General features: G+C 37.1%; 2 protein-coding genes across 2 annotated transcripts; both read left to right on the forward strand.

Annotated features, from left to right (window-relative positions):
* Positions 1–4,211: 4,211 nt before the first annotated feature.
* On the forward strand, positions 4,212–37,901 carry LOC140237686 (uncharacterized). Its single transcript, XM_072317613.1, has 4 exons — positions 4,212–4,572; positions 4,606–4,749; positions 36,148–36,257; positions 36,300–37,901. Exons 1-4 carry the CDS (start codon positions 4,278–4,280, stop codon positions 36,840–36,842), a joined length of 1,092 nt encoding a protein of 363 aa, XP_072173714.1. The 5' UTR covers positions 4,212–4,277; the 3' UTR covers positions 36,843–37,901.
* A 31,556-nt stretch (positions 37,902–69,457) lies between these two features.
* LOC140238366 (uncharacterized) lies at positions 69,458–70,640 on the forward strand. Its single transcript, XM_072318299.1, has 2 exons — positions 69,458–69,833; positions 70,312–70,640. The coding sequence occupies exons 1-2, from the start codon at positions 69,458–69,460 to the stop codon at positions 70,638–70,640; spliced, it is 705 nt and encodes a 234-aa protein (XP_072174400.1).
* The last annotated feature ends 1,449 nt before the right edge of the window (positions 70,641–72,089 follow it).

A 72,089-nucleotide genomic window follows, 5' to 3' on the forward strand; every position in this document is an offset into this window, starting at 1 on the left:
TTTGTTTTGGGTTTCGTTTTTTGTTTGTGTTTTTTTGTTTTTTTTGGGGGGGGTCTTTTCCTTCTCCGACTTATCTTTTTTCCCTAGGTACTCCCAACCATAACTGTCATGATAAGATAGCAAATAGAATACGTTTTAGAGACATGAAAGAAATTAATAACTATGCTATATATATCTGTAAAACTTTTTGGAAGAGTTTCTCTCTTTCTTTAACTATATTTTCCTTTATAAATACTGAGTTAATATATCATAGTTATGTGTTCCTTTTTTTCCAATGGCAGCGAGTATCATATTTCTCTATACGCTGAGATGTCCTGTGCACTGCTAAGGTTTTCTTTGTGTAGGAAAAGCAAAAAGTAGAACACCACAACGAGTAAGACAGGGACAGAAATAACAACAATAACGACATCAGCAACAACAACAACAAGAAGAACTACGGCAACGTTTATCGCTCGCTCCTATAATAAGCAGAGGAATATTTGAGACAAACGTGGAAGTCTGCTCAACGTCTGTAGCCGCTCTTTCTTCCGAGCTTGAAGGCTGCGCACAGGTTGCTCGTGTCTTCTGTTGTTAGTCGATCCGGGCCCCTTGTCGCGAGTAAATCTGGGTGGATTTTCTCTGGGAGTGCTTTGAAGATCCCCGCGCATGCAAGTTCGGGAGTATATAGGCATGGAGACGCTAGACCAATTCGAAATGCAACTCGGAAATAATTCCCTTTGAAGGAATTCTGTTTAGCCATCATGCAATCAAAATTTAAAACACAACAAAAGGAGTATGTGTATGGATATCGTAAGGGCCCCCACAAAGTTTATGGCCCGGCGTCTTTGCCACACCGATGAATTTCGTGTGCTCAAGCGACACCAGTTGGGCGCCAAGAAGTGAAAGTTGAACTGTTTGATTATAGTCTGTACAGGTGTCATAGGGGGCTTATACAAGAGGGTTGATTAAGAAGGGCTGAAAATGTCTCGCCCTGTATGAAGAGAACCGTGAGTTTGGTTAACATGTATTCTAACGACTGCAGTGACATTTTACTCAGTAACCATTTGATATTCATGAATATGAGTTACGGAATGGTCTATTACAGTACAGCTTGAAGAAATTTTGCGTCGTCTTTGAAGAGCTTAGATTTTTTAGATACTAGTTCTCTGCTCTTGTCGTTTTACAAGGCAAGCATTCCGTCAACAACGATCCCTGATAGTAGAAAAGAAAAAGAAAAAAAAATGTGGCTGATGAAAGTATAGTAATTAAAAGTTGTGTCATAATTTGTCCGAATCTACACATTTCTTGCTTCCTACACAACTAGAGAGCTTTTGTATACCGCATGGTCATCTTTAATTTGGAAAAAAAAAAAATGTATAATGTTTATTAATCTATATATGTGTATGTTATATATTTCATGCATTTTTCATTGAGAAATTAAAAAAAATGTGTACATACATACATACATAAATACATGTGTTGTGTGTGTGAGTGTGTGTGCGTTTGTGTGTGTATGTGTACGTAGGTATGTAGCCTATACAGGTATGCATGCATATGTCAACGTGACAATTCCCTTCATTGACTGGCAACAACACTAAGTATGTCTGCATGTCTGTATCAGTCGGCTAAACTTTCCTTTGTTGTGCTGAATGTGGGCCCATAAAGTGGTCAGGTATTGAGAGATTTCTTTTCGCTTTTCCAAGTTTGTTTCGTGTGTGTGTGTGTGTGCGTGTGTGTGTGTGTGTGTCGTTCAATATCTTCCGGTATCATTCTTGCGTGCGATTAGCAGGGCAATTTTTAGCCCACGATGTGGCAAAGTGTATCAAGGGAGTTGGTACCTAAAGATGGAGGGGAAAAGGGAGGAGGGATTTTTAAACCCCTTTCTGTATGTTTGTTGTTGTTGGGTTTTTTTTTTTCTCTCTCTCTATCTCAATCTCTTTGTAGTTATTTCTTCCTTCGGTGTCGGTGGAGCCAGGAGTTTGATCCGTTTGGTCGGTGGAGAACTCCGGAGAGACCACGGCGGAATCTTGTCGGAGGCACCGACCTGTCTGGTAGCCGCCAGCTCTGCCCACTGTCGCCCGCGGCTCATTTTCGGGCCTGGTGAGATGAAATTCTCAACAGGAGTTTAACCGAAAAAGGTGGAGTCATTTGCAAAGCAAAATAGAAAAACAAATGTATGAAAACATGTAAATCTTAATATACATACACAAGAAAACACACACACACACACACATAAATATGAAAAATTTATATATAGAGAGAGATAGGAAGAGACATAGATAAAGAGGTAAATAGAAAGATAGATGTGCATACAATAATTCAGTGTGTAAATACTCGTCGATAGTTTAGAATAGATAGATCGCTAGATATAGATGTGTATAACATATTTGATTTAATATGTAAAATGTCATCGATAGTGTTTATATACTAAGTTTTTCTGGCATTGTTTTCGCTCTGTCAGTTATTATAATTCGTAGTGGAATTAGTACTAATTGTTGACGTTGACATGGAATTTATGCCGATTAGCCGAACTCAGTACATGGAGAATTGTGGATCACTTCATTAGCCAAATGGCGCCAGTGCCAATAGCTTTACTACTCCACCGACAGCGTTCAGGACTTTAGGAAGTGACTATGAAATAGTTCAGTGAGAAAGGTCATACTGAATAATTGTGTTTCCGTTCGTAATATTTCCCTTTATCAAAATCTTGCATTTTTTTTTTTAGCATTTAGAAAACTTATGTATAATAATGTTATACTGGGATTGCATTTTTATTGGAAATAAAAAATGAATTAAAAAAAAAACTCCCAATTTTTCTGGTGCCGCTTTTCACACTCTTCAGGAAAGAAATTTCAAATGACTTGGGCAGCATTTTTTTTTCTTTTCAAGGAGAGTCAGTTTTTTGAAGACGATCATGTCTATTTCTTGTCCTATAGTTAAGATATGTGAATGTAAAAACCCTATACACGACCCGTGTGCTCGGGATATTATAAAATTAAAAAAAAAAATGGGGGGGGGGGGGGTCTCGACGATGCCAGTAAGTACTCAAAGACTACAATCAGACTAATATATAGTAAAGACTTGAATTAAACCTCAATAGTTGTCTCTAGGCTGAAATTTGGGATGATGCTTTACTGATGCTAACAGTGTTTCGACGGAAATATTTTTGAGAAAACAATGCAAGGGACACTTATCATATTCCATAACATACATTGACACTGAATATTGGGTTCTTCGTGAATCTTCGTAGTATTTTTGAGAGTTGTGACTTGTGGGGGGGGGGTTTCGCCAATACTTTTACAGGAATTTGACTACAAACAAAGGTACTTCACGTTGTTTGTGTAGTGCAACAACAACAAAAGAATGCAGAAAACACGTTGTCATAATATATAATGTGTGGATTCAGTTTCAGTGTTATCGAAAGGTAATAATCAAATGTTCATATTCTATTGAAAACAAATTTTGCTGGAATGAGGAATAGGAGACATTTGTGATTTCAAAGAGCGACAACTTAAACTTACAGGAAAAATAACGTTTATGAACATATGCCCAGTCTTCAACGGTTCACAAATAGATTCAATCCGACGCTAAAGTAGATTTAAGACGTATTGCAGCGTGATGTATCACAGGGGATGATTAGATTTCGATAACAGTGAGGCGACAAAAAAGCAGGATAAATGTCTCTATTACTTGTCCGCCATGGTAACGTCAGTTCTTGGTCGATATCATCGCAGACAAACAACGGGCGGGAATACCAGTTATCGTCTGAACATGGAGAAATACGACCTAACCGCGGACAGATGATGTACAGGGCCCCCGAAAATTTGTCACGACTCTGCGCACAAAATTCGCAACAACTTGTTACAGTGGTTCGTCCTCTATTTACCAAGGTCGAGTCGTGCTAAGCTTTCCCCCTTTCCACACCCTACTTCACTCTTTGACTTTCCCTTTCATAGATGAGTTTCGACGTTCAAGTTAGAGAAAGAGAGAGGAGAGGGGGGGGGGGTAGAGGGGAGAGAGAGGGGGGAGAAAATCGTCCTCACCTTCAGATGCAAATACCAAACACGTTTCTGTTCGACTCCAGTCGTTCACACTCTCAACAGTCACGCCCTACTATTGGTGGGCAACTGTCACGTGATCGGTGCTGCCAAAAGCGACATCGCCTATTCTTTCCTTCTTGCTCTCTCTCTCTTTCTCCTCCTCCTCATACTTGCATCTCTTTCCGGGGATCATGGTGTCAACTTGGAGCCAGATTGAAATAAATTGTTCACTGCACTGACATCGGAGCTTTCACGGCGATGCAGGCAGTGGAATACTACGAACGCGCGCCGGCGATTTACGGGACGGAGTATTTCGGGAGCCACAATGGGCCAGCGAATGGGTACGCCTACGGGAGCAGCGCGGGCCACCATCACCACCAGCAATACTTCTTCCACGATCAGGGCCAAGGGGCCGGAAATGCTGGTGGCTACCACGGATTAGACCCTCGAGAAGCGGTCGAGGCTGGAGGACTTTACGGACCAGGAGGAAGTCCGGACAGGGCAAGCTCCGGCGGGGCAGGTAGTGGCGGCGGTGGTGGAGGAGGAGGAGGCGGTGGTGGCGGTAGTACAGGCGGAAGTGGAGGAGGAAACTCGTGTGCTGAGCAAGATGTGTGTGCCGGTATGGTGAACTGTAGAACAGCTGCTGTAAACGGTCAAGTTCCAAAGACTATTTATCCCTGGATGGTTGAGTCGAGGCAAAACGCAAGACAGAAGAAACAGCCAGAATGTGGTAGGTAAAGAGAACGAAATCCATGCCGAGTGTGATGGTTGCGATTTTTGCTACAAAATGTGACAGCTTCCAAACGGCATTTATAACAAATTAATTGCACTCTCTGTGGCATTTGAAGTTGTGTTAGTTTAGATGCATCTGCGAAGTTTTAGACACTAGATCTGTACTGGCGCCAATAAAAAAGAATGAATCCTAGTAACCATCTATTCTGAAATTTCTTCATCTTCATCTATTCTAAAAGTTCTTGTATTCAAACATTTTCAAACACGAAAATCACAAAACTATCTCTGATAATGTCGTTAGCCACTACAGCAAACTTTAGCAGGAAGACAGCGAAACATGTAGTACAAGTTTAAAGTGTTACAGACATTTTGATAAGCAGCATATTCGACATGTTTAACATTTCTAAGTGATTCTACAAATACGCACACACACAAACACGCACACGACCTTAACATCCATCAAAATTATCCAGCAACAATGCGCTAGTAAACAGTCAACAGGAATTCGTAGGTAGTTTCTGTGTTCTTTGTTAAAACAGTTAAGGTTTATTGCAAATAGCACTAAAGTAACTTGAATATTATACAAAACGTGGATGTGCTCGGGTTTTTTCTTCTCACAATTATGTTATTATTTGTTCTGCAATTACGAAAATTCAACCGCACCCTCTCTTACAATTATTGCAAAGACATGCTATCTTTATTTGAGAAACAACGACAAACTGGTACAAATTATGTAAGTTACATAAGATGATTATGTTGACTGTAAAGTAGGAAAAGAAGATGTACCTAAAAGTGAGCACCATTTGCTTGAGGATAGAAAACTTACACTTGCAATGATTAATTGTATGCCCATTTTGATTGTTTGAGTAAGGTTTACGGGCTTCTTGTTTCATCATTTCATGATCAATGAAGCTATTAAAATGTATCAAAAACTAAAACTTCAAATGTTGCACCAGCTGTACCATGATAATACCACGAAATAATTCAATCCTAACCATAATGATATATGTATTCATATCATTCATATCGTGTACACCTAAAAATTTGATGACAAGAAGCAATGTCATCAAAATTGATCTTATACTATTCAGTTACATTAAGATCTCAATTTGATACAGAAATGAGCCATGATTCATAATGGATATCAAAATTCATCGTATTATAGGTTAAATTTAAAAGGTTATAGGTTAAGTTTAAAAAAAAAAATAATGATAAATCAAGTCACACACTTTCGGTTTGAGCCAGTAATTTATTGATACTACAATACCAGGAATTATAGCACGACATGTCACCTCTCTATTTTGATAAAGCTAGAATCCCGAAAACCTAGAATGATATTAAAAAGGTGATTTTTATGATGTGAAAAAGCTAAGAAAAGGAAAGAAAAGATTATACAATAATCAAGAATCTCATATCATGACATGAAATGATGTTTTAAATGCGAGAGATGTTCCTTTAAGGCATTGAAATAGACTAAATTATTTGGGTGCAAAATCTCCCTTTGGCTTTGTTACATAAAGCTTCAAAGCTGTTTTTTTTTTTTTTTTTTTTTTTGTTTTTTGTTTTTTTAGTCATAATTCAGCTTATAGCCGGCTTTCACGCCTTTTCTGTGTGAGGCTTTGGAAATAGAATTAAACAAATTATACATCATTGGAAAGCTCTATGTATGGTGTTCGAAATACCACCATCGGGAAAAAAAAATCAATACTCCTTGAATTATATGTGATCTGTTGACGTGATCAGTTTGTATTGTGTGTATAGGTCAACGGTTATCATAGATAGGGTATAACAAGAAAATTACCTAACTATTTATACACCTGGATAAAGAGGAGCATTATAGGTGAATAATCAATGCACCTCCGTTCAAACTAAGAACCTTCTATTTACAGTCCAATGTTATCAACTAAGCCACTGTGAACAGTAATGGTAATATAGATCATTCACGTCGCCTGACAATATTCTTGACTTTCTGAATTTGCCATGACACTTTTTTTTTTATTAAACTCTGCCAAAGTTGAAATTACATCGTGCAGTCACATTTTGAGATTAATGATTTCTCTCACTGTGTTTACTAGTGAGAAAACACATAAAAAAGAATAATTATTATTGTACTATGTGATAACATTATCGACACGCTATCACAGACTTGATGACATCTACTGGATTTCTGCTTTTTTACAGTTCGAGAAAGATTTTTTTTTTCTTCAAAACAGTCAAATAAACATCAGCACCACAAAATATAGAAAGAACAGGCAGATACTTTTTAGTATTTTACTGGAAAGAAACACTGATATTGATATACGTGGACATAATTATAGTGCGCAAATAATCAGGTACACATAGACATACAATAAAAATAACAAAGAAGATAACTATTATTAGAATAGAAACAATATATTTCCATACTTTTTCATATTCATAAAGGTTTAGTTTAAAAGTTGTACTTTCAATTTGATGCCAACATTGGAATTTTAATATAATCCCAAACTGTAAACAAAAAACAAAAACAAAAGTAGTGCACAATGAAAAAGAATCGATTTTGCCACATTTGTCACATAGTTGAGCGATTTCTGAAGGAAGGATCTGTAGCTACAGTCAGACCATTAAGTTATGTTACTCCCGCACGCACTGCGCACGGGGCTGCTTCGTGCGGCTGCGTGCGGTTTCGCACGGGTGCGTGCGGCTCCGTGCCATTTCATACGGCCTCGTGCGGGTGCGTGCGCTTCTGTACGCCCCCGTGCGACCCCGTGCGACCCCGTGCGCCTCCGTGCGGCTGCGTGCCAGTCAGTGCGCCTCCGTGCGGCTGCGTGCCACCGTCGAGTGCGGACCATCTGGCACGCTACCGTGCGAGGTGTTGGCACGGTACCGTGCGTGGTGCTGGCACGCTACCGTGCGAGTCCGTGCGAATCTAGCATCCTGCTAGTCCCGACACGGGACTCTTATCATTTTTTTCACTCTCTCATACGCCCTCATTGGCGGTATACGAAGGCAGTCTAGGCAGTGGACTAGCATCCTGCGTGCGAATCCATTGGAGGCCGTGCGTGCATGCATTGTAAATAATAATATCCCCTTTGTAAGTGTGTGCTCATGACTATGTGTGCGCCTGCGTGTCCATGTCTGTGGATCCGTGCCCATGCCTGTGTGCCTGCAAGCGATCGCGAGAAGACGATACGATGTACACACTGTACAATGTTCAATGAAAGCCCCTACAAGTCTGTGCAACTGCGTATTACATGTAAACACTCATGCCTGTCCAAAAATGGACGATTTTCTACATTGCAGAGATCACTTCCAATCTTTCTAAGAATATGGAGTACCATCACCGTGTGTACATGTATCTCTCCTTGCAAAGAAATTAGAAAAATTGTGTGGTTGTATGTGTGTCTTTATCACTCGATAACTTGAACAGTGTAGAAATAATCATGGTAATAATGACAATTAACAACAACAGAGAAAAGCTATTGTATAATTACATCAAGGGAACCATTTGTTGATGATGATGATGATGATGTTGATGATCACTCAAAAGGTAATAATAAATGTACATTGTAGATGTTCCATATTGTTACATTATCAGTATGGTGTATTAGTATTTTTACTATTTTTGCCTCTCTTAAAAAAAAAACAAAAAAACACACACACACACATTCTTTGTCCTTTCTGATATTCCCCGAAAGCTTTGAAATATATGTAGAGCTTACACATTGTCGTAAGCAGGAGATAAAAAAAAAAAAAAAAAAACATCGTCGCTGCAGGATAGGTCGGTATATTAACAGTTTCCGTCTCGATAGGTTTGTAATCTTGGCAAAATATATATATACATATACATAGATTAAGAAATATAAATATACATTTATATATCTATCTATCTATATATATATATATATATATATATATATATATATATATATATATATATATATATATATATATATTATATACATATACACAAATATATATAGATATTGATTGAATCGTTTCTTTATTCAAGAAAATGTTTTACATTACACCACCGGTCTAGTTATCCCAAGGTTTCTTTGAAAATGCTGCCAGCATCAAAATATCAAACATCGTAATTTTTATAATTTCCCGTGAATGCTAAGCGTATGAGAGAAAGAGATAGAAAAGAACAAAAACACTTCTGCCATATGTCTTGTTTCTCGCTTTATTGCAGCGTATGTCATTGTCGAAGTATAAATGCTATGATAAATGTTGGTAACAACCACATGAGAACTTGCACATTCGATTCCCAACAACCATTAAATCATTGGGGTCCGTAAAAAAGGTTACATAATACATACGAAGCACCTCATTATAATGTATTCGATGGACCGGTGCAGAAAAACTGGCTGCCTGTAATCGGCCTTTGAACATCTCTATTATGCTCATAATCCCCGACTTTTCAGATGGCGGCTACGAGCGCGTCCAGGGGTGTTTTTGTATCAACATTCTGACTATTCATGGAGGTACAATGTAACCTGATACTCTGGCCACCAGGTCTATTCAAAGTATTCTTGCGTAATACACGCGCGTAATTATGTTAGGCTGTGTTTCACCATGATGAATATATAGGACCCCGTAGTAGCAATATCGGCTCTTGCGTTGTATGAATGCTATACAGGGATCCTCCATTTGGTTCGTTGGTCAAGTATATAGATTCTTTTAACGATCTTATAAGCAGGCTGTCATTCATAAGTATGACAGAAAAACAAACAACAACTTCAAGCAACATCGAAGTTGAGTTTCGCGAACTAATCTTCCATTTGAGTTGGTTTCTCGGTTTTGTTTCAACAATTTTTATAATGTTGACAAAAGCCTGATGGGATGTTCAATATTCAATTAAATCATTGCACCTTTCTCGCAATCTTTGACAACTAATGATGACTAAACCTGTGAAATCCACGATTTATTTATTTATTTATCTTTTTTTTTGTATAGAGACGTTTTCTTTTTGAATTTATCTATCATGACTGCCTCCAGATTTCGACCATAATTATATGTCTTAGGTTTCCATGGGATCAATAAAGGAGATCAACGAGCGCATTTGTAGGTTTCCTGTCGGGTTTAATGTTGCAAAGTTTATGTGCAATCACGATTCACTTACAACCCTATATACACCGTAATGTCGGGATGAGATATTGTTCACTACACATCAAGTGAGATTAAATCTTACACAGTGTACTGTGATATGATATATATGATAAAAGTCATCAGCAAACGGGATAGATTATTGTTTTGTCTATGTGTGTGTGTGTGTGTGTGCGTGTGTGTGAGAGAGAGAGAGAGAGAGAGACATGAGAAAGGGTGGAGAATATATATATATATATATATATATATATATATATATATATATATATATATATTTATATAATTATATATTCACTTACAACTATATGATCTTATAAAACACATGTTCAAGTCAGTTGACGGAACATTTATAAGCTCTTCCGGTCTGCGTATGAAACATCGGAGTCTATGCGATAAGAAGAAAGATTGAGAGATAGAGAGAGAAAAACAAAATAGGCTGGTCTTCTCAATTTTGTTCGATGAATGGTAATCTTAACACACTTTTGCAAACGAAATGAAATATTATACACGGCTAGGTTTGCCTATAATCTGTGTTATGGTGATATCTTATTAGATTATACATAATAATACGGGCAAAGTATTTTGGATAAGTGATCGCCACCATCGATGAGGATATTCAATCTAGACGACTAATTGAAGATGATGAGAATAAAGAAGACATAGTGGATAGCTGGAAAGGAAAGTAATGTGATGCAGTGAGATAAAAATGAAGGAGCACGAATCGAGGCAAATGTATTACAAAGGAAGAGAAAATAGCATATTCGAGTGTTCAAAATGGTTTAACATTATGCGAAGATTTCATAGTCATTTTTTTTCTGTGTGTGTGTGTGTGTGTGTACGTTTGTTTTCTAATTTTACAGTTATGTAATTCAAACTCGTCGAGAAAAATAAAAGAAAAAAAAAAGATAGCGCCATGAATATGTTCATAATTCAATCTCAGTTTCCTCTCACTATATCCTATCACTTCAAAAAAAAACGTATTCAAATTAGAATGCCCGTAGACAATTCAAATTCGTCTCCATGCGAGAGAGCGTCTTTTCAAACAGGGTCGCAGGTGACCATTCCCGAATTCGACGCAGAAGTTAATTCAATTTAGCAACAACAAAAAAAGGCTGGCCATCGCGTATACTCCAGCAGCTGTAGAAGAAGCCGACATGATCATAGAAGTATGACAAGCACAAGCCACACAGGCTTGAAGGCCTAAAATTATTACATCACTTGAGAAAATAAGGAAAAGGCAATATCTTTGTTGAAATAAACAACATTTCTCCTGGCATTCTTCAATCTCTCATAACAGACGGCTAATTTTGCTGAATTGTTCTTCTCTTATGTCATGAGTGTAAATCAATATTTGTTTAATTGTTTATACAGTACCAGTCATCCCCCGATAAAAGACAAGAAAGAAATGAAGAACTAATCTCATTCAATAAGCATAATGTATAAAGGAAATGAGCATTTGCTGCAATCGTTTATGAATATGAAAATGCTGCAATGTGCATGAGTGCGCGAAGTCTAATGGAATGAAAAAATGTAGTCCTATATACCTAAATGCATATATATCCTTATATATATATTATATATGTTACGCTGGCACGATAAGTGAATAAACCACTTCAATAGCAGCATGAAAACATTTGATTTCATCGATACACATGAGATAAGACAAGAACATTTCATGCTTTTATTGCCCAAAATAACTTGCTCCTAAACAAAGTGTTCAATTGAAGCGATGGGTTATCACAGGTCCATCTCTCACAAAATTGAATCACTCTTCACAAATTTGGAGCGCTTTCTACGAAGGCAAATGCATTCTATGGACCGGTGCAGAAAAAAAGAGACCGTCTGTAATCGGCCTTTGAACTTCTCTATTATGCTCATAATCCCCGACTTTTCTACGAGCGCGTCCAGGAATGTCTTTATATCAACATCCTGTCTATTCAATAAGGTACAATGTAACCTGATACTCTGGCCACCTGGTCTATTCAAAGTATTCTTGCGTAAAACATTCGCATATGTTAGGCTGTGTTTCACCATGATGAATATATAGGACCCCATAAAGGCAATAACCATCGGCTCTTGCGTTGCATGAATGTTATACAGAATATCCTCTATTTGGTTTGTTGGCCAAGTAGATTATTTGAACGACCTGTAAATGACATAATCAGACTGTCATTCATAGGTATGAGAGAAAGAAAAAAAAAAACAACTTCAAGCAACATCGAAGTTGAGTTTCGCAGACCAATCTTTCATTTGAGTTAGTTTCTCGGTTTTGTTTCAGCAATTATCCCTTTCATAATGTTGACAAGAGCCTGATGGGATTTTCAATATTCAAATAAATCATTGCATCTTTCTTGCTTTCTTTGACAACTTATGATAACTAAATCTGAAAAAATCCATGCTATTGCGGTATCTGCCATCCACACAGAAGTTTCTTCTCTTTTTTTTTTTGTATAAGAAGTTTGCTTTCTGGAATTATCCATTATGTCTGCCTACAGATATGACTTAAGGTTTCCATGGGATTTAATAAAAGAGATCAACGAGCACATTTGTGATTCAACAGTAGGGGTTAAATGCTGCCAATTGTATGTACAATGTTATAATTGACTTAAAACTCTACTGCCAAGAAGTATTGCTCATTACGAATCACATGAAATAAGATTTCACATAGTGATAAGAAAAGTTATTTGTTATGGATGAAAACTCATCACTAACCGGAAAGACTATTGTTTTGTGGAATTTGTATATTTGATAGAACATTTATGAGGTCTTCCGGTCTTCAGGCGAAACACTGGAATCTATAGCGATGAGAAGAAAGATTGAAAGGGAGAGAAAGAGAGAGGGAGAAAAATAGGCTGGTCTTCTAAATGTTGTTTGATGAATGTACATATATTAGATATTGTTGTATATATATATATATATATATATATATATATATATATATATAAATATATATATATATATAAATACAGGCAAAGCATCATCGAGAAGTGATCTTCACTAATGATATTATTCAATCAAAGAATTGGATAACTGGAAAGAGAGGGAGAGAGATCAAAGAGGGTGGGGGGGGGGGAGAAATATGATGGTCTTCTAAATTCTTTTTGATGGATGGTAATCCGATCACACTTTAGCAATCGAAATGTAATGTTACATCCGGTCAGGTTTGCCTATCTATGTTATGGCAATATCTTTTGAGATTGTATATACGGGCAAAATATCTGTATACGTTTGTAGGCGGGAATGAAGTGGATAGCCGGAAAGGAAAGTGATGAAATGTAATGGGAAAGAATAAAGGAGCACTAATCGAAGGAAATGTATCATAAAAGAAAAGTAATGGAAACTTGATTATAAATAATGGCACATTATGCAAAGATTTTGCAGTCGTTTTTCTGTATGTTTTTATTTCAATTTCATAGTTAAGTAATTCATAATCGCCAACAAAAAATAGCTTCCTGAAGATGGCCATTCAGGTTTGTTTTCCCTTCGCTATATGCTATCCCTTCAAATGTAGCATGAACACACTTCAATTTATAGTCCATGGGCCAAGACCCGAAAAATGGGTTGTTGGTACCACCTGAGGTGGCAAAACCTTTTTGGTGTCAGTTTGTTTGTCGGGCAGAGATATGCTTATCAAGCTATGATATCATTTCCAAATGAGTAGCTTAGTCATAAAAAATGTTTTTTTTTTTTTTTTTTTTTTAAACCAATTTGGTCTCGTTTTTATATCCCTATACTTCTGAATCGAAACTAACCGCTATAAAAAGAAGAGCACTGTCTTCCGTACGTCCACAGGTGTTCTGTTGTAAACGCGATGCGCTTAGTCTTTATTCAAGGCAGCGAAGGGAATATCCAAAGGGTTATGATGTCCACAGCTGTCACGCGGTGCGCTTATATAGTCTTCATCTGGACCAATGTACCGTTATCATATCTAAAGTTCCTCATATAAGGGATTATCTATACTATTTTTATACTACCCTCTAAACAAATAAATCAATTTTAAACAAAAATCACTCTGTTTATTTACAATATTATTCATTATAATGTATTGTAGTGTACCGGTCCATTGTTTTTGCATTATCCTTTTTTGTTGGATGAAAATAAAGCGACATCGGCGTGGTGTTAGCGTTTTCACACTAGCGTTTTTGCCGGAAAATGATAGATAATTGCAAAATACGGTAAAATTCAAGAGGAATCTTTTTTTTTTTTGGTTGTTGTTGTTGTTGTTTTAAGATAAAAGGATTATACACTGTATCATAAGCTTTGGATATTCCCTTCGCCGTCTAGAATAAAGACTAAGCGCACCGCGTTTACAACAGAATACCTGTGAACATACCATAGAGCTGCATTTTACAGCTCTACGGAACATACAGAAAACAGTACTCCTGTGCTTATTTTTAAGGATGTGCCTCTCTTAATGATTGCGATTGATGTTCAACTATTTCTTTCACGCAAGCTTGAACAGGAAGAAGCTAAAATTCAGGCAAGGAGACGAGTTTTCTTCCATGAGATACAATCATTAAGACATACATCTATTCCCGAAAGTTGTGTGATTGCTTATGTGCTAAAGAATTGTGTCCATTACATGAATCAGGCACTATACAAAACGGTTGAAATCTACTGAAAGTCGAACTTGTTTTTTTTTTTTTTCATTTCCATTTAAAGCGGGGATAGACTAGAAATTTGTTTGTCTATACTGACAGGAGACATTACATTTTTCCAGTACATGCTCCGCATTTAAACAGTCACCATATTTTCGTGGTCAGAATCAGATAATGGACAAATGATATATTATAAAAATGAAAATACGAAACTACGAACACGCCATATGTACAAATATTATGAACTTCAATGAATTAAACTTACTTGTGATATTCTGCATAAAAATCAAGCACGCCGATTAGATAATTTAATAGAATTAATAGAACACACAGCAATATCATGCATGGCGGATCAAATCAAGTTCAATTGGTGAGAAAGCTACATGAAGTTAAAAAGTTGACTTCTTTTCGTTTCTCTTTCAATTCATGAAGACAGAATTACATTGTATATCTAATGAAGAGGATTGTCTCTGTTGCGAACGATCGCTATAATAGCAGTGTTAGTCGTCTGCGCAAATCCTAATCCCTAAATACTTAAATTTTTGCTTGATAATGTAATAACCCTGCTTATAACTTTATAAAGGACTCGCAAATTCAAAGTTTTAAAACGTATACTAAAATATTATATTGCACACGGTGTATTTCAAAAAACATTTTTGAATGCGTTGTGTGTAAGCATGTTAATAGCATCCATCTGCCTTTTATTTTCCGTACGTAAAGCGCACAGAAACGTAACCAAACGTTACCAAATACAGTGAAATGCATTGTACGGCGTGGTACTATCATTAGAAGTATATCCCATTCCTTTTTACTTTTATTTGCTAGAAGCAGTCGTCAAACCATGCGTCATTTTCGTAGCGACATCATTTAGGAATTAGAATGTATGAAGATAATCGGTACTCATTTATTTTGCGCTACTGACATAGCATTTACATTTTCCAACTTTTATTGACATGCAGTATTATGTTACTGTATGGTTACGATTACGAATGTTGGTTATGAATTCAAAAGACTGGTTTATTAATCGAAATATAAAGGTAATAGCTGTTTTGAAAGTAGTTCGATGCAAATTCAAAACGCAATCGAAATCATCGTCATAGGGGGAACTGATAGCTCTAGAAAACTTGTTGAGGCTAGTAAAGATTGCCGTATGCAATCTTTGTAGAAAGTTTTGACTTAGGCCATCTTTCGAGTATTTTGAGAAATTATATAAAGAAAATTATTTGTTTTGATTATGTCAAGAATTAGTTTGAACTATGAGAACAAAAGGGCGCGGTTACCCAAACAATGTCGTAGTTCGAAAAGACATGATGGGTAAAGTGAATTCATGACTTGACTAATCCTTACTGAATTGATGATCACTACTGTAAACTATCAGTTATGTCTTGTAGATGATACCTCTGTAATCGTAGTCAAAATTCTTTTGAGCGATGAGACGAAAACCAGCAAACAAAATGCCGTGTATCATCGCTCGAGATTCCAACATTTGGCGTCACCCGACCAACAATAAGTGACGAATCAAATGGAATATCATGTTGTGGGTTAGCAGACTGTGTTACGATTTTTAAATGTTTCGAGCAGTTGTTTAAAAAAAAGAGAAAATGAGGCAAAGTTCAAAAAATTAGAAAAAAAGCACGTAAATGCCGGCGATCATGTTTGATAATCAAAGTAAGAGATTATAATCGGCCGTGCGGATGTATATGATTGCCTTATTTACATATCTGATTTCTGTAAACTACGTTATATTTAAATGTAAGTTCCCTTTCCTCCTTGATAAAAGTTGTGTTGGGTTTTCGCTATAGGCATTTATTAGGAAACACTGTAAAAACGACAACAAATGCGTACTATACATCAAGAGATGACCTATACATACATGAAACACAAAAATTTGTGTACGTTCTGATATAATGCAACTGCTTGTTAGTTAGTTAGTTAGTTTGTTTGTTTGTTTGTTTTGAATTACCATGGTCTTTGTTGAGGGAAAGATGAAGAAATGTAGTAGAGTGTATTACTCTCAAATCCGGATAATTGCGATAAGTGTGTATCCCCGCCCTTTCTATACAGGTAAACGATTTAAGCTTGGTATGCTATTATAAAAGCCTGCATGTGTCACGCAGAAGAACTGATTCCGCGATCACTTTTAACCTTTCATAAAATTCACGTTTTAAGATAGTAACGACAGCTTGTAGGAGATAGAGTAACTTAGCGTCCCTGACTGTGGTTCTGAAGACAAAAGGGGACTGAAAAATTCTTTTACAAATTAGCAGACATAATGCCGATCCTCCAACACTGTTGCTCCATTCAGTCACTGATTCTGCTATCAATGGCGAAGAAAGAATACCGGTTGCGTCTTTATCCACCCCTTGATAGCAGGAAGTTTACCTTTCATTGTTTAAGGCCTCGTTGATGCGGGGTTTACTCGGATACAAGGCGTGAACAGTGTCGTCCGAGTTCTTTCATTTGAAATTCCTCAGAATACGCAATTCAATGGGCAATTAGCGCTGCTACTTCGCAAAGCTGTTAGCCAAATTCTTTGCAGACTTGACCTCTCACATGTCAGCTACACGCAATACACGACAAACAGCTATCATTACAAACATTCTGATTAAAAAACAAAACAAAATGAAGAAGCACACTTTTGAGTAGCGACACAGCTTTCTGTCCCTTTCTCAGATAGGTCCTACCTCTAAAAAAATACACAGATGACAAGAGTCAGAATATCCTCAAAAGGGAACACGACCTACATTGTATTTGGGCATTAATAATGTTAATCTTCCGATTTCTCTCCATGCCGTCGCGGCCCAAACCATCATAAGAAATAGGGCAATAAGTTTTATTAACCAGGGAAACAATAGTATGCATTACATAAATTTGGCGAATTATCACACGAATTGTCGACTTAATAAAAACGAGAATACATGTAATTGACAACTTATAGGCCCTATTATATCTCCAGAGATGAACTTTAAACAGCAAGGCACATACCAGGGAAAGAAAGTTATAATTATTTGAATGAATTCATTAATGAGGCCAATTAATAACCGTTGTAAAAGTACAGACTCGCATACAGAGGTTTCAAGTTCGATTATTATGATCATTGTATTAGCTCATAGATAAAGTATTATAAATTCTGCGTGATCGTTCGGTGGAATTATTTTTTTTCAGCGCGATTTGTGCGTCACATCAATCACCACTTCATGAATGGAGGGCATGTATCAAACGAAACTCGCTGGTCATGCAATCGATAGCCTTGGTCAGCTCACTATTATTGCGTAATTCTAAAGCCCTCACCGCTTGACCGCCGCGCGCACCATGCTTTGTTTTGTCTTCAATGGGGTCAAGAGCAATGCCTCATTAGCATAAACCCTAGAAACGGAGGTGAAGTCTCAATCGGGCGAGAACAATAGGTGCGAATAAAGACTAAGCGCACCGCGTTTACAACAGAACACCTGTGAACATACAGAAGACAGTACTCTTCTTTGTATAGCGGTTGGTCTCGATTCAGAAGTAGAGGGATATAACAACGAGACCACATTGGTTTAAAATTAATTTACTATGACTAAGCTACTCATTTGGAAATGCTATCATAGCTTGATAGGCATATCTATGCCCGACAAACAAAATGACACCAAAAAGGTATTGCCACCTCAGATGGTACCAATATCTGGCCTGGCCCATGGACTAGAGTGAATAGAACCTGAGAACCCATTGTAGGCGGGGATACAAAAGACAGCATCAATAGAGGAAGTTAATGAAGTTAATTAACGATAGTCGTCTTTTCAGATCGTGTTCTTTGCGTGTACTAAAAACCCTCTAATAATGCACATGGTCGTAATGTTGCAGAGCATCAACGACTGCTTTCGTGCCTGCTCTGCTGCAGCTGTATACAGCCGTAACATTCTGAATTCCCGCCATATTAGGCACATTTCCCTTATAGGCGTTGCGTCCACATTATCTATCGCTTTTATCGCGCTTGACAAAGCTGCACATAATTTATACTATACGTATCAGAAGCAAATGTTGATGTATAGGCCTAACAGCTTCATGTTGTTTTTTTTTTTTTTATAATTATGATTGTATCATATTAATTTGAAATTATAGTGCTTCTTATTCTCGGTCACTTTTATGATACCATAGCATATAAAGAACCATTAACTTGTAGCTTAAACCTATTTTTATTTTTGTTTATTATTTTTTTTTTTACAGAACACCACATTTACAGTTGCAATCTTTCTGCATTTGAGAAGTTGAGTATAGACCGATAGTCATATTTACAATTATATTCGGAATTAATGCTTTAAAGGCCGTCGTCGTATCGTTTTGTATTCACAAATCTTATACTGAAATAAGTGATTGCTTGATTACTTTCGGGTAAAGGAACCACCGGAAAAGGAACGCATTTATCTGTTTATTTTTTTTTTCTTAACGAACCTAAGCTAATAGCGAACCATATGAATTGTGTGATCTATGAACCTTCAGAATAATCAATAACCCCCCCCCCCCCAACAAAAGGAAGCATTTCGTAGTGCGTCTCAGTACTCCTGTGTTTGTTTTTAAGGATGTGGCTTCTCTTTATGATTGCGATTGATGTTCAACTATTTCTTTCCCGCAAGCTTGAAAAAGAAGAAGCTAAAATTCAGGCAAGGAGACGAGTTTTCTTCTATAAGATACAATCATTAAGACATACATTTATTCCCAAAAGTTGTGCGATTGCTTATGCGCTAAAGAATTTTGCCCATTATATGTATCAGGCACTAAACAAAACAGTTGAAATCTACTGAAAATTGAACTTCGTTTCCTTTCTTCTTTTTTTTTTTTTTTTGGTGTGTAATTTCATTTCCATTTCAAGCGGGGATAGACGACTAGAAATTAGTTTGTCTATACTGGTGGGAGACATTAGTGTTCCAGTACATACTCCGCATTTAAACAGTTGTCATATTTTCGTAGTCATAATCAGATAATGGACACGTGATATATTATAAAAATGAAAATACAAAACAACGAGCACGTCATATGTACAAACATTATTAGCTTCAATGAATTATACTTACCTGAAATATTCTGCATAAAAAAAAAAAACACGTGTGCCAATTAAACAATATCAAATTAAACAATATCATAGAATTAATAGAACACACAGCGATATCATGCACGGCAGATCAAATCAAGTTCAGTTGGTGAGAAAGCTCATTGAAGTTATAAAGTTGACTTATTTACGTTTTCCTTTCTATTTATGAAAACAGAATTACATTGTATATCTATTGAAGCGGATTGTCTCTGTTGCAAACTATTGCCAAAGATAGCATTGTTAATCTTCTGAGCAAATCCGAATCCTTAAAGTACTGTAATTTTTGCTTGAATTGATAATGTAATAACCCATATGACTTTATAAAGGACTCGCAAATTTAAAGTTTCAAACCGAATACTAAAACATTACATTGTACACGGTCTATTTCAAAAAATCATTTGAATGCGTTGTGTTAGCATTTAATAGCATCAATCTGCCTTTTATTTTCCGTACGTAAAGCGCACAAAAACGTAACCGACATTACCAAATACGGTGGAATGCCTTGTACGGCGTGATATTATCATTAGAAGTATATCCCATACCTTTTACTTTTCTTTGCTTGAAGCAGTAGTCAAACCATGTGTCATTTTCGAAGCGACATCACTTGGGAATTAGAATGTATGAAGATGATCATTACTCGTGTATTTCGCGCTATCATTATAGCATTTGCATTTTCCAACTGTTATTGACAGTATTTTGTTACTGTATGCTTACGATTACGAATGTCGGTTATCAATTCAAAAGACTAGTTCATCAATCGAACTATAAAGGTAATAGTTGTGTTGAAAGTAGTTCGGTACAAGTTCAAAAAGGCAATCGAAGTCATCGTCACAGGGTGAACTAATAGCTCTCTAAAAAACTTGTTTAGGCCGTAAAGATTGGCGTATGCAATCTTTGTAGAAAGTTTTGACTGAGGCCATCTTTTGAGTATTTTGAGAAATTATATGAAGATTTTTTTTTTTAATTATGTAAAGAATTAGTTTGATTTTGACTATGAGAATAAAAAGGCGCGGTTACCTCAATCATGTCGTAGTTCGATTAGGCATGATGGGTAAAGTGAATTCATGACTTGTTGAGAGAGAGAGAGAGAGAGAGAGAGAGAGAGAGAGGCCAAGCAAGAGGCAATAGGCTACTTGTTCATAATGCCCACCGACAGACACAAACAAGGTATATCACAGCTAGTAGACGCTTAGTAATTGACCATGTCAGTTACGCTGGGGTCGCTCATAACACACAAAGGGCCTCCATGGAACACGTCAATTTCTATATGTGGGACTGTACAATATTTTCGCGATTTCGTGCCGAGTAAAGGAATGATATCCTTATGATTTCTGCTGGCGCGCGCCGCTGACCCATCAAATCATCACGTTACACCTTAGGTATCATCTTATAGCTGGATAATAATTTTCCTTTTACATGGTATGCGTTCGTTAGTGCCCTACAATGAAAAAGAATACTCTTTGGGGAATTTTAGACGAGTATGTGAACCCATTATTTCCGGGACATCGGTAATGAATTAGCCATGCACGAAGTCGATGACCTTTCATGTCGCTCTTGGAAAATTTAAACAATATTGCATTCAGGTTTTAACCTTAACCTGTCAAATAAAAAAAAAAAATCATGTGAAAACGTAATTCAGTGATCATGATCTGCGGGGTCAACTCGAGGTCACCCGTGCGAGAACTTGGATATTCTAGACGGGGTTTTGCGGCTTGCCGACTGACTGGCAATAAGCAAGCAAGGGTTTGAAGCTCCTTGGCGCAAGTAACAAGCCTTTCGTATTGTCGGGAATCGTCTCATTTCACGCTTGCGCTGAAACTGTCGGCCGGGGAATGGCGCATGGACTCGCACGCGGTATACACCTGATACACACGTACCGTGTAAGCACTGCGGGAACCAGGGAGGTGAGATGGGATCATGCGGGAACCAAGCACTGGCGGCACGGGGCCGTGCGAAATCGCACCCAAAAGCCGCACGGGTCCGTGCGCCCGACCCGCACGGGACCGTGCACTAGACCCGCACGGGTCCGTGCGACAGCGTGCGAGGGAGTATGGATCCGCACGCAGGCGTGCGGATCTGCACGGGGACGTGCAGATCCGCACGGAGGTGCACGACTACGCACGGGTGCGTACAGGGGCGCACGGAGCCATACGCTCCCGTGCGAGATCGCACGAACCTGCACGCAGCCGCACGAAGCGACCCCGTGCGCAGTGCGTGCGGGAGTAACATAACATAATGGTCTGACTGTAGAATCGGCGCCCTCAGCGTTCGATAAAGGCACGCTTGTTGAAGTGTGATTGTTTGATAAAACTATCCTTCTTTATAGTTTGAAAAAAAAAAAAATCTCTGGTTACCTCTATGTCCAAATAATAAATTATTTTAGATTACAGATTTTTTTTGTGTCTTTAATTTAAATACGAGTCTGACAATCGTGTTTCATGCTTGGCAGATTAAACATTCATCACGTGCTTGGTACAAGATACTTACTCATATTTATCCTAATTATCATTTTCATTTTACAGAATCAATTTCTTTCTCATTTAGGACTTTATACTGATTTTTTTTCTTTGTGTTTATTTGTTAATGCTTCGCTTCTAGCCGAAATATTGAGTTATAGTATCCACAGGTTTTGTACATTCATTTCGCAATCATTTCAAGTCATTCTGCACATTCAAAGTTATTTTGAACCCTGAAATTTTATAATTTCAGGGTTCAAAATAATAAGATGTCATTGCCTCTAAAAATCAAGTCTAAAAATGATGTGGAATGAAATGTGACCTTAGTTTCATCAAGCAAACAACTCTGACAAAATATTAAGATTTTGTTTTTGCTTTTGAAGCGCGCATGGAATAAATTGGATTCTTAATTTATGTTCAAGTTAAAATGGTTTTTTACCATGTTTAAAAAGCTTATAAAGAGCCCAGATTTTGCAGAAAGATTTCCTTTCCAATCCTACCAGAATATAAAGTGAAACCGAACTTTTCTTCAGCTACATTCAACACACTGTTCCCTCCAAGTAGACCTATATTATTCTGAATTAGAATAACAGTGTCATATTTTTCTGGGGGTGGGGTAGCCGTAGATCGACCTTTCATAAATGCACTTTCATTAGGCATGGTAGGATGATCATCTCTTCAGGCAAGTTTTTCTTTTGTCACATATCAGCCCCTGTGAAAAGTTTTAGTTACAAATTTATTAGAAGAGAATATATAGGAAATTTTGACAGTGTAATGACAGCTTAACGATTTGTGTTTTTTTTTTATGCTTTGTTTTAACAAAATCATTTGGCATATCTTCATAATTGTTATTATGATGATAATTATTTCAATTTGTGTCTTTGACTTTATAATATTATATACCTCGTTTAAATTCATTTAGGGGTAATGGATACGTTCAATCCTCCTTTAACTGCAAAGTTGGTTTATTGAAATATTTGACATTACATATTTTTTTCGAACTGAAACAATGTTACAGCTCATGCTCTGTAAACATAACAAAAGAAGTAGTTGCATTGTGATTGAGTTAGCGTCCAGTCAAGATGGAGCAAGAAACGCTAAAATTATTGCAAACATGGGGTGAGAAGATCGAAAATGGATGATAAAACAACAGTAAAATTCACCTACGGAAGAGAATGTTTCACAGACCCTCGTAAATCACTTCGACTTTTGAAAAGTGAACATTATTCTGTTTTTAATATGCGCTCACTCATGCATGACTTAATGGATCACTCTTATTTCCATACATATGTTTGTCAATATTCGTGCAGAAATGCCCCTGCCAAATTATAATGCTTCAAACCTTATCGCTCAAAATTTTCATCATTTTCATTACGGTTGAGTTACTTTTTTTTTTGTTATGTGTATGTCATATATTGCATGATATCAGATACACGATACATATTATATGTCTTGCATCATGTATTACTTCATATGTAAACTATACACTACTCGGAATCGTAGTCTATGTCTATTAGGTTCCTCTTCTACTATGTCGTAGCGCTGACAGCCACCACGTGTACGTGATCACAAGGAATGCGCGCGTGCTGTATTTCATTTACCACCGCATCTCGCTACATCTTCATTTGCATCAAATAGACATAGCTCTCTCTCACTCTCCCCGCACCCCAACTCTCCCTCCCCCACCCCCTTCATCTTCATTCTGATGTATATGTTAGGTCGCCGTTTGTGAACTGCATGGTTGATTCTTACCACTCTTTTAGACGTCCATTCGTTGTTATAGTTATATTTGTTTTACTTTCTGAAAATGTTACGAGAATGGGGCCACCGTGGCGTAGTGGATAAGGGTACTGATTTACAGTCGGAGGACCCGAGTTCGAATCCCATCTAGTACTTATACGTCCTTAGACAAGAGATTTTTACTCACGACGTCTCTCTCAACCTAGGCGTATAGTTGGGTACAATGCTAGGGTAATAATACTGGAAGGACCCTCTTGTAGAGCAGTGGTAACACTGATGATCGAGGCTACTCTTGATAAAGAAGTCCATGTTTTTATCATTAAATCCAATTGAAGTACACTCAGTTTGCAGACATATTCACACAAACTCACACACACACCACGTATAATATGTTTATACATATATATATATATATATATATATATATATATATATATATGAGAGAGAGAGAGAGAGAGAGAGAGAGAGAGACATAAATGCGTACCCGGATCGATGATGGGATTAGCAGAGATGCATTGTTCAACGTACGCTGCTTGAATATTTAGCCATGGAAGTGGAGGGAAATGTGTCATCGGAGCGGAATGCTTCAGTTTTGTTGAGGTACGTCCATCGGTGTCTCAGGGTTTTGTTCTGTTTTGTTTTGTTTTGTTTCGTCTGTCACTGTGTGAGCGTGTGTGTGTGTGTGTGTGTGTGTGTACATATTTAAGTGCCTCAATTCGTCACAGCAACTTTAAGGAGTCTGACTCGAAAAGATCAGTAAGAGAAATAATATGAGAGTTGAATTGAATTGAATTGAATTGAATTGAATTGAATTGAATTGAATTGAATTGAATTGAATTGAATTGAATTGAATTGAATTGAATTGAATTGAATTGAATTGAACTGAACTGAATTGAATTCAAAAGAGAAAAATAAACAGAATCACCCTCACACCCAATCGGGGTCGGTCCTTCCTCGAGCACTTTGTAGAACTAAAAAGTAGCTTTAATTCATTTGGCGTCGGGCTAGAAACAGACAGAACCAAAAGGGAGATTGGGAGGGGGTGTAGTGGGCATTTTGAAGGATGCATGAAGGGAGGAGGGGAGGAAAAAAAAAAGAACCAACTGCATATTCTGGCAATGAACGAGGGACGATCTGTCGAACTCATCAGGAGCAATCACACATATGTCGAGGCCCTGCAGAGGGACCGTAGAACAGAGACACTTGACTTCAGGGGTCATGGTGTCCTCGTGGAAGCTGCAAGGTGTATTTATATGGAAGGAACCCGGAATACACTAAACATGCAGACGGAATGCCACTCAGTGTATTATTTCCCCTTGTGCGTTGCAAGAGCTTGAGAAAGAGCGAAAGAAGAAGAGACTCAGGGGAAGAGAGAGAGACACACACACACACACTCACACAGAGAAAAAAGAAGGAGAGAGAGAGAGGGAGATGGTGTATTTTTACGTGGGTGTGTTGCAGCTTTATTGAGTTACTTTATTGCTTGCTAAGTAGATCGAGCGACTATCAATACACGACATTCTCTTCTCCCGATTACATTGGGGAGGGGAAAGGGAGGAAAAATCCGTCAGTGTATACCAAAATGTTTCCGAAGCCGGTTCATTTTGGCCATTGCCTGACGAAAGAAGAGGTGTGTATGGAGGAACACTTTGTCTGATGAGATCATGGTATTCAGCCACCGGGAATAGGATGTTTAGAGGACGTACATGATAAGAGGTGTGCATTAAGTATCAGCGCGACACCTTTACATCACGCTCAACTGCAGTTTTCTTCCTGGGGCTTGTAGGTGAGGGGGGACCCAAAAGGTGCTCGATTATGGAAAGAAAATACCATGGCTAGTTTGATTCTCTTGTATTAGTCGTGTTCTGCTTTTATATGTCTGTTTGTCTGTTTGTTTGTTTGTTTAGTAGAGGATTCACACAAACGATAGCTTTATGCCTTTAATGCAAACAGTGGTGAAAGATAGAGAGAGGGCAGGGGGGAGAAGGGAAGAGAGCGAAGAAGAAAAAAATGTACAGAAGACTCATTTCATTTCATTTATTTCATTAAACATCCACTCAATTTTTGCACGTATATCAGCCTAGGGTGACGACCATAATTTTGGCGTAAACGACGGCAGTTTCGAACTCGATTCGCATTTTATCAGAGTGCGCACCACACGTGTCTTCCTTCAATGATGTTATACAGTTTAAAGATCGAGTCTACCGCTATGACACTAAGATATGATGACATCAGCATAAAAGAAAATAAATGAGATTACTGTGAGTTCTTAAAAGAAACCAGTCTGGACAAATTAAATGACCCGTGATTGCATAATATATAATAACGCGGTAGAAAACAAACACCTGACTTCCAGTGCGATTTGTCGATTCCCCCTTTTCGTCAACCCCCATCCTCATTGAGAAAGAACAAACAAAACAAAAATGTGTTATTAGCTGGTATTGATTTAAGATTTCAAAGTACAGATTGACAGAAATATTCATTCCCAACGCATAGATCGCAGTCAATATTGACACTACAATGTCATGATTCCTCATTTCAAAATCAAATCAAAGAAGACACTAAGTATAAGCAATTAAAAAAAAACACACACACACGCACACAATCACAAAATTGTGACAACACTATCATCTTACACAATGTAATTGTCGGGGATATTGACGTTGTTAAGCTTGACTAACCCCTTTAAATTCGTCTAGACCGATATTCTCAATAGCTCGAGTGCGATGAGCATGCAGCGTCTTAATCCGCAACACATTCGCTCCTGATTTAGGAGAAAATCGCTTAAATTGAACCCAGTCGCGTTGAGTTCTCGTGGAAAATGCATGCACTTGACCTTTTCCAATCAACCCGAAAAAGCTCATCAAATCGTCGTTAGCCGCCAGATTTCGTCTGCTAGAGATTTGCAGTGACAGACAGTATACAAGCCCTGATGTTTATATCGCCTGATGGAGAGATGGCAAGAAGGATAACTCTTCGTAATAATCCAAAGTAGTAGGGCAAAAAAAAAATGAAGTTTTGTTTATTCATTGTCTCATTTGTCTTGAGTCATTTTTTTTTCTTGTCATCTTATGTCATTATTCGTCCCTCAATGCTTCTATGTAGATTCCTCATATTTCACATGTTTTATTGTCTTATAAGCTGTACTTGACAATTCATCCAGGCTTTTGTATTGTGATGTTTATGTTTTATGTATTTCTTGAAATGTGGAATATGGAACAATAAAAAACAAAACAAAAACAAGAACAAAATTGCAAAAACATCATGTGAGATTTCGAAAAGGAAATTTTTTTATGGCAGTATGAATCGATCACATGGATGGCAGCTGTGCACATTTTGCAAGAGATTCATGGTCAAAACTGTGAAAACCGAATCGTTGACCTAAGACCAATAGCGGGCGTTTTGTCTTTAGTTTATGTAATAGCTTAATTTGTTTCACATCTTTGACAAATAGTACCCTAGTGTGTCATATAATCAAAATTAAGAATCTTTAACAAAACCAAGGGAGAAAGAAAATGATTATACGTGTTTTTGTGTTTGTTTTTGCTTTTTGGTACTTGTTGTAGTTGTCATTTCCTTTTAGGTAAGGAGGAGGCTTAATTGAAATACGCTGTACCTTGAATAGTGAGATGTGAAACTACAACAAGCAATCTACTGTTGCATTAGCGAATTCAGACCAGAATGAAAACATCTTGGATTTAGTATCAAATCCATAGCATAACAACGAATATCTATAACAACTTAAGCTGATTTCATCTGTAAAAACATCTGCAAATCCTGAATATGCTATATCAAGGACTAAAATCAAACTCTTCACACTTGGCGATGATAATTCGAGGAGACCTTGAAATGTATGTCAATTAACCATTAAGCTTTTATGTCAGATATCTCAAATTTAAAGCAAGTTATTATATTGCCATCATAAAACTGTGATGTGTCTTTTCACATTATTACGGTGGCAGGTTGATCTCTTCATCGAAAAACCAGCATCTATACCTCAATTAGCAGAAGCGATGATTTCTCGACCAACATTCGCCAATGACAATATATGTTCCTAGTTTTTAGATTATAGGTACATTCATATATTATTCTTCAAATGATTAGGATCTCATTTGAACTTAAGGATGTAACATGCAGTGTTTTTACATTTATTACGACGTGTTAACTATTTCTTCATATCGAACTAGGATAGGGTGATTCTCTTCACATTGTTAGAAACAGTAAATAGATTTAAAAAAACACACGCACACAAACAACCCATCTTTTCTACCTTTAAATATCATGTCATGCATGTTCTCGCAATGGCGCCTCGCCTCGCCTCTGCCTCAATACCTTTTCCCGTAATTATGTGCAGCGAGATATAGCCAAGCTACATCTGAACTCCTCACCGAAATATTGGAGTCGGACTGTGCACATTGCAAGGTTTTTACACCCGCGCAGAGTGCGTGCGACAATGAACTTATAGTCACGTAGGCCACGCTGCAGCCGATAGAGACATAGTAGTACTCGTGTGTGTGAGCGCGTGTGTGTGTATAGCTTCACGCCTGACTTATACCTTCCGTCGCATTCAACAAAGCGAAAAGTGGGAAAAACATTGGGAGAGAGATGGGGGGGGGTAGAGGAGGGGGAAGGGGGAGAGAGAAAGAGTTGGAAGTGGGGGGGGGGGGTGAGAAGAGAAAATCCCAAACGGAAATACAGAGAAAAAGGCTTTATCATACATTCCCCTTACATTTATCCCTATTATGCGCGCACAAACACTCTTTATGTAATTCAAATTATCGTGCGTAGTGATTGTTAGGTAACTTAACCCTTTCCCAATAATAACGCTATGGTTATGGGCTTTCTGTCCCAATCTGCACCCAATTGACAGATATTTAGTTTATCTATCAATATTAAATCAATTTCATTTGTATCTTCAACATCCCGATGCACATGAAAAGTAAGTCAAACCCGCACACCCACACCAACCCACACACTCTCTTTCGCACATACACACACACGTATATAATTATATAACAACAAGACAGTGAGAATTCTACCCTATAGTAATTAAAGGCGACAGCATCATCTTCAAGTTCAAGTTCATATTTTTGTTTTTCCCCATCACAGCATAATCCATAGCACACATGCACAATGTAGACTAAAGGAAAGAGATGTAGACATACGTAATCAAGAAAATAAAAGCAGGATCCATTATATCTTTTGATGAGGGCCAAAGAAGTGAAACATTTGAGTGATAAAAGATTGTTGGATGGAGATGGAGATGGGGGATCCACTAAAAAGCGAATCTTTTCGAGATGCTTTTGGTGGAGGTAAACGATGTGCGTTGCCCAGACGTCGACCAGACTCTATTCTATTTTCTGAGACTTGTAATCATTTCGCCTTTGTGGAGACATTTACAATGTCGATCGCAATGATGATGTTATGAACGTATCTGAGCTACATGCATATATATAACGTGTCATGTATTGTGTATATATGTGTAGTGTACACTCAATACCAAATGTAGGTAGACCTCTATAAACGGCCATTATGCATTACACGAGGTTATGTGTGATATTACACGATTATACAGATATATGAGCCCGATGCGAACTCGCCCCATAAACAAATCATAATTGTCATTTCTCATTTTCTGCGAAACTTTTTTTTTTCTTTTTAGTTTGCCCTGGCCAGCACCCTACCTTTTCAGTAGCTGGAAGGTTCGAGAGAGAGAAAAAAAGGAAACTCTCATCATCCACGTGATCGAAATCACACATGGCATACAGGAAGGAGCAGTCTTAGGGAAACGTGATCCCTTCGTATGTTAATATCACCAAGTCTTGCCACTCTCCAAGGCTGCATTTATTTTTAATCCCAAACCAGTAATTATATAGAAGACTGTGCCAGGTCGCCCGTCTAATCATAGAAATGTATCCCCCCAGTTTCTCCAAGGCTTTGTTCGTTTTGCTTTTGGATCACACTCTTCAAGATTGTCAATGTCAATGAGGAAATACGAAGTTGATGGAGTTTTGGGGTTTTTTTTTTACTTTATTTAATAGTCTTCATCACATCTGTGCGTAGAATCCACACCATCACATTCAGTCTCTCGTGTGTGTTTAAATTTTACATTACAGTGATTTCGCGTTCAATTTTCCCCAGATCATTTCATTCGAATGGAGGTGTAAGTGCACCATCAGTCATGTTTCAATAGACGATACTATCATACATTTAGTGGAAATTGTAACCACCACGATCTCTCGAAATTGTGTGAAAATAATGTGATGAGCTATGACACTCTTTCATGTTCCTTATCAATAAACAAATGTGCTTTTTAACAACAATGTTCTTTTAATATTTCTTTCCGGCCATAACAAGACGATGTCATGGAATTTCATAAGCAGTGACATTAAGTAATAATACCAGTGGCTTTAATAATACGCAATATCCAACCATTTGGAATTTTTGAAATGGTCCAGTTTGTACATTTTAAAGCATTTTATGTTTATTAAGCCACTTGTAATCGAGGGAATTAAAGTGAAGCTGAATTATTAAATCCAATGTTTGTAAATAAACGCAATATCATTTTCTTATTATTATTTATTATTACTTGTTTTCTATGATTCTCTGATTAAATCGCCACATTGCTCTTTCTAATACAACCGACAAATACATTTCAGTGTTTGCTTCTTGTGTTTAAACTTTTGAATAATTTACTCCAATCTCTTTTCACGAGTTCTTCATACTGAATAATACTGTTCATTCTTATCCCACTCGTAATTGGCAAAATTTTCATTTGGTAAATCTCACGTTATTGATTGAAAAAAAAAAAAGAAAAATCTATAAGACATAATGGACCAGACCTTTGGAAGACACAGATTATGTTAAATTGTGCAAACCGTTATATTCTTTGAAATTAGATTGAAAACTATGTCACTGTCAGACTACAATCTGTGAGTATAGAATCTGAATATATCATAGATTTTGTTTTGATTGATCATATTTTTTCTGTGAATTAGATTTTAAACTGCAGCAAACATACACAATGTCCCTGTACCTACCATTTCATTTCATCCCCATTACCTTCATCATCACCACCATCACTTTTATCTTCATTATCACATTTTTTCTCATCATCACCCTGTTGTCATAATCATAATTCACCTTATTTTTATTAGTATTTATGCACCAGAATATAAAACATAATGCCTCTATATGTTAAGTAGTATTTCCCCATTTTGCTAAATAAAATATGTATTATGTAGGTATGTTTCCTGGGCTGCCACGTGTTCAACATCTGCTTACAGTGGCAGCCCTTCTTCCGCATAATTTCTCAGGTAATCATTTGGAAATTGGTAATACGGTATACAGTATATTTTGTTAATGGAATTGCTCTACACATTTCCTTCTTTGAATCATGTTTATTGTAATCTGTATACTGATAAAAGTGATGTATTTTACTGAAAAGAATCTTGATTTATGTATGAACTTATGCTGGAAGAAAAATAAGTCAAACTAACAAACAAACAATTTCAGCAATCAATTATATTATTTCAGTTTTCAGTGTTTGACAAATACATCACGCCATACAAATTTGTACAATACTGTATTTCTCTGACTTTTATTTCTTTTCAAACCGACGGGGATAATTCCCTTTAGCTTTTAAGGTCAGTTTTAGTAGAGAAACAAACGTTAATAACTGCAAAGCATTTATCACGAAAAGATTACTAATATGAATGGTTTGTTTTTGTGCCTCAATATTCTATGATGATAATTTGTAAGGGGAATAAGAAGAGAGAAAAAATGATCGAATTATGACGTGATAAACTTGCCTATATATAGCTAGAAATATGAAGCAAATCGATTTTCAAAGATAGCATTTGTTGAATTGATATGTATAGAACATACATGTGTTCATGTAAAGTGATAGATTTGGTTAAGCATAATATTTATATGCTTAGGATGTATTTACAGGGCAGTCAATCTAACTACATGGCAACAATATATTATTAACATCTATAAGATAATAGTTTGTAGAACATAATGTAGATTACCCATGTGTGATGAGTGGAAATATGACGTGTCTTGACTATAACATAAAAAGATCAGGTTGATTACATGATCATTAACCTGAACAGTCAAAAGCACAGCTTCTTAAAAAGCTAATGAAGTTTAGACAAACAATATTTCTTTTGTAAATCTATGTCGATAAAATGACAACATACTTTGTCTCTCGCATGTTGTTTAGACAAATATTTAACATTAAATATTTTACACCTTTATTTACAGATATGAAAAACTAAACAGTACTGCTAAAGGATTAAGATGTATTGTTTGTTAAATTATTTTTTAGTTTTAGCTCTTTGACAAGTATGCTGACACGAAATGGAATTCGAAGGAGAGTCTGTTTTTAGATGAATAAGCGTTGTTCACTTTGAATCGATATCTATCCACATTGGTAAACCGTGTACAGTAACTCGAAAGGACACGCCCTTCATTCTGAATACGGGTTACTTCACAGCATTATTTTGTACGCGCTGTTCCACGGCTAACCCACGTGTGACCCGCCCTGCATCGCTACGCTGGCCCTGCGGGCAGACAGGCGTCAACTGGGTGATTAATAGAATCATTTTCTCTTCATTATACAAAGCTAACGCTCCATCCGTCATCGCGGCCTGCCTGTACTTAGTTGCGCTGCCGACATGACACGTTAAATACATCCATACAAGTTAATTAAAGAGAACAGAGAGCGCTTAGACATTACTCACATACTTATAATACACACACGCACAAACGCATTCATTTGTAAATGTACATATATATATATATATATATATATATATATATATATATATATATATATATATCATATGTATCACATGCCAAGATCAATAATATAGTAATATGATATAATGTAACATGTATAGCATGACATAACATAATGTGGTATCATACCATATAAGATAATGTAATGTAACACAAAATGTTATTAAACATTATATGTGTTTTTTATACATGATTATTTTCCTATACACTTACAGGTAAAAATCTCTTGTATTCCTTTTTAACACATGCAGGGGATTAAGTCTGTAAGCTCCAGTCACGCCTTGTTCTGTTGTTGATTTCGGTGGTTGGGAAGGTGGTTGCAATTTCATTTAACAAAAATATATAAACTCTGAGTTACTGTAACTGTAAATTGCGTGAATGCCTGAAATGTTGCAATTTCTGAAGAAAAAAAAAAATCAAAACTCACCATGGCTCATCGTGCTCATGGCAGGTTGCTGCCATCTTTCTATCTATTTATTTATTTATTTTTGACACAGATAAGACCTATATACTATTGTCTTAAGTTTAGACCAACGGGAGGTATTACAAAGAAAACGATCGACTTCATTAATTCTCCTTTCCCTGCTTCATTGACGATTGACGTCCAAAAAATTATCACACATTTTATCTTTAAACTTTATCTGGAATCAAAAATAAATAGAATAAAAGCAATTTTAATGCCTTCTATCCCCGCGTAATTCATTTCATTAATTTCATTTCAATGCAGTTGCACATAAACATTTGAATACACATAATTACACTAAATCAATGTATTGTAATCTAAGTACTAATACTATGAATTGAAATACAATAGATGTTATATATCTTTTAAGTGACAAATACAAAATAGAATTTGATTGGAAATGGAGGGGACTGCTTAAAAGCAGAGATTGTAGTTTGCAGTCTCCTCATAGATAATGACTAGTATCTAATTGCTGAAATAACAAAACTAGGCAAATTGCCATTAAAAAAAGACAAAAAGAGATACACACACAAACAAACACAGGACCCCTTTCGCGGAAAAAAAAAAGAAAAGAAAAAAAGATTATCTTGGAAGGAATTGACGTACCTATACCACGAAAATCTTTTACCACTTATTTTTGACTACTTTGGCTGCTACACTATTTCTTTCTTCGTGAAATTTCTCAAATTTTCCGCGTTCAGAGAGCTCGCCTGTTTTCTGTATTGATGAATGCACTAATTCGCCTCTGTCTATCTGTTTACATAATTATCTATCCATCTTGGCATTCATCATAATGTTTTCTTATTATCTCAGCGATGGCTCTCTCACTGCTTGAGATGTCTTATATTGTGTTATATGGTAGAATCTGTAAACTTATAATTCAAACCATTCAAAAAGTCTGAAAGATGCTAATATGCCGTAGGCCTAAAAGTTTAACAAATAAGTTAATGTAACGTTTGTTGGAAAAGGGAGAATGAAAATAAATGAATTGAATTGAAAAACAAACATGTATAGATTAACAATGAGAACGAAAATTGAATTAGTTTAGTCTGGGCTAAACATATACTCCGGGGAAAAACATACCTTTTTGTGTTAGCTGCACGTTTGGGTTTACGTGCTCAGAAATTTCTTAATTTTTGTGAAAGAAACCGTACATCAACTATGCTTGTCTTTCCACCGCATCTGTTTCATAACTATAGAAAACGGTTCAACTATCTCATTAAGTACTTCATCTGTTTGTTTATTTGTTTGTTTTTTCATTTATTGTCAATATAAGCGCAACTATAACTTCATGCAAAAACACTACGCCAGTCATCATATCAATGATATTTCGCCATAGCTGCCGTTGAGGAATGAGAATTTCCTGAAGATAGCTGCACCGACATTGCATTGCAGCTGTTGTGTGCAATGTAACGGTTAATCATGTGCCGTTCTCATCTGCCACAGCGTGCTGACTTGCTAGAAAAACTAGCGTCAATACGGGGAAGACCCGTAGACTCCAAACTGTGTGCGTTGTAGGTACTCTCTTCTCTGCGTTACATTACCAGTTCACGTTACCATAACAATTCGGTCTTTTCTTCTCTTGGTTTATTTGTCTCCAGCCCGGCAAAGGGCCCTAGTATGAAGTTTCGCCCTAAAATCATTTTTTTTTTCTGTTTGTGACGTAAGTCGACGGAGTCTTAAAAGCTCTTTCATATAATGCGACTATCATTGTTGTTGTTGTTGTTGTTGTTGTTTTGTTTTGTTTTGGGTTTTTTTTTTTGGGGGGGGGGGTTGAAAGCCCACAAGTTTTAACGCCCTTCTTTTGGTCAGGATTGTGAATGCTTTATGTTTGTGTATATTGATTTTTTTTTGATAGTCTCAATCCTACATTTTTGTATATTTTTTCTTCACTCACTGTTGTAAATCGTTGTCATTCTGTGTTGAGCTATTTTGTGTCCCTGTTGATCCTCGATATAATGTATTTCAGAGGTATGTACATCACAAGTGTGACAAATTATTCTCATCGATATTATATTTGTGTCGTAAACAAAATGGTGAGGCCACATCAGTGGCCGATGGAACTGCAGTACATAGATCTAAGGTTGTTTTAATTCAGGACACACACCGCGTGCATTCTATAGAACACATGTATTGGGAATAAAATCGTCCCCATCAGATAGAATGAAAGCATACGAGTAGACGAAATGTAGAACGAATATTTCTACCCACAAAAACAATAGCCATTCACAAATTTAATAAATAATTTCCTATGCTGCGCGGTGTATAATGCATAATACATCATACACAATAGCATAAATATTAGTTGATGCATGTGTAAACTGAATACATTTAGTCGTTGCGTTGTATAGGCGGGTTGCTGCCTTTGGGGTTACAAGGGAGAGACATGACAATTTACATGAACAGAAAGGTGTAAACACGCCTTGATCACGTTGACGCATTGGCTACAACATCCATATTACTCCCATGTGACAATAATATCATAGATGTTTGAAATTATCAGCTGTTACGAGTTCCCGGGGAAAATACGAACAGAAAAGGACATGGAGAAAAAAAAAGCAGAACTGTTAGAATCATTACAATCGGTAACATGTGACGGCACTTTGTGCTAGAGTGGTTTTGGTGCGGGTCGTAATGTCAAATGCTGTAGCACACATCTCGATCTCATTTTAATGTGTGAAGATGGGTCATAGCTATGCGCCGAACTCTATAGACTTTAGCTGCCCGAATAAGGACCGTATCTCATCACCTCGTACCCAGTGTTAACGGGAGAGTCCTTTCGGTCTGCCGCCTGATGAAGACATTATTTCAACAACAACAACAACAAAAAAGAAAGAAAGAAAAGAGAGATTGCTCTTACTGTAAATATGGGGTGCAAAATTGTCTTTTTTATATTTATATTTTCTATTTTGCTTAGCTCGTGAGTGTATGTATGTACATCTGGGTGTGTATTTATCTTCGAGATTTTCTCTCATTTACTTTGGAAAGTTCGGGATGCTGTAATAAGGTACGGTTGATATATCTAATCTTCTCTTGTATACAAATTTCAATTTCTCTACCATTATCTTTTTCTTTGACTTCCCTTGTACAACTGTAATTTCATTTGTCTTTTAAAATTTAAGAATGCATTGTTGCTATACCAACGCGGATGCACGTTTCTTTTATCCTCATGTCACAGTATCAGAGGAAAAGAAGAAACCACTGCATCCACTACCAAGCCAGAACCCGACCGGTGTTCCGAACAACGTCCACGGGGGAACAACGGGGCATCCGGCAGCCAGCAACGGGGTAAGCCCCAATCTCGTCGGCAGCATCGACGCCGTGCGGGAGAACGGAGGTAACGGAGCGATCGGAGGAGGCAGCGCCGGTGGCGGCGGGGCCGGAAACGGCGGAGGAAATGGTGGTGGTGGCGGAGGAGGAGGAGGAGGAGGTGGAGGAGGAGGTGGTAATGGAGGAAGCAGCCCAAAGCGTAATCGTACAGCCTTCACCAGCGCCCAGCTGGTCGAGCTGGAGAAAGAGTTCCACTTCAACCGCTACCTCTGCCGGCCGAGACGGGTGGAAATGGCCAAATCGCTCAATCTTACTGAGAGACAGATCAAGATCTGGTTCCAGAATCGCCGTATGAAGTACAAGCGAGACATGAAGGAGACGGAGCGCGCAGAACGCGGCATCAAGGTGTCAGACTCCGTGCTCGCCCGCCAGGCCGAGCGGGCTGGGCATGTTAGCGCCGAACCGTTCCTCTTCGGCTTTCATCCAAGCGGCTCGCACCATACGGACAGGACTTATCGAGGTGCCCCGCCGTACTGCCAGTTTTCCTACTCGTGTACACAAGAACAATCGTTGGAAGCTACACCACATCTAACGCACTTGTGAATATGACTATGAAGACTGATATCGCCTATGTGTACATATTTACAAACACTGTTTTTATGCTATCGAGAGGAGAAGACCCGAGAGCTTGAAATTGTCTCTCTCTTTTTTTTTTAAACCAACGTTCGCTACGCATAGCCGAGTACGAATAATCTATAGACACACTACTTCGCGGATTATTGCTCCCTACGCATGAAACGAACGTGCGCATTATTATGTATCTGCGCGTGACGATGACTTTAGAATTTTCACGTCGATGTGTTTGCTCTGTCTAAGATTAGATAACAGTTATTCAGAAATGTCCACTCGCTCTAAGTCCCGCAGATGATATTTGATTGGATTCGTCTGCATTATTTGTAACCTTCGTTATTACGTTCCACAATATCACGCTTAATGGCCTCAGTTTCAACTGAAATTTTGCAAAATACTAAACACTATGACTGGTCATGCTTAACGACAGCATATCGCTGGAGCTTGGCGGAGATTTTTTTTTTCCGGAGCCAGAGGTGTAATATTCATGTTTTGTAACTGTCGTCTTTAGATAAGTTAGTGAAGACGCCCTGTAAGAGATTCATGTGTAGCATTTATCCAATGTTGTTACAAGTTTTCTAGATGAAACACCGTTTGAAGTATCAGTGAATGTCCCAAGAATCCTTCGCGGATACATTTCATAACAATCCTTCGCGGATACATTTCATAACAAAACTAATATCTTTGATCATAGCATTTACAGCTGTGGTGTGCTTCGAGTAAGGCTAGTTCTATGACCCCTGCTCCATCAAGATAAATAACATCATCACCTGTTTTTGATGAGTTATCAATGACACGTTAATTTGTTGATATGGAATACGGAGCAGAAGAAGGAGTTACGAAAATGTCCTAAGTGAGTTGTACAAATCACTTGAATTTAAATTCAGGAGATGAAATACGCTCATTGTTTACTTTCCCCATTTACAAGATGGAAATCCTCAGCAAGAAAGAAAGAGAAGCTGTCCAGTCTTGTACTATTTAATCATATTCCGAATCAACAGTATGCTAAGACAAACAATGTAAAGATATGGAATAAAGACATTAAGAAAATGCAATTAGGTACCATCATTCTGAATCTCGTGTTATTTTGAATCTCAAATGTTCCACTTTTCTGGACTTGGAGAGATAGTTAGATAACTCTGCGGGTTCATCACTTGATGGATTGATGAAAATATAGACTTTCAGATAAATAGGTAAATAAATAATTGATTGGTTGACTGATTAATTGATTGATTGATTGATTGATTGACTGACTGATTGATCGATTGATTTGCAATTGAATGGTGGATTGATTGATCAATTTATAGATTAATTGATAGATAGATAGATAGATAGATTGATTGATTGATTGATTGATTGATTGATTGATTGATTGATTGATTGATTGATTGATTGACACACCAGCGAGAGAGAGGAATAATTCAAAAAATCAGAAGTCGATTTTTTGTAAGTTTCTTGGTTTCTTTCAATGTGTCTTATATAATTATTGATATTATATTGACACCAGCAGGCAAAAGTGAGAAAAGAACAAGAGGAAACTGCCATGGGGGTTTGGGAAATGTATGTATAGACAATAAGGGTATTTTTTTTTTAATGTTAAGAGTACATTTGTATTTTGTATACACACTTCACCAAGCAAACCCATATAGGGTATATTTTGTATCGAAAATATTTGTCACATAGAAGTGGCAATGGTATATTTTATACATCATTTGGTACATTGTAACCTATGCCGGAAGTTTACTGTCTTAAAAGAGAGCTTGAAATATACTCTTTCTTTCTTTCTATTCTCATTGTAATCATGGTAATACAACTAATATTTCCGTATGAAAGGTTACTCAAAGTTTCCCTATAAGCCTACCTGGACCGGCAACAAATATGTATGCAACAACAGCAACAAAAACGCAACAGCAAATCCATTAGATGCTATTCAAATACTGTTCGAAGTTTTAGTACTCACTAGAAGACCGCCGTAATACGTCCTTTGTTTATTGTGTTGCGATTTGGTGAAACGCCATAAGATATAGTACACACGACGTACCATTTGCGTTTGTGGATGTTTCCGTGGGTGTCTGTGTTCTCAACTGTTCTTAGCACAGAATTAATCTGAACGTGAGAGACTAACTGTGTTAATGCGTTGTCATAATCGTATACGTGACAAACAATATACATGAAAAAAAAGTAGACACACAAACACACGCATTTATATGTGTATGTTTATAATGCTGACATATTTACACATTTTTATTTTACACATATATACATCAAACATACATGTATAACATGTATAAAGACATAAAGTGATAGAGACAGACAGACAGACAGACAGGGAGACAGAGGTTGTGTGCATGTGCGTGTGTGTGTGTGTGTGTGTGTGTGAGTTTGGTAAAGACATATATCGACAGCTCAAGGATACCTTTCGTTCCATTGATCTTGATGGTCCTTATATGCACCCACACGTGACGGCGGCGTCACTGCCAAGACGTACACTGTATTTTTCTTCGTGCTTCGTTACTTTCTTCCACTGCCCCCTCCCTCTCTCCATCCTACCCCCCCCCCCCTCTCTCTCTCTTCTTCTTCTTCTTCTTCTTCTTCTTCTTCTTCTTCTTCTCTCTCCACCCCTGGCATTCTAACAGAGCCAAACGCACGTGGAATATAATATTATGCAGACGATTTGTTCGGAGATTCGAAATAATAATCTACATTAACAAAATTTGACTAAATACACATACACACACACATACATGACCATAGACCATATATATGTATATACATATATACAATATACATAAAATATACATATAAAGAGAGGGGGAGCGCGGGAGTATATACAGCAAGAAAGGCAATAGACAGTGCATAGATTAAATCGACAAACACTGACATAATATTAATCGTCATCTTCTTCCAAGAGAAACGTATCTACATTCGTCTTACTATGAACATGATTGCCCTTCTTCTGTACTATCCTTTTCTTGTCTTCCACTTTTACAACACCACTATCCCCCTCCCCTTTCCCCCGTTAAGAACCCCCCCCCCTTCCTTCTTCTCCTCAACTTCCTTCTTTTATCTTGGTCCGATCCGTCGACAGGTTTTCTCATCTCAGTCAGACGAAGGTCATTGAATCACCATCCCCGTGCCCTTTCCTGGTATGCCAGGATCGGCAAGCTCCGTTGTCAAACCGGCGCTAAGACATATCTCTATCTCTTGCCCAGGCTTTAACCCTTTCGTTCCCGCAGAACATTCTGGTTTGCATGGTTTTGAATATCGTGTACCTGCAAACAAAGTCACATTGCAATCCATTACAGCCCCCCCCCCTCCCCTCCAAAAAAAAAAAAAAAAGAAAATGTGTTCTCTTGCAAGGAAAGAAATCAACCTTCCTTGATAATGACTTAACATCTTTAGAAGACCATAGGGGGAATTTAAATAGAAACATGTAAGACACATTCATACTTTTATTTTTCAATTCAAAGTTTATTTCATTTTTCGACAAAACATATGTTTCACTTCATTTAATAACAGAGAATAAGGTAAGTAGAACATGGCGAAATGAAAAGACAATAACAATTGAGGACCTATATAGTAATCATACATTGTATAGTAAAAAAGAAACAGAAGTGATTAAAGTGAGGTACATGTATACCGTTGCTTTAAATGGAGGGACCCACTAAAAAGACAGAGCTTGTAGTATGTGGGTCCCTCTGGAGAAGAACATCGATGAAAAGATAAATTGAATCATCGTAGATACAAAAAATAACAAAGTGGAAGAAGTCTGGAAGCCCACTGAAAATTAGATTAACAATGAAATACATTTTCATAGACGCGAACAAACATGAAACAGGACTAGACAACAAGACAACTACTGAAGAAAAGGTTGTACAGGACAAAACGGGATGGACAAGGCTGACGAACTGAAGACAAAATAGCAGACAAGAACGCAAAACAGAAACAGAAACAGTAACAGGACAACAGAAACAACATAGACAGCGATCTTCGGCAGAAGCATGCCAACACACACATTGATATAAACTTGTCACGGTGAAATGTGCTGAGGACTACCACCCCCCCCCCCCCAAAAAAAACACACACACACACACACACACACACACACACACACACACACACACACTCACACAAACAAACAAACAAACAAACAAGTAGCTAGTGAATGTACGTGGTTGGTTTTTATACACACACCATAGGCCATAATCATTATCGTATATGTATGTACAGACAAATTGTGTGTTCAAACTGTTGAGTAAGTAACACAACGTTCCCTGAAAAAAGAGATTTGCTACTAAGTATTGTACGTAAGCATCTGTACAGACGGGCATCAGCCTTGCTACGGGCTCTACCCGCAGTGTACACTAGCAGACGACATCGCCTTCATCTACGACTAAAATGTTAGGTCATTGGGGCGCCCCCGCCGGTGAACTTGATGACACCCCCACTACCTACGTTGTATCCTGTTTGGTGCGCCATGTTATCGAGGTGGTACATTGAACCCCAATGTGACTTTCGCTCTGGCCACTTTTCGGTTTATACGTGATCAATCAATAAATTGCCCTTCTTTCCGAATGGGGAGAGGTTCTGTAGTCAAAGATATTTATTAATACAGTATCGGTCTCGTATGTGAGCCATTGGCAGTAGCACTTACACTATATCATATTATCTAAACGTTTCAGAATTCTTCTGCTACAAACATGACTGTTTGGTTTGGTTTGGTTTGGTTTTATATCTGAGGGAGAGAGAGAGGGAGAGAGAGCGACTTTGTGGTTGTCAGCTCTGAAATTGAATATGATTTTCTCTCTCTCTTTCTCTCTATCTTTTAATTAGGCATTATACAGCAGTCCACAAACCCAGTAATCCCAATCTAGTAATCACAATTTTTATCGCTTCATACATTGACATTATAATGCCTATGATGTTGTCATGGTTATGTTCTTCTGGACATTGTGCTTTGTTGTATTTCGACCAGACAGCGTGGGAGAAAAACTGCTGGCTCCAAACTAAAGCACCGTGACACGCAGACTTCATTTCTCTGATATTCTTACAAATTAAAGCAGAAGACACTTCAAGTCAAGTTCCCCGATGTGTGACTGAAAGCGATGCCTGCATGCGAGATGTGAGCTTGTAACTGTATAGCCACTGCACCGAGACGTTGTCGCCCGCCATGATACGATGCCACCAGCAGACCAAGGTGTGGGACCAAGGGAAAATGTAGCATCTGATAGGAGTGATGATTGGTTTCGCAAACACACACACACACACACACACACACACGCATACACACATACACACGCACACGTACACACACACAGACATAAATATATATATACATATATAAATCTATATTTATGTAGTACGATATATACATGTATACACTTTCAAATAATTCAAGTTATATATAATGTATCATTGATTCATGTTCAAAATCCGATTTATTATGATTTCTCGAAGAAGGCCAGGAAAGGCCAAAACCTTAAAAACTGTATATATATGTATATATATATATACACACACATATATATATATATATATATATATATATATATATATATATATATATATATATATGTATATATATGTATATATATGTATATATATGTATATATATATATATATATATAGGTAGAGACAGATAGATAGATAGATAAATGGTCGAAAAACAAAAACAGAATAAAACAAAAAGCAATGATGATAAAAGATAGGTACCACCTTTCATTAGGATTGCCTTGTTTCAGATATCTCAGCCATTTAAAAATCAATTTTCATCAAATAAACTTTGAATTCCTCTAAGCATTACGTGTTCTTTCATATTTCATGAGGTTTCTCATCATCTCAAAATATCGTCATCAAAAAAAAAAATGTTGTAAATCTCAAACTTCAACAGAAGCTATGCATGTGGATTCAGTGAAAAAAAAAATGCAGAAATATTAGAAGTACGCAGTAGTGAAGTCTGAGGAAATTCAGGCAATTAGTTCAAAAGTTATGAATCTAATTATTATTTTTTTCTTATGTGCCGTCATCCCTGGAATAAGAAGAGTACAACAATCTGTGATGTCACAGTAGGGCAATATTATGTATGTGTGACTGTAAATATCGGTGTACCTCAGGGGTCAGTTTTAGGCCCATTACTTTTTATTCTTTACATAAATGACTTACAGTATGCTAGCAAATATTTGGAGTTGATCTCATATGCAGATGATACTAGCTTTTTTATTTCATGTGAAGATATACAAAGTATCAGTGCAATCTTAAATTGTGAACTAGAGAAAGTTAATCAGTGGTTCATAACCAATAAATTGAAATTAAATGCAGATAAAACATCATGTATGATTTTTAGACCAAGAAATAAAGTAGTAAGTATTGATAATTTTGATGTTAACATTGCTCAATTTAAAATTCCGGTTGTTTGTTTTACCAAATTTCTTGGAGTCATCATTGATGATCATTCAACATGGAGATATCATGTCAACGAAGTATGCTGCAAAGTCTCCAGAGCAATAGGTGCAATCAATAGCATACGAGCAATCGTACCCTCTGAAATTCTTATAAAGTTATATTATACTTTGATTATGCCTCATTTATCTTACTCTAACATAATATGGGGAAATTGTGCAAAGTATCTCTTAGAGCGCATTTTTATTTTACAAAAGCGTGCAATTCGTATGATTAGTAATCGATCATTTCTTAGCCACACAGGTCCTTTATTTAAACAGCATAACTTATTGACGATTTTTGATATGCACAAATTCTTTCTCGCTGTTTTCATGTACACATATATGAACAACATTTTGCCAAAGTTTCTTGATACTTCCTTCATCCAAAATAAGAATTATTACAATACTAGACAGATGAACAGATTGCATATCCCAAATTTTAAATACTGTGTTTCAAGATATACTTTTAAATATACGGGACCTGTCTTATGGAATGATTTGCCAAATGTAATAAAGTTGTCTAATAGACTGTTAATATTTAAAAGAAGTTATACATTTTTTCTTGTTCATAAAGATATATTATAAGTCTCAAGTTTTATTCAGTGTATAAGCATGTCACTATGGAGACTCTTGCCTTCTTAAATGTATGTATTTCTTCGGTAGTATAGTTTTCTTGTTTGTATTCCATCAATGTAACTATCTTAGTTGTAATACTTGGGATCAGCCATAGAAAGACCAAACGGTCTATGTTGATCCCCCCACAAACTGAACGAATTGCTTTTATGTTGTGTTTGTATGGTGTGGAATTGTTATAAGTTGAACATTTTTCTGTATTGTTCCAATGTTCTACTGTGTATGTGTTTGTTCTTGTATTACTTGTATGTTTTTTATCAGGATGTGGAAATAAATGAAATGAAATGAAATGAAATGAAATGAAATGTATACCTGTAAATGTAAACGAACGCTAGTAAATTTCATTTTTTAAATTAAAAGTACACATTCCACTTGTCACTGACATGTGTTATGGGCAATGTCACTTCCCCCTACCTTTTGAAAGAGTTATGTTTCATTTTTTCATTTCATTTTAATTTATTTTCATATTTCTCACATATATCACAATATAAAGTAAATTGATATGAAATTTATACAGAACATAATTCAAAATAGAACTTCACCGGAATGTTCAAAAGTTTGTCTTGGTATACACATAGTCTGTATACATGCGAGTTAAACTGAGATCATAATGCGAAAAATATGGATGGGGCCTGCGTAAATGTTAAATGAAAATATCCTGAGAATTCTCTATGATAGATTCTTGGCATTATCATCAACAACCAAACATCATCATTCTCAATATCGTATTCCAATTTGCGTTAAAGGGATGGTACAGTATTTGTTGAGGTGAGAATTTTTGCGAGATACCTAGAAATCACTTTATGAAATGTTAAAGAGCATATAATTCTAAGAGGAAGTTCATTTGCTGAAAATTGGTTTTTAAATGGCTGAGATATTCTTAAATAAAGTAAAACAAGGCGATACTAATGAAAGGTGGGTCCCACCTTTATTAGGATCGCTTTGTCTTGGATATCTCAGCCATTTCAAAATCAATTTTCATCAAATAATGTTTGAATTCCTCTTTTAGAATGATATATTCTTTCATATTTCATAAGATATTTCTCATTATCTAAAAAAAATCATCCAAAGAGTAAGAAACCTGAAATCCCATCTCTTCCCAAACTATACCATTCCTTTAAAGTCGTCATAGATTCCCTTGGTAAAATGTATTATCCCACTTTCAGAGTAAAGGGGCACCCCAGTAATTTCACTATAAACCATAATGTCACTCGGAAAATCAAAGAATACTGTCGGCTTGGAGAGTTGACACAAGGTAAACATGACCGCTGGAATGAGCAGTTGAAGATCGTGGGTTCGATTCCCCTGACATATTATCATACCTAATGTCTGTGAATATGTTTTCCCCACCGTGGAGAAGAGCAGGGGACATGCAAATCTAAGCGTAGGGGTCGGGAGAGGCACAACTCCTACACGAAAAACAATAAATCAAACTTTATGGCAACAAGGAAGGTCCGAAAACACTGGACAACTTCTAGAACGAGTTAAAACACCAACTCCTCCTTCACAACCCTTAACGGTCAATAGTTTACTGCTCTTGATATATAAGCTTGGTCCAAGATCAGCATACAGTAGTGACTTTAGATGTAGTATGAGATTACAGAATGATTAGAATATATCTTCATTTCAGCCGAGCACGATAAAATATATTTATTTCAGAGGGGCTGATTATTTGAGATTTGAGAAAAGATGCATAAACATTCTTTGTTGTGTTCATCTCGTAGAATATGTGTGCAGCTGCCAGAACTTGATATACAAAAGAAACTTATCCTGTGCAATTCGTCTCTGTTAAAGTGATGTGATTGGTAAGCAGTGAAGCTTGCTTCGATGAATATCCACAGAAAATGCGTTGAAAAGATTCGAATAATCCAGGAGAACAAGCTTGCATACTGGTAGTAGCAATTAAGATTGTCTTTAGCTGGAATTTAAATACAAATCGTCATGCAACGTTTGACCATAAACACACTTTTCTCATGTCACTGTTATTGTTGGAGCTGTTAACTCTTATCCGTTATTTAATACCTGAAGTAGTCCATGTGAGCCCTTTGTTCGGCTTCGACGACAGCAGCGCATCATCTTGTCTTCGGCTAACCGTGACTAGCTGTCGTGCAATATGACGCGAGAATGCCCGACCATTATTCCGTCGGCAGCTGTTAAAATGCACAGGCTGAATTTGCGCCGGTGACTACGCGATGGTAATACCTTCTGAAACGCATTATGAACGTATTACACAGTAAAACGCTACTGACTCAATTTAGCACGGTTATATACGGGTTTTTCATCTCGAAATATGGCGTTGTCGTGTTTGCCCTCAAAGTCTGTTTTTTCCTTTCTTCCCCTCCTTGTAACATCCTGCCACCGTCAGCTGACAACACGTAGGGTTTGTATTATCCAGCCAATTTGTACGCTAATGAATTAATAAAGCCGTCAATCGAGCGTAAAACATTAATTAAGAGGTAATTAAAAGCCCCTTTTTCCCTTCCGGAGATGTAATTACGAAGTTCCACTGCTAAACACCAAAGAAGCTATTATCGATTGACGAGAACGACAGATCGCCAAAGGAGGTCAGACGATGTTTATGGCGAGCACATTCAACAAATAATCGTTTATCGATCATCGATAAGGTTCATTCAGTCCGGTTGTATCATGCATGGCACATGTCAAAGCATGAAATTTGGCTCGTATGATCATGGACACATCCAACTTTACAAAATTACACCTTCAGCCCCATACAAAGCATATCACGTAGGCGTGGTAGCTATAGCGTCACAGTCTGATGGTGCCTAGAATAAGATATCCTTACATTTTCTCGCCGTTATATATCATTTCATTTCATTTATCAAGTTTCCACACAAACTATAGTGTTGTATTTGTAACACACATCCATAGAGATCAATGAAAAGAAACACATATTTTGTATATTCAGTATATGAAGACTATAATGATATTACATGACACCAAATGAATTTAAATCAGTCTAAAGTATGTTTCATTCATATTGGATGATAAAGGTTATGCGTAGGGAACCTATAAATGCAGGCAGTGTCTTGAAACCTCAATAATTTTGAATGTGTTTGAAATTGACTTAATCCATTGCAAAAACAAACAAACAAACTACAAACAGAGAAGTAGTGCATGCTATTAACAATCTGAAACAGAATTGTATTTCAATTGAGTAGGCACAGGAAAGTCGTAGAGTCTATCTATTATGAGGCGGATGGTACCTTGCTGTTAAAACTACATTATTTCTCATCAGATTTGATGAGATATTTATCTGCCTACCATCAACCAGGATGGGAGTAGAGGTAAGGTGCTCAGGAAACGTTCTCAACAAAGAGGAGGGCAGGGTGTGAAATCCACCCTTCGTGTCTGATACCTTTTAAATGACCTCTGAGCGGAGTTATATCCCCGAAATCAAAACGCCATCCAAGTTCATCACACGTCCACTGACGTCCACTGCACCCTCGGGTTCCGTTTGCAGTTCATGATTAATGAGTAAACAGCGGACACATCCATTATTTAAAGGGGAGGGGTTCCGGTTGAGCGAAGCCACATATTGATTTATACCGGCAGATAAAGGTATACCTTTTTGTTTTCTTTTCAGATTGATAATGTGTGCCTATGATATCACAGGTAGCAAAGGGATTACACTTGAAATCCATGCAAGCTGGGCACGACAGTCGACGTCTCATGGTTCATCTCATCATGGATGGGCGAAACTTCCAGTGGTGGATGGGTGGTGGTCTAAATAACCAATCTCTGTGGTTCCCATGTGCGATATATCTTTTAGCATGTTTAGATAGAACAATATTTAGCATTGGTATTCAAGATCCTGTCTGAAAATGAAATTATGTATCTCCCCCTAGAATTAGAATTCTATATTTTGATAAATAAAAAAAAAATAAACCACGTCACTCTCTAGAATTGGAAAATTATTTGTTGATAGATACACAAATAGACAACTTAACCCCTCAGAATTAGAATTCATTTTTGATAAATACACAAATAAACAAACAAATAAACACATAAACAAATCTCCAAACTGTTCTGAATGTGAAAAAATCAATGATGATCTCTTTTTGTTTTGATTTTTCTCCTTGTTTTTTTTTTTGTTTTGTTTTATTTGCTTTTATTTCTTTGTATTCATGTTAAATCAAGCTCTTCAAATAAAACTTCGTTTCACGGGCGCGCGGCACGTCATCCGCGCGGACTGTGATGGGCCCCCAACAAACCACGACTTACGGTTGCCAGATATTAACATGATGACGAATCCAGATGGTATGCGTGATAAAAGGAAGAAGAAGGAGAAATAAAGGGAATCGTCTTCAGAATGCTTTTTACTTCACCATACCGCGAGTGATTATCACGAATTCCTTTTTTCAATCTCGTTTCCAGTGGTATACCATGCAGTGAAAGTGTCGGAACGGTTGTTAAACACCTTGCAAACATTGAGCCAATGTTTTGTCTCAATCTTTTCCCGAGATCTCCTTATATTGACATGATCGAGCCTAACATCGCCATTTTGAAACAATACTGTATATATGTATTTTATGTATGAATATGTATGTATCCCCGTATAATGCATGCATTTACTATGACATGAAATGACATGAGATTTGCTCTGTTTAATTATTTATATGATTCATATGGTTTGTAATATCTTATGAATCAAACTCAAACCGCAAACAGAAGAAAACTGACCAAAAATCAATATGATTTCTTAGTGAAAAAAAAAATGAGAAAAGAAAATGGGATTCCATCGGGAGTCGAACCCGAAACCTCCGGATTGCTATCAAAACATGTTTATGATATATGTTTATGATATGTTTCGCTTCTTTCATCATCAGTTCTACATTATACGGCACTTACACAACACAGATAAAAACGTGAATGAATAAAAATATTGTTGCTATATAAGCACCAGGAGAATCGCTAAAACGATTCACTTATTTAAGTATCTATTTATTCAGTAATCTTTACCCAGGGTAGCCCCATCAGTGATTTACACACTGTTATTCTTGGGGGTCCTGTGACAAAATTACAAAGTAACAATCAATTCAAAATGCACAAAGTAACAAATCAAGGACATCTGTTGTACATAGCAATACAAAAATCACTGTAATGTTATGAGTAAATGGTGCAAAATAAGTCTTTGATGATAATTATACACAAATTCATTACATTGTTTAAGATAGTATGATACCTTTTATACAATAACTAAAGGGATATCAAGTTTACTCATTTTTCGACTCCAAGAGAGATTTATATTCTCTGAGCATTCTTGCTGACGCCGAGCTATGTGGTAAATAGACACAATTTACGAACGTATTCAATTTTTACCTAAAAAAAGAAGAAGAAGCTTAAAACAAAGACTGATAAGACAACAAGAGTATTGCCCGACATTGCAATAACTGATGCGCTTAAAGGGATGGTATAGTTCTGGTTTTGGTGGAGCTTCAGGTTTCCAACATTTTTGTGAGATATTGAGAAACGTATTTAAAGGAAATACGAAAGGAGCTACAAAGAGGTCGTAATAAAAGGTGGAACCCATCTTTTATTAGGACCATTACTTTTTTTTTACTTTGTTTTTAGATAAACCCTAATTCCTCTTAGCTCTTTAATGTCTCATAAGTAGTTTCCAATTATCTCGCCAAAAAGTTAAAATCTGAATCCCCATCTCGACCAAAACATTATCATCCCTTCAAGACTCCAATTAATTAGGAAGAGTGTAAGGGTGGATTATTTGGGTTGTTATATATGATCTGATGATTATATTCTCATTTATATCAGACCATTGCCTAAAATTGTCAAAAACAGCAAAAAATTTATGGAGACCAACTGCTGATTTACAAATTCAAATATACTGCTGAAATATCTCTTTAAGAAATTTTGTAGGGTCATGTTTAAATGCAACTCAGCTGTCCAACTCAGGTATCGATCATCATTTATGTAAAGTGAGTCTGCAATGTACTCAATTGCTTATCTTGGGATCAGAAATAACAACAACAACTAACCACCATACCGAGCTCAACATACAATATTGTCGTATTGCCTCGTCGAAGTTCACAAACGTTTGTTTTGTTATTAATAAATAAGCATATATAGGTCTACATATATATATGCTCATTTATTTATAGCAATAACATATATATATATATATATATATATATATATATATATATATATATATATATATATATATATATACATATATATATATATCATTATCATCGTCATTTTTAAAGGCTCGAATCGAACAGAATCGCCAGAAATTGATATTGAACGAAATAAGACGAAGCAATTGTACTTGGAATACATAGAAAATTCATTAGTGCTGTTTTTTCTTCAACAGTGCAAAGACCTTTTTGCTCTTTCGTTGTTTCTGCTTTTCTTTGTGTATATGCTTTTCTGTGAGTGTGTGTGATAGTTTATTGCAAATCCACACATGCCAAACACAATTCAAAATCAAACAGTCCGTTTTTAATAATAACCAGAACATTTAAACCATTAAGAAGATTTCCCTTTATTTTCATTAATGGATTCTTTGATATCGAATGAAGTGAATGAGGATCATAAGAGCCACAGTTGTATATAAACTAATGTCTACTGATTTAATAAAACATATAGGCCCGAATTCACGAAGGTGGTACAATGGACAAAGACCGTAGTTTTGTATGGGGCGCCAAGGGTCGCATGGCCTATATCGTTACGAAATCAGTCATTTCGTTAACGAAATAAATGACTGATTTCGTAACAAAATAGGCCATGCGACACTTGGCGCCTCATAAAAAAGTACGGTCTTTGTCCATGGTTTAAACCATGAACAAAGATTGTACCACCTTCGTGAATTCGTGTTTACCTAACCACAAAGATCCAATAGGCGAAGACAAACTGAACGGAATATGACCTTGAAATAATTCAAACTGGCTCCTGGGTAGTTAGTTATTCGAAGATGTTTCGATCACTCGTCGGGATTACCTTTCACACAAAAATAGTGGGAATATAGAGAAATGATCGGGTAATGAATAGAAGGAAAAGAGAATGATGACATGAAGGAGTATTGTACACTGAATTCAACCTGCGCTCCAATTCGTCTAACCTATATCTGCCAGTGGGGTAATTGTAGTGCCTTCACTGTCATTAGGCAGTTTCTCCACATGCCTGGCTAGTCTAAGGATAGAGAACCCTGCACATGAATCAGAAAGCGTGGATTTTCGGAAATGTGTACTATTTTCCCCGGAGGTTCTTTAAAAGAAGCCTCAAAATCTTGCTTAACGGGTGTGATAAAAACAACAGCCGAGACTTGCACTGAAGCCATTCAGCGTTAGGAAAAATACCTCCCCCCCCCCCCCCCCCAAAGACACCGGTTGATGAACAACAATCGCTCGATGTAAGCAATTTCGAGTCTGAGGGGACAGACTACCCAATTGGCGCCACCTTCAACGCGTTGATTATGGAGCTACTCGCTGTCGCGATTTCCGCACTTTGTTTTCATGTGTCTGGATGTACTGGTCGGCATTAAAATTCATAACGAATGAGGCTGTAGAAGCAATACTTGTATGTACTTGCAATTGACGCTCTGCCGGACATGCCAATGGAAAGTGTATCATTCTCGCCCGAACATGAAAAAAACGACATTTAAGAAACAGATTATCTCAAGATAATTTACTAATGGCAGTGGATGGCTGTAACATACGTGCCGTGTTAACCAGGCTTTTTTTATACAATATTGATGTGAGAGTTAATGTATTGCTATGCTGGGAAAATATGTCACTCAAATTTTTATACTGACATAATGATGTTGTTTAAAGGGAAGCAAGGGAAGCAAGTTGACAATTCTTTTAACTTCTAAAAATTCCAAGACATATTTTCTTTCCTACAGATCATGATAATTTTGTTGTTGTTGTTGTCACTTACAAGGACAAAAAAAAATTGAATTCATTTCGTTGTGTATTAGACAAATGAATATAGAACTGTTTTTTATTTAGAATTTAGTGTACGCTAATTTTTTATGTTACTTTACCCTGAAATCTAATTCAGATTCTTCTATAAATATCATGCTGAAAAATAGTGAAATTTCATCTAACTTATAGCAGAATTTCTTTGGGATATGGCTTCAAAAAATACTACAGTTCATATTATGCTTACACAATGACAAATAGTCTACTCATGCGTGCAAGCACACATACACGCATTGCAGACACAAGAAGACAACGCACGTATTCAACTTGTCATAAATCCAATGTACAAATACAACAAAATGATAATTGCTAAAATTGCTACTTATACACAAGAAGGGTAGGGAGGATGAATTGGGAAACTATCACCCAAGACATCGTATTGTTATTAATCATCATTTCCTAAGTTATTTGTAAAGGTTATTTTTTATACGCGCGTTATTCGACTTCTCAATGACTGAAATGTATTAGATAACCAACAATTCGGTTTTCGTAAAAAATAAAAAAAAAAATTTCATTCCACATTATTGTTGATTGATAAAGATCTAATTTAATTTTATCATATAAACATATATTTTATATTTTTATAATTTCAGTTTTATAATCTTTATTTAATAACCAAAGCGATCGATGCTAAATGTCACACGATTGGCTTGTGATTGGTATCTTTCTAGACTACTCCAGGGCCCTTGACACGATAAAGCAATAAAATACTATTATATCATGGTTCTACATGGGATTCATGGGAAGGTCTGTTCTATTTTTTACTCTTTGCTGATGGCACTGGCATCTTCTACTCGTACTGAAACCCTCAATTTCTTTTAAACATAATAAATGATGAATTAAAGACCGTGTTTAAATAGACAAAAGCTGATAAATTGTTACTTGACTAAACTATTATCATTATGGTTTTTAGACACAAAGTAACATAATGAACATTCTACTTGCCAAATTATTTGTAAACGGTCTGGTATTAAAATAGGTTAAAGTTATGAGATTTCTTGGTCTTTACACTGATTGTAAGTTAAAGCGAAAAGTCCATATTGATATTCAGAGCGAATATACTATCAACAAAATCTCGGTGTTATATACACGCTAAAACGATACTTCTCCAAACACATTTTTATATTCATCGTATTCCACTCTTTCATTGTTAAAGGGATGGTACAGTATTGGTGGAGGTGAGAATTGGGCTTTTAACTCTTTGTGAGAAAGCAAGAAAACACCTATCATATAGTACAGAACATACCATTTTAAGAGGAATTCAAAGTTTATCTGATAAAAATCGGGTTTGGAATGACTGAAACATCCAAAAACAAAGTAAAACAAAGCAATCGTAATAAAGTGTGGGTCCCACACTTTATTAGAATTGTTGTTTTTTGGATATCTCAGCCATTTAAAAAGCAATTTTCATCAAATAAACGTTGGATTCCTCATAGAATTACATGCTCTTTCATATTTCATTAGAGGTTTCTCATTATCTCACCAAAAAATGTTATACACCTGAAATTAGGTCTCAACCAAAACTATACGATCCCTTTAAATTGATATTGGATTCTGGTATGGGGAATCCGTTGTAAAATAAGATTAAATTCTGTGTTTTTAATAAAGAAAAGAGCCTTATGAACAATAAAGTGTACACCATTTAAGATTAAATTCTGTGTTTTTAATAAAGAAAAGAGCCTTATGAACAATAAAGTGTACACCATTTTTGAACACGGCGCTTTATATTTCTCCTGTTGAATACCGTATATAGGTGAAGAATTTGTATTAATTCAATATTAGTTGAAGAAAGGTAACCTTCCACACGCGTTTTATCGATGTTCTTGTACATTCTTATACTAAAAGAAAGCCAATGAATCAGTTGTCTCTCTCACGAAAGAATTGTATCTATTATGAAAACAATAGCTTCCACAGGACACAATTTTTGGAATGATGTGGATAACGAAATAATACAATCACCTTCTCTTAATTCATTTAAATATAAATTCTAATTCTTTCTTCCATATTTTCATGGATTAGCAATTTTCTTTATCTTTCCGTACTATTATTATATTTTGGTATGATTATCCACAGTCTGTCAGTATCCAAAGTTAGGTTTTCTTAGGCGTTATTTTGTTGCCTTTATCAATGTTATGATTCTTATAGCAATAATAAATTGGTTACTATTGATCGCCTTTATATCTAACGTTATGAAATGATCCAGTATCAATGAATTGTAATGACCAAATCTAACTGTTGGTTTTGTGTGTGTGTGTGTGTGTGTGTGTGTGTGTGTGTGTGTGTGTGCGTTGTGTTTGATAGATTAACTTCACTCTTTTATCTAGTCTGTTTCTTCAATTACTCCAACAATCATATTATATTTTCAGCAATGATTGAGTAATCCATAGACATTTTTTTTTTGTTTATTTTACTTTAGTTCTGGTAGGTCGGTGGTGGGGGGGGGGGGAGGGCGTAGTGTTTCCTAGTCATTTTAATTGTATGTACATGTACTTTTTGTTTTTTAATGAATACAGTTGTATATTTTTTCTGAAATTCAGTTATTTTTTGTATACTATTGCTATTTATATAGTTTTCTGGAACCCTTGGTAGAACAGCAGTGTCTTGTATAGGCATAGCTTAGCAGGGCAATGCAGCCGTATCCCAGTTAACACTTTTGGTTATTATTTCTGTATCTTTTATGTTGATCTTATGCTGAAAATATACACAATACAACAATGGTGCAATACACTGTGGTTGTTTTTTTTTTTCCTTTGTTTCTTCGTTCGAGATTGATTTTTTTTCCTGCTCACTTTCAAATTTATCTACGGTCTCGCTCCTCCTCACTTATCTGAACTCAAAACCATCGGTCAACCTCGCGGTACACCATTCGCTCCTCACGAGGTAACTCACTGAACCATCCCACTTCCAGGATGCTGCCAACACTTGGTATTGGACAGCACTTTCATCTGCTGCTCCCAACCTGTGGAATCAACTACCACAAAATCTCCGCGCAACCAGCAATCCATCATCATCTTCAAAACAAATTAAACAAAAACTCACTTGTTTTTAGTAATAATCCCATTGTAAAGTGCATTTGAACATGTGTGTAGGATTATAAAAAATGCGTTGTATAAATGTATTGCGTTAATATTATTAGTAGTAGTAGCAGTTTTAGTATTAGTAGTACTATCATTACCATTATCATTATCATTAGTAGTAGTAGTAGCAGCAGCATTTTTATTATTATTATTATTAGTAGTAGTAGTAGTAGTAGCGTTAGTATCATTATTATTATCATTATTATTATTATTGTTATCATTATCATTATCTTCATCATTATTATTATCATTATCATTATCCCGAGAGACATGTAATCAAATCAGGGTTATTCAAGAGTTCTTAGTTCATATTTTAAAGGGTTATCGTAAAAAGCACTGCTGTTGTAAAGTCTAAAGCGAAAACGAAATGTAATTACAGGTGTTTTTTTGGGAGAGAGGGGCTTTTTATCCTTTCACTGAGATACTCAATCCATGATAATCTTAAAAGTAATAATGATCACACGTGAAGACTGCCGAGAAAGCATATCGTTCATTACCCTCTTGTTGTTAATGTTGTTGTTGTCATTGGAGCTATGTCTCAGTAACGTTATATGCGTCCTTTCTCGATCAAATTTGTCGTCACACCAATATCATTACTTTTTTTTTCTTTTCAATCACTTTATTGCTTTGCTTTTACCTTTTTGAATTCTGTCCATCTGGACTGAAACCCAAGTGAACAGAAGAGAGAGGGGGGGGGGGGGGTGAGAGCATATAAATACAAACCAAGGCTCCGTGAATGGCGATGTTATGTTGGGTTTTTTTTTTATCAAAGATATATCATCTTTACATGAACAGCGAGATGCAATGTAAATTCGATAGACATAAGATGATGTCTAATATATTATATTATATTATATTATATGTAATATTATATTACATTATATTATATTATATTATATTATATTATATTATATCATATTATATTATATTATATTATATCATATCATATCATATCATATTACAATATATTATATCATATTATATTATATTATATTATATTATATTATATTATATTATATTATACTATACTATATTATATCATATCATAGCATATCACATCATATTGTTTGATATTATATTACACAATAAATGTATAGTGCCACAATGCTTCCTTTTTTTTAAATTGTGATAACATTTAACGTCCTACAGACTAGGGTTCACCCCTCTATCCCGTCTCATTCATTCTATCCTTCTCCTGTCCCCTTTGACCCTTGTATTATCCCGGGCTAAGCCCAAATACTCCTGGCCGACGTTTCTGGGGCTCGAAGCAACTCTCTCGACTTGCGGCCGCTTTAGCCACCATTTGTTTTGTGTTTTCCCCCGACAGCGTCGAGGGGCCCGACGCGTTGACAGCGCAGACTTAGCGGAGACTTATGGACGCTTATGGGAGAATTTTAGCTCTCTAAACCTTACTCTTGGTATGTATCCCTAATCAGCTTCTTGTGTCAACTACGACAGCAGAGAAAAAGAAATAAGCAGTGAATGAAATAAAAGGATATAACAACAATGTATTATGCACCTGAATCATTCTCGGTAAATCTGTTCGTTTTTTCTTCTTCACCTGACTACCCCCCCCCCCCCCCCCGCCCAATCCAAGCAGCGTGAAGTGTATGATCCCATGTTGCGACTGAATGATAAATGTGGGCGTGGCAGATTCAAAGAAATAACGTTACGCTCCTCCTATAGACGTAAACGGTGACGAACGATTCTTGTTGCCCTGAATGCTGCTAGCTGTCGCGGCGTGTGATGGTAAATCGGCATTCGGAATGATTAAGACTTCACTCGGCGGCTGACAGTGCGACAGGTAAATTTTACAGCCCATTTAGGGCGCGCGCCGTTGATCTATGGTGTGCACTGAGGGGAGATACACAACACCCATGGGAAGGGTAATTATCTTCTTATCCTACTCCGTCTCTATTGGCGGGAAGAGCATCGTGTGCCTTGAGTCACAGACGATAGGGGAAAAATTCTTCGTTCCAAAACATGAACACCATCAATCTTGGTCAATTCGAAAGCAAACACTAGGACATTCACAAATCATATTTGAGGTAGGATCGCCTCTGATTAATATTTGATCTGATGTTTTGTTTGTTTGGTAATAAGATGAAAATGTCAATGTTCTGACAAGGTACCACGGAATTTTAAAACTGTTAGAATTAATCAAGACCATTCAACGTTGTGACTTCTCATGTTTCCACGTGAATCGTCTCCCCTTGCTTGACTTTCCATCTAATGGAATCTCTAAAGGTCTCATCGAAATGACTTCCAGTCACCTTTAATCTTTACTTGTATAATAGCTTGACGTGTTTCTTACTCCAGTGGCTTGTGCACTTTGATTTAGAGTAAGTGGGTCCTGGGTTCGAATTCTACCAGGACACTAAGTGTCCAATCGGATCAAGACGCTAAGGTACTGTCAACGCCCTGCATGTCCTATTCATGTGTGTAGACTTGATTATGGTATAATGGAGAGAATTGGATTTGGTCCCGGAAAAAGCTACCCTCTGGGTGGACAGATTTTTCCCAGGGAGAGGAGTGCAAGTGAACCCTTGCTATAGATGATCCCGTGAACAGGGGTAACACTTGAGAGTGAAACCCCTTAACACGATATATTTGAAATATGCTTAGTATTTAACAGGAAAAACTGATAACATGTTTAGGAAGAGACATCTTCAGTGATTCAGAGCAAGTATTTAAAGAAAACTGTGCTGTCCGATTCAATATTCTAAACTATATTTCATTTAAGATGAGGTCACAAAGATTTCAAGATCGTTTTGGTCCAGCAAATTTAAACAAAACATCCACTGAAAATTCAGGTCACACACATTGTTGGTTGGATGAACGAATTTCCAACCCCACTCGTCCCCTAACGTAGTCGAGCTGTACATTTTGAGTTTGAGGTCATTCAAATTCAGAATCGCGGATTTATCATAATACATTAAACAATACGACACAGTTTTCATTGATACAAAACAGGACACCAAAACGTGACATTAAGCCTAAAAGATAGACGTGTATGAATATTAGTTGTTGTTTGTAGGATGGCATATTCCAGCATTTACGAAAGTTTTAGCAACGATTGATGATAAGCAATTCCCTTAATTCAGTAATGGTTTTGTTATGTAACATGATAAAGTATAATCAAAGGCAAGAAAGACCTAAGATGGAGTAATTCGAGGTTTGAGAAAGAGGCAAAAAAAAAAATACTGTGTGTATATCCGTGATCAGATCAGTTTGGTGTATTGTTGAGCAGGTTTTCAGGAAAATTTGAAGGTGACGACAGAGAAGGACCAGAAAGTCTTTGACTAGTCCCCGAGGAAAGCTACGCAAGGGACACCCAGTGTTCGGACTCTTTCCACAATCACAAAAACAGACATGCGCCCTTTTCGCAAACCCACACGCAAAGTAACTTTCTGATTGCGTGGGGGGATTACTCCGTTTCGATGGTTAATATCATAAGTCAGATTTTTTTTTTTCATAAACTTTCTTACACAGGAGTATAGTAGTTATGGTATCTTTTCGTGATAATGATTATTATCATCAACACATAATATTACATTCTACTTCGTCTTACGTTTCAGGAGCGAAATCAAATGTTACAATGAATATTCATTGTTGTGTATCTGACGCTATTGATTTTGTTATCCTTCTTTGGGAACTATAAATCATATTACAATCGTTATCTGACAAAGGATGACGCTGTTGTACAAATCATTACATATGATTACATATAATTATAGTATCATAAAATGTAGTAAACCCAACTTAGTAGCAAAAAAAGAAAGAAAGCAAAAGACAGAAATGATAACTAAAAAACTTTTTTCCCCTGATTCTACCTACAATAATAGTCAATATAGTACATCTCGGAGGACGGGAATTTACGATAAATAGCTTGTTTACTTCAGTGATTCATTGTGCAAAAAGCTACATTCATTCGTGAAATAAGGCAGAAAGCCTGTGTTTATTGCCTTATTGTGAAAGCCTGTGTTTATTGCCTTATTGTGAAAGCCTGTGTTTATTGCCTTATTGTGAAAGCCTGTGTTTATTGCCTTACTGTGATTAAAGCGACCGAGATAAAAACATTTTCTTAATAAGGGTCGAATCCCCCAACGTTCACCGACTTACGTCGTTTGTTAAGCTCTTTCCTTAAGTTCTCTGAAACTCCTTTCTCTGGAACGTTTCCTTCTTCTAACACACACTGACTGAATAACTCTACTAGGCTATAAGCCATCATGCTCATAAAACAAAACAAAACAGATGATAATAATAACAGTTTCATCGTTGAAAATATCAAAAAAGAGCCGACCCTTATCGTTTGCTTTGTTTCTACCACCTTGTGTAATTGGTAGTGATTTTAGATATAATCACAATTTTTGTAAGTGTAGAGTAATGTAGAATGGGTCCTCTACTGGTCTTATTTGAAATTAGCTTATATGAGATGTAACAATTGTACCCAAACGTTCACCCACTCTTGTCCAAGATTATGTCCTGTTCTGTTGATCCATGGACAATGGTATGTACCATATTATCAATGGCCATGATGACGATGATGATTATGATGATGACGACGACAACGACGACGATGATGACGATGACAACGATTATGATGATGGTGATTATGATGATGACGATGATGACGATGACGACGATGATGGTGATGACGATGACGATGATAATGGTGATTGTGATGATGATGATGATGATGACGATGATGACGATGACGACGATGATGGTGATGATGATGACGATGATGACGATGACGATGATGACGATGACGATGATGATGGTGATGACGATTATGATGATGATGAGGAGCTTGATGACTGCATGCTCTTCTTTGATTTGAGTCACTGTAATCAGTTTTATTTTATCAGCTAGTCGTCACTCGATTTCATGAACAGTAACAGGAACAGTTACTTACAATGGACATTTTGCATGTATTTATTCAAAAACATTTTAAGAGATTTTGAGCTAAGCACTGAATACTCTATCATATTTTACATTTTCCACATGAAAAGTCAACATTCCTTCGTCCTTCACCCCTCCAATGTCCTACAAACAAGGTCTGCCACTTCACTGTTTTACGCGTCGCTAATTATTTCTCTTAATTGCAATCTCAAATATTTTAACCCTTGTATTTCAACAGATTAAAAAAAAGGGGGAAATAGACACACTGTCATTGTAAGTACAAGGACGTGCAATGGGAAGTAAAGTAGCCGAAGAAAAGCGATATAGCTCCCTCTACGACGAAACATAGAGTACTCGGAGTGTCGTGGATTGACTTGAGAGGTTGCGATACAATTTCACTGCAAATGGCGGGTTAATTCTCGTCCACTCTATCGCGGGAATATGTCTTTATTACTCTTCAGACTAAAGACAGCAACAAATCATCGATGTTGATATTGATGTATTAAAAGCAACAATTAAAAATTACAATTTCAGATCAAGCTGTCTCAAATACATACAAAAAATGTATTTTTTATATCTTCAAGATCACAGTAAATCCCCTTCCCCCTTCCTTTTTTCTTCCTTTCTCCTCTCGCAATCCCTATCTCTCTCTCCCTTTCCGTATATCTCTCTGCATGTATGCAGTCCTCCATATATATATATATATATATATAGGACTGTCTTTCCTTGTATTGCGGATAAGAAAAGGACTTCGAAATCTACCAAGTGCTATACGTCCTCTGACAAGATGCTTTTATCAACCATATTTCCCTTCATCCAAGTGTTTCAGAGAGTACCTCTCAATACTTGTGTGATGATAATGGCAAGGTCCTGTGGTAGAACAGCTTTAGCGAAGAAGAGGCTACTCTTGTTTAAAGGTAGAGACCACATTATGGCATATCTTTACATCAGTGCAGGAGATGCGTTGGCTAGTGACAGGTTGCATGCTAGTCTCCTTTTTTTCTCTTTCTTTCTTATTTTTGGGAGCCGTGTTTTTCCCCAAAAATTCTACATATCTCATTTTCAGGAAATGTCCATCATATCAATTATCTTTCAAGAGAGATTACAAATTCATCTCCTTGAGGATTAAACATTATCAGCTCATTGTGTGTAATACCTGTTCTTTAGGTGTAACACGAAATCAAAAGACACCGGAAAGGTGGTCATTTATTAAAATAGGCACCATGTGAAGTTCATAGTTATAGATATACATCACATTAATCACTGGCATAATGTGTACGATAATGTTCTACAAGCTCAGAGGCGAAAGGATCGGAGATTCCTATCTGTGTCTCGAGTTCAAGACAGAGTGTTGGCTGATGAGATCGCCGGCTCTTGGAAGACATGCCGAAGTGGAGGCCAGATTCCTGTCAAACAGATGTTAACATCATCCCCCGTAACATGGTCAAGGTCTGTAGGAGAGAGACTCAACGTCCTCACGAGCAGGTCAAGGGTCATGACCTCTGAATATCTGGTAAGGAGATTTTGGTTCAGGTTTGGTCTCATGTATGCTGTTCTACCTAGTCGTGTTATGTAAATCAGCCTCTGCTCAGTCATTCGATAACGAGGTCATTGGTAAGCTATAAATAGAATCATAGACGAGGGGGTTGTATGTGAGTGATTTCGTTATTGTAAAATAAGATGTACAAACCAAGCGATTTGAATGCGTTGACAAGGATGTCGACGTGGAGAGACGCCATGCCTACTCGGAAAGTTATCGGTTAAAGTTATTAACCCGACTCACGGTATGGCATGAGGAGTAAACGCACTGCCCGGAGTCAGCTCGGAAATCAGGCGTGTATCAGCAAACACGGCGCTACGGAGTCCGCCATTATCTATCAGCGTTGTAATGTTGCGTGCCTAATGGACGGATGAAAGAAGGGAGAAAGTGGGCGTGGCTGGTTTCTGTGTTAATCAAGATATTTTTTTTCCGTCTACGATGCAATGTGTAGCCGCTTCAAGTTACAGTAGCGTGCCCTACTTAGAGAAGTGAGAAGTCGACGACAAATAGTGCATTGATTAAGATTCCAAGTTTGAAATGGATATTATGATTATCTGCACTAAAAATTACAGCGTACTGAGAACGCGGAAATTATATAGACATGCTTTGCTATTCTAGTCTTCTTTTCTAATGTGAGACTTTGATAATGTTTCATAATAAACAATGTCTATCTCATCTTTAGCATTCATCTTTAATCCATTATTTATTTGATATAAAACAGGATGATTTTAATTCAATTCACATTTCAATAAAATGTAAACAGTTTGACTAGGGTTTATCATAATATTTTTTGCTGTAGTTACCTATCAGTAGATACATATAATGTGTGTGTGTCCGTTTGTGCGCTTGTATGTGTGTAAGTATGTTTGTGTGTAAGAATGTGTGTGCGTTAATTTTACTTATTGAATAGAAATAAGTGCGCGAAAGATACTAAATAATTACATGACAAATTGCATTTATTTTCAACTTTTCAACGAAAAAAAAAATGAGTTCAATATCTTTCTAAATCCTAAACATGTCATGCCACGGTTTAACTTAAGAAAAAAAAACACTATATGATATTGTTTGAAGTTGATCCACATACTAAGATGCTAAAGTTGTTGAAAATAATTCCGATATGTAGATTTTTATGGCAAGCCATTATTTATCTTGGCTACTAGAATATTGAATGTTTATGATTTGTGTACCTAATCATATCATCGATATTATACAGTAATATTTCATATTGCATCGAATAATCTCAAAGATGCAATGCAAACGACTGAAAAAATTCTAGAGTACTCTTCTACTCCCCCTGCAGGAAAAAAAAAATGTTAAAAATCGCTCGCTATCTCAAGATGCATAGCGCCCTCTATGGTTGGCCTCGTGCTCCCTTTCTTCATCGCTGAGAAATTACACCTGCAAGCTTCTTTCCTCCATGTTTTCGTTTTCTTTTTCATTTAGTTCATTTATGTGTCTGTTTTTGGTTGGTTGTTTGCTTGCTTCCTCGCTTGCTTGCTTGTATGCATACTTTAGTAGAAACAATGGCGACGACTTGGCACACTTCAACTGATTTCTGACAGTTTCAATTGAACCAAAATTTAATGTTGTCATGTTTTCATGTGAAAATGTGAAAATAACAAAAAGGTGATGACTGGTGTATCATTCATCAACTAGATGTGTCCTTCTACTCTTTTCCTTGCTATTGTCTTTTCATCTTTGAATCAGACATATAAAAAAACAATCGTCAGTTCCATTTTGCCAAATCTTCATAAACAAAAAGCGAAGTGAATATATAATATATTCTATATCTCTCTCTCTTTCTCTCTTCGTATGTGTTCCAATTGTCCTTCTGTTTATTATCCTCTTGACGATGTTATCATCTGCATCTTTACTAGAACTACTTGCCCATATTTCACTGCTAAAACACACACATGCGTGCACACACATACACATAAACAAAAACACACATCTCTGACTAATCTTATAGACCTGTCCGGTTTGAGCGATTCCTTTATGATTTCATTCAGTTATAACTGGGGGTGGGGGCCCTGCTGGAAAGAACACAGTGTCCCACAGTGTGAGAAATACAGTGTGAAATCTCTTCACACTGTTAAATTCGAGCGTTTTACAGTGTGAACGCATGTGAGTCATCAATTCTATTCGCATTGTGAAACAAAGCATTACCATATGAAGACTCTGTGAAAACCACGCCACAGTGTGAAATCATCTTCACACTGTTAAATTCGAGTGTTTTCGAATAGTCGACTACGTGAACACACTGTGGGACATTGTGTTCTTTCCAGTAAGGGTAGGAGGCTTTCGTTTGTGTAAAAAATTAGTATAGTTCATTTTTGCACTGACATAGCAGTACACCTGAGTCATTGCATAAACCACTGAGTCATCTTTTCGTCTTATTTTAGAAGCCCCCCAAATTATGGCCGAAATACGTTACAGTGTTGTAAAACCGAATAGGTCTATAATACCTCAGTCATGATCTGACCTTAATTAGGCAATTTGATATGCAGAGCCTATGGGGGCGCTATACTCAAACATAAAGACCTGCTATAAAGCAGAGAGAGAGAGAGAGAGAGAGAGAGAGAGGAGCAATGCCAGAGACAGTGACTTTGCAAACGCGCATGCGCAGTTTCACAGAGAGCTTGAGCGTCAAAACAAGCCGGGTTTGATGGAGCGGTCATAGGGTTACCATGTATCATTCTGGCAAATGTTAACGACAAATACTTCCATCTTCTCCTTCAAAAATCAAGTGCAGCTATAAGATCAACCAGAAATATTAAAAGGAACGATGTGGAAAATGGAAAAACAGCCCGAATATCTTAGGAAACCATTCTCGTCACGTGATTGATAACTAAGGCTGCCTTTGAATTTAGACTCTTTCCTTCGATTGCATACTGAATCACTTACTATAATTTGCGTCTGAAATAAGGGGACTAGTTCCTTCGACTTAAAATGAACAATCCATGGCCTGTCCATATATTCCAGATTGTACATAATGACGGCAATTTCGCATCCTACCGATTACGTATGATCTAAAATGCGATCGATCCTCCCATAAGTAGTCAATATCGCGCGGGAAGCTATCGATATTGAGGCACCGATAGTTACCGCGCATTTTCTGCACGCTTTATCAATGATAGCAGATAAGGCTTAGTTACTTGATCATGTACAGGTATTTTGCGTTCCCCGCTTTATTCATAGCCATTTTTAAGGTATCTGTTTCCAAGAACATCATAATTGCTTCCTTTCATCTTCATTGAATGTTTGTCAGGAGCTCGCCATCAAGCCTTACATACGATTCCCCCGTCAGTTGAGAGCTTGACTGCAAACCGACGATATCAAAGTTCACCATTTGAAAAACAAAAATGGAAGAAAGATAGGGAAATACTTTACGCATGCCCCCACCCCTTCCTAAAGAAAAAGGAAAAAACTAAGAACGGACGACGGAGGAATAGCCGTGCCATCGTTGACTCGGCAAATAATGGTTTGCCATATTCCGGCGGGCCAACAATGTTTTGATCTCAGGCCATAAGGTAGAAAACCAGGTGAATCAACGAACCGCTGACGGTCGCTGACAGTTTTTGAGGGATGACTAAATAAACTCACCACCTCGGCCACTCACCAGCACCGCGTATCTCACCCGTACAAAGATCCCGGCGACACGTTTGTATTTTTCTTTAAGGTTCAAAAACCATAAAAACAAAAATATACATTAAAGCGAGAGAGTGAGCGGGAGGGTTGAGGAAAAATATAAAGATAAAATCGACACATCTTTCTGGTGATGGTGATGATGTTGTGGGGTTTTTTTCCTCCAAGATCTTACTCCTCTCGTATTTCTTTGTCCAAAGATTATTCATCACTGTCGCCGATCAATTTTAAGGAATGCCAAGAAGACGGATCGCATCCCAGCATCATATATTTGAAATAAAGGAAGAAAAATGCAGATGGGCTTCTTTTGCAGCCATTTTTTTTTTCAACTCCACCTCTCTAGTATCGATCGTGCCTGTTAATAACAAACAATATCCCCTCATGAGACTTAATTATGGAGTCCCTTAAACAAACTTACTCCAACATTGAAATTAGTTAATGTTCGATGTGACATGTAAAAGTAAAGAAGAAGGAAAATAGAAATTCATATAATTCATATGAACGGAGAAAGAATAAATTATGTGGGGCTTGCGCTTTTGTTGACTTTTTATTCTGACGCTTTCAAAGCATCTTTCAACCTTTTCTCATTCCACTCCATCAGTGAACAGATGGGTGGAAAAAACGCGGTTGATCTAAGAGGAAAACGTATATAGGATTATTCAATTGAAACCTTGACTCTTACTTGATGTACCCTCGTATTTTTATCTTTATCAAAGTTATACGGTTTTGTGGAAGAGGGAAGACGGCTTGTCCTTCGGTTCGAATAGACTTTGCTACTATATGTTCAAAGAGGAACCATCTTTGATATTTTCAACTGGCATCGAGGAACATCTCTCTTCATATAGAACAGACAGTAAATTTTAAAGAAGATAATAATAAAAACAAATTTATGTTAGAGAGAATGGAATATGTTTGCCATGTCGCAGAACTGATTTTTATTTTCATTTTGTTGTTATCATTGAAATTGTAACGAGGAATTGCCCTGCAATTCGAAAATATTTGACACGAGTTTCAACTCAGAATTTTCAAAAATTCTCAGTTGCGTCACACGAGGTGTCTCAAAGAGGTTGAATAAGTTTTATGTGCTTTATGTAACACTCTCTTCGGTTCACCTGAACACACACAGGCATAAGATTTATTATGATGATAATTTATGATCTACCATGATCTAATTCAAAATGCCGAAAATCTCATGTTTCATGTTCACAACACTGTTTATCAAACGACAGTACCAATTGTTAGAGTTTTGTGCTGATCATTAAGGTGTTTGGTTAATTTTGCTGACATTTTCACTAATTTGACATTTTCAGCAATAATATTAAAATACTTCAGTGGAAGATTAGCCGCGATATCACAACAAAGACACGATTTGTGTTCTTAACAGTGTGTATCGATATGAATTCACAGCGCATTTGGCCAGGCAAGCATTATGTTAAAGAGGTAGTTCATTATAAGGGTTAAAACGTCACACGCTCCTTTTGGAAAATCCTTAATATCATCGTAGATGGCAGCAGACATCACTAAACGACATGCAAACTTTTTAGAGCAACATAAACGCCAAGAGAGCAGGAAAAACACGCAAACACAAAATGCACTGAAAATGATTACATAGCTTTGCTTTTATCTTTTGTGTACTCACTTGGTACCATCTTTTCATTTTGATAGCGTGCAGTTTAATCATTTGAACATCATTCGTATCATGTTTTATACATGATAGTATAAACATAGTGCAGCATTTGGTCCAGCGCTAATTGTTTTACTGAAATAAAAAGTCACACAATGCAGTATAATTGCCATTTTTACAGGCAATCATGTGAACACGTGTCTTTAGATAACCAGTAGATCACGTCACATGCTGTGTATTTCATTCAATAAGAGCACAAGACGGATAGATGGGTCAGTGATTTCCTTGTACTTTTAAATTATTACAGTTTTAATGATGACCTCTAATATATACCTGCATTACATTCAACAGCTACATTCTAGCTGCACGTGAATAAATTCCGGATGATATTTATCTAAATATGGTATATGCTGAGAACCAGAAGGGCGTTGTCGCAATTTTAGGGGGTATTGAGTTATGATGTCGCGTTGTAATGCTTGATATCTGCATTGTGGTGTCAATTCTAAATCATTTTAATTTTCAGTAAAAATGCTAAAAATCAAAAACCACAAAGGGCAATATTTTGCCCAATATTTCGAACAGTGCTTATAGATCTACCCACTTTTTATCAAATAAGCATTTTATTTCATAAACATTGATTGTTTTTATTTACTCTCAAATTTTATAACGTGATAGCGCTCTTATGGTTCTCGGCCGATGATGTGACATATTGAATGGTCTTGATTTCAGTGGATTACTCATTTTCATCGTTATACTCACCTTTTTGTCACCTTGCAAAGTATAATGCATTGCTGTTCTCCATTGTTTTTCGTAATTGCACATACTCACATCCGCATCTGGGAATCTACACCCTACAAGCAATGCTTCTATGTAGATTTCACAAGCTGTACTTGACAATTCATCCATGCTTTTGTATTGTGATGTTTATGTTTTATGTATTTGTTGAAATGTGGAGTGTGGAACAATAAAAAACAAACAAAACAAATACTGTATCACATACTTTATGAACCACGCCGCATTATGTAGTTTTACAAATTGATAAAACAATATGATTTGTGTAATGTATGCTTGCAATTTGTTTCACCCACTTATTGGATGGAAATAGATGACAATTGAATTGAATTGAATCAAGTGATTGTTCTAGAGTAATTTCCCTAGTTCATATCTGCGAATGTCGTATGACACAACATACGCTATTGAACAAAGTAGCAATCAGGTTTGTGAATAGGCAGCTCATACTTTCCAACCAAATCAACTAAATGCTCCCTTCAACTGAATGTATGTGAATAAATATTAAGATTTTCAGTACAAAACTAGGTAATGAATATTTCCTTTTTTTATCATTCTGAGAGATTTGAGATTTGAACAAGGGCAATACATAAAATGTGTGATAATCCAATAATATCTTATGAAGATATGACTTTTTGTGTAATGGGTGCAGTGTCTTTGAAAAGATTTTATTTTTTCTATATGATGATAATCTCGCTTAAAAAAAAAGAAATTGATTTCGTCTGTTTTTGCATACAAACCCTACAGAAAGATTAAAAAAAATACGAGAGAGGGAATAAAAGGGATCGTGTGTGTGTGGGTGTGTGTTTTGTGTGTGGGGGTAGGTGGGTAGTTGCGTGTGTGTGTGTGTGTGTGTGTGTGTGTGACTGGCTGCTGTGAAAAGCAGTTGCGCCACAAGACGCGGTTGGTGCATGCTTTCAACAGGCTGACCTCGGCGTTCAATCACTGCTGCGTCTCAGGGAATTGAACCGATTGGAGGGGAAAAAAAATAAAGAATAGGAAGCGTATAGGCTGAGAAGGGTAGACAGAGAGTTAAAGAGAGAAATATATGGAGAGAGAAAGGGTATGGGAGAACTCCAACCGAAGAAAACCAGGAAAAGATAAGGGAGAGAAAAAGAAGACATCCTGTCCTATCGCTGGAAATGGACATGGGGTGAAGGGAGGCAAGCGCCAGCCATGATACCGGAGAAATCCCCCGGTTACCGACTGTTCACACCTCCCTGAGAATATGACGGCAAATTTCAGCAAGCCGATCGCTCTTAGCGAATCCCGCGTAGCTTTACAGTTTCGTCTCCATAGATGGCTCTCCCTTTTTTTTCTCTCTCTGCCATTCTCTATCCCCTTTTTGTTAATGTTCATACCTCCCCCCCCCCCCACAATTTCTTTCTCTTCCCCTTTCTTTCTATTTCTCTCTGTCTGTGTCTGTATTTCACTCCATATTAAGTGTCACCTTTTCACGTCGCAGTGTCCGGTATGGGAATTATAAAACAGTGAGGCGGGACTGACGAAACCGGACAAATGACACCAATAAATAAAGGGTCTGTATTTTAATGAGTATTAATGCATTGCCCTGTCGAGGGTGCAGTGTGTGCTTTTTTTTTTTTTTTTTTTTTGAGGTTTATAAGCAGCATCTTGTTTGCAGAATTTTCATAGATGTCCCTGTCGTTGAAGGCAAGCTCCAACTTTTGTTTCGGTAGGACCACTAACATTTTGACCTGTGAAGTAGCCACCATTAAAGAACCAGGCAGGAGTTACAGGTGTGTTCGTTGCCTGTCTCCTCGTTTGCTCCGCCTTCTATATCGCGCTTCCTTTGATGTCAGCCGCAGCCGATCCGCCAGAGGGGTAGCCCTTGACCCCCTCTTGCGAGACATCGAAGCCAGGCCCCATCGGGCAGGTGCGTCGCACCGATCCATCAAAAGGTCTCCCTCCGATAACACACCTCTATCACCTTTCCCGAAGAAAACCTGCGATGCCATGTTCGCCACATGGCCTGCTCTCCCTTGCGATCTCTCTCCTAGAGCAGCGGTCGTAATCCCGTCTACTTCAGACGCTCTCCCTTCCCTACCACCATTGACGGCGTCAACGTCATCACCGGCCTTGTGGGACCCAACTGTTACGTCATCCTCTACCCCTGATTCATCTCTGTCTTTGGGCGAAATACCCTCGTGCGCTTATGCCGATGGCGCCTGGAGCGAAGGGTGTGTCTTGGAAAAGGTCCGTAGCGGCCCCCAGTTGGCGATCCCGACAGTCAGACTCCCGGAATACCCCTGGGTGATCGACACGCCCCCCGTCAGATTAGACGAAGTCGAGCAGGATCCGGAAGAAGAAGAAGAAGAAGAGCGAACAACAGGTCGGTTACCACGATCCCACAGCACACATTTCAAACATCAAAACACTATTGTGTGAACATGAGACCACATGATTCACGTGTTTCGCCAACTGATTGTCATGTTAATGTGGTAGAAAGCTCTAAAGATTATAGACTGGTGAACACGTCCCCTGGGATAAAAAAAAAAATATGACACCAAATGTCCACTGTTTATTTTCGTACAACTCCATTCAGATCGTCATCTCATGTCATGACCGATTTATCTTTCGTTTTACTAGTTTAGATCAATTTCATTTGGGTCTTTCAGATAGTCATACTTGTTTATAAAGAAATGAGAGGTCAAGAGATGTCATAAAAAAATAGATGCCCTGCACGTCAATCAATGATTAATAAGCGTGGATCTGATTAGTTGAAACGCATTTACTGTCTTTACTATTAGTATAACACTCAAGCCGGTAAAGTTTGTAACTCTTGTCCTCCTGTGCATTTTTTTTCTCAGGACAGACAGTTCGACATCGTCGAGTGCGGACGGCATTCACGACAACCCAGCTGCTCGAACTCGAGCGCGAGTTCCGCCTCAACCGCTATCTCTGCAGGCCCCGCCGGATCGAAATCGCTGACTTTCTCGAGCTCTCCGAACGCCAGGTCAAGATATGGTTCCAGAACCGACGCATGAAACAGCGGAGATTGGAGATCAAGAGCCCCGGAAGCGGAACAACCAATTCTTCGTCACCCCCTTCCGCTTCGCATCTCGGGCGACCGGGGACCAATACAACGACCAAGAAAATGCAACCAACCAGGAACGCGGGTAAAGTGAGAAAAAAGTAATGCGCAATAACGAAGGATCCAATTGGACGAAAGTGTGCCCACTCATCAGTCTCCGACTCGACTGACCTTGGATACACCTCTGAGCAAACTAGAAAAGTGGACAAAAAAGGGTGAGTCCGGTGGGTTGACCCAGTAGCACTGTGATTTTTTTATCGAGACCGACTTTCTACGCGGAACGCTGAATGATAACAAAAAGCCAGATGTTTGGCTTCTGGACAGGCAGGTGGTTTGCGAAAACTTCGGTTCGTAAAACGGAACTCCCGATTCCATCATAGAACAACACGTAGAGATTAATCTTTGTATATCGTATATTCCATATAGTATGTTTGGTGTACTATTTTCCCCCGTGGAGTATTGTTATTTCATAGATGTGTTTTTGTCCCTTTTTTGCCAACTCTTTTGACTTGAATGACATCAATCACTCCATAGAGTCATAACGGCACTATTTATCATTGTCGAAACCTTAACTTACTTCACTTTTCACATTTGCAGTATTGATGATCTGGTAATGATGACTACGATGATCATAACTGCAACAAATCTGAATATCAAAGTTTAGAGAAGTGATGAGAACAATAGCGAGGACAATATTAGCGAGATGAAATTAGTGGTTTGTGTTTTCCAAGCTCAAAGATAATATCGTTCGATTTTTCATTTCATACAAACAAAGCGAAAACATCATTTTTCATCGTGATGGTGGTGCTCATGACGATAAATAAGCATCCATGTTTGTGATCACCTTGAGGTGCCGATGGGAAAGTATTAAAATTGTCATCGACTATGTTATTCATCTGCAAACAACGGAAAAATTAACAACAAAGATATTATGCTTCTAATGAACTGACCTAAACGTCAACAACAGTAATGACTTGTCACTCCATTGCTGTTCTGTTTCTAATCGTAAGAAATCTTAAATCTCTGTTAAGAAACCTCCATTCGAATATGACGTGTGAAGGCTAATGAGCGTTACTTTGGCATCTAAGTGATAAGGTGTCATATCTGTATTTCCATACTTTCCTTAAGCAAAGTTTGGTTTATTATGATAATAATTATTATCATTCATCATTGTATCTCTTGTCCACTCAATGTCAGCACTCACTTGGCAGGATTACCTAACGTGAAAAAAAAACTATGAAAATCACATTCGCTAAAACCAAGCAGTGATACCGTCTTTCTAAATCCAACTGTGAACATGTCATTACGCTGAGCTCATGGCATTTAGTCTTACTGTAGCATTGTTCTGCCTTGTCATCGTGGTCGCTCATTAGCGCAAACGTCAGGTTGATCCGATGTGTTTCCTGACACTGAGATTAACGCAATAGGATGATGCAGTTCCGTCATTGATCCTAAAGCAACTATTTACCATTTGCAGATTAAAAAAAAAAAAACAGCTTCAGTGCTTCAAAATAGTTCTTAGAAGTGAGTTAGGAATAGAATCAACCAAGGTAA

This window comes from Diadema setosum, chromosome 14, assembly GCF_964275005.1.
Source record: "Diadema setosum chromosome 14, eeDiaSeto1, whole genome shotgun sequence".
Taxonomy (NCBI): Eukaryota; Metazoa; Echinodermata; class Echinoidea; order Diadematoida; family Diadematidae; genus Diadema; species Diadema setosum.

Bases quoted from the DNA above. Each gene is read 5' to 3' on its own strand.
- LOC140238366 (XM_072318299.1), top strand. From the start codon at position 69,458: ATGTTCGCCACATGGCCTGCTCTCCCTTGCGATCTCTCTCCTAGAGCA. The intron at 69,834-70,311 runs GTCGGTTACCAC...TTTTTTTCTCAG, and splicing joins AGAAGAAGAGCGAACAACAG to GACAGACAGTTCGACATCGT.
- LOC140237686 (XM_072317613.1), top strand. From the start codon at position 4,278: ATGCAGGCAGTGGAATACTACGAACGCGCGCCGGCGATTTACGGGACG. The intron at 4,573-4,605 runs GTGGTGGCGGTA...GAAGTGGAGGAG, and splicing joins TGGTGGAGGAGGAGGAGGCG to GAAACTCGTGTGCTGAGCAA. The intron at 36,258-36,299 runs GTAAGCCCCAAT...GCCGTGCGGGAG, and splicing joins ATCCGGCAGCCAGCAACGGG to AACGGAGGTAACGGAGCGAT.